Here is a 72,089-nt window from a genome sequence, read left to right as displayed (position 1 = left end):
TCAATATATGGCCTAAAACAATCTTCTAGGCAATGGTACCTTTGTTTTCATCAATAAATAATATCTTATGATTTTCTGATGATTAGTGAAGACCATTGTGTATTTGTCAAGAGGCACTGGACAATTCTTTGTAATTCTATCTCTATATGTTGACGACATCTTATTGGCTGGAAACGATATGGAATCTTTATTAACCATTAAGAAATGGTTAATATCTCATTTTGAGATGAAGGACATGGGAGAAACTGATTATATACTTGGTGTTAAGATACACTGAGACCAATCAAGGAAATTACTAGCTCTTTCACAAGAGTCTTACATTCTAAAATCCTTGAAAGGTTTAAAATGCTTGATTGTAATATCACACAAGTCACACTGGGTTGTCCCCGATGATATAAAGCCATTGAGTGCTTTGCCCTCGGAAACCAAAAAAAAGAGGGGGGCAAAACAGCAGAAAAGGCATCCATCTGTTGGAGAGCGTCGACCGAAGTCGAAAATGGTGAAGACGAGTACTAAGCATCGCCCTGAATCTTATGGAATTTATTCCTATTTTACTGCAGGTCAATGTTGGAGCTGAAAATGCTGCAGGTGCCTCTGAAAGTACTGCAGGTGCCTCTGAAGTACTGTAGGTGATAACGTGGTTTAGTTACTCTGAACTATTGTATTTGGAAATGTGATGTTTTACTCGTCATTACTTGGTACAACAATAGTCGACTATTGTATTTGGAAATGTGATGTTTTACTCAGAATTACTTGGTACAACAACAGTTAATGCGGATAAGGATTTATGTTTAATTTAACATAGACCCAAGAAGTATCTGAAACCTAAACACATTTCCTCTCCTATGGCAAAGAAATTAGGGATTTCTGATTTGCCCATCGAGATGAAAAACAAAATACTAAAGAAGATAATCAGTAATTTCGTAGGAGATTACTGTTCTCCTGAAGTGGCTCTTAGGGATTTGAACAAAATCTCCAAGGATCCAATCTTCCTACGGAGCGTGGATCTGATAATCGTGCCCACACTTTGATTCTTTGATATGGCATGGATGAAAATTTTTAAGGACAGATGTTTGGCAGCAGGTAATCCAACGACTTTATTTGAAAGAGGTCTTTCAATTATTTTCTATGACCGTAATATCGAGCCATGGCTATGATTAAGAAGTCAGCGGAAGCAGGATGCTCTATGGCAAAATAATGCCACAAAATGCTTGTCATCATCATGTCCAGATGCGAAGTGAGATTAACATCTGTGACAGATATTACCCGGGTGGAGGCAGGAGAAATGCTTCAAACATTTAGTTATATACGGATACTTCGAGGAACCCACCAATTTGTGCGATACTTGGACAATGCAGGTGGCAAGATTTAGTCGAATTATCAAGAGGTTCGCGAAGGAGTGGCCTAATTGATACTCTCATTGTTCTTCTGTATTGTTCTCTCTCTCAAAGATTTGATGTTCTCACAAGTTCACTCATGTAAAATCGATGTTGTTACTTTTGACTATTTATATTCTGCCAAAATAGAAGCAGGTATTTCTTGCAATTTACGACCATTATTGGCCCACAGAGCAGAGACTACCAATTTGGATCCTATGGAGATTATGGAAAAGCCAAAACACATTGCTATTCCAACAGCAACACATCCAGATATTCGAAAATGTAATAATAGAAAGCTTAAAACCACCACCAGATTTTCGAAAATGTAATTATGATGGTTCTTTCGTCAACAACAATACACCAGTCAAAACAGGGTAAGCCCAAGGAAACAGAGCATCAAGACCTATAGGAAGGGAAGGAAATAAAGTTGCGGATACACTAGCTAAACTACAGTTATAGCCAAATTCACCTTATGTGTATCATTATTTTATTCCTCATGTAATTTCTAATGCCTTACACTGTGACTATGTAAGTTCCTATTAATATAAGCTAAGAAGTTATATAAAAAAAAGTGAGTCAACAATTTAAATGTTTAGTTTTACTCAGAAAAACTTGGTATAACTACGCTCGAGTACAGACCTTTGTTATTCTGTCAAATACAAACAGTTGTGATGTGGGGAGGAGAAGCAAGAGCGAGAATGTTGTGTCAAAGAAAAGTGAAAGTCAACCAATCACACTTTAAGGTCAGAGAATATCGTTGAAAAGTTCCTCGGTACAGGAGAAAGTTGATCATGTGTGAGGTAAAATATTATTATATAGGAATAAGATTAAAAGAGGCCCGTTTCTATGTGAAGTCGTTTACAGAGAGTAGCATTTGTTCCTCTCTCTCATTCTTATTCCCATTATCCTACGGTCGCGTTTACTCGGCGAGACTACTCACTTCCTCCATTTTCTATTATTTAAGTTCTCAAATCAAATCCATACGGAAAGAACTTCCAAAATCCATCATTTTCTCCTTCTTCTTTACTTTCCCAAATCCATCACTTTTTCCTCCTTTCTCTTAGGGTTCAGATTTTCCTTTTATATTACAAAAATCCATCATTTTCTATTAGGGTTTCAGATATTTTCCTCAAAATCCCTTTCACAAAACTCAGCCTCAATCACTTTCATCTATAAATTCATGGCAGAGTACTCCTATCTACTAGCCCTACCAGACAAACTACTGGAAAAGGTTCTGGCATCGACGGTTAACACAGTTGGTGACCTAATACGATTTGCTCTATTTGTCATAGGTTCAATGCCTGCACCAGAGGGCCTGGCTTCTATGCTGAAGTTGATCCATTTAATATGGGTCATCTACTGGATAAAGATGTCCAGCTCATCATTGATGTCTTTAGAGAGTTTTATGATGCACAAAATCCAGGAATGCTTTTCATGCGAGGTATGCAACTCTATTTTCATCGACACAATTTTGGAGGGATGCGGCGGATAGAGGGTACACACGTGCAATATATGTCTACGGGATGTTCATGAAATTTGTTATGGAACATCCCGAGGGTGATGATTATCTCATTAAACTAAACCGCAAGCTCGTTGAAGAAGTATATCTTGGTTGGTCAATGGCGTTGCCGGAGATGTTCAATGAAAGCCAACGTTGCTTTTTACCGCGCATCAATACTCTTATCCACTGTCTGTGCGGTACAGTTAACCGATGGGAGCATTGGTAGAATGATGAGTATAAACCAGGGAACATCTGCTACTACTGCTTCTTAACTCGCGAATGCGAAAATTTCTTCCGATATGTGTACCGGTAGTTAGGGTTTTTCCTGAAATGGTGAACTGGTGAATGTGTCTGATGTTTTGTGTCTTATGTTTTGGGTTTTTTGTACTTCTTTGTGTTCTGGATTCCTTATTTTAACAATTCGTAATGTTTTGTACTTCCTGATGTTGTGTATAAACATTATTCTGATAATTTAAACTCAAACTGTTTAGGCCAAGTATTCCTCGTATATAAGTGGTTACACCAAATAATACTAAGATATACAATGGTTACACCAAACAATACGTAGTTATCCAAATAATACTAAGATATACAATGGTTACACCAAATAATACTAAGATATACAATGGTCAGCTCATGGGGTTCAAGGTCTAAGGACTCCAATTTCACAACAGCTTTGTGGATATAACATCTTGTTCCCAGCTTTATTGCATTATGATATTGATTGGGCTCGAAGAACATTCTCACGGGTGGAAATGGCTGGTTCTCCTCCTCCTCAACCTCAGTTTCCGTAGTTTCAGTAGTGTTCTGCCACAACACTATCTGATTATTACCCGTCTCTGAATCGGCAACTCCTTCTACCATTTTCTCTTGCGGCGAATCAGAATCTGAGTACAGTTCTTGTCTAGCATAACTAAACACTCTTTTGATACCATCCATGACTCCTATTTTGTAATTACCAACCGAATAGAAAACATATAAATCGATTTTTGATTCTACACATAATCGAGTTCAATTCTTCAAAGTTGAATTGACGAAGACGAACATGCTTTAGCGTTGATTCAAGAGAGGCAACAGCAAATCACTCATTGTTGTCCCAGAGAATACTACACGAAGACGACGACGACGAGAGGACGATTTCAAAATTCGAAATCTTTTTTTAAAAAAAAAAATTTGACAAGTACAATTGCTATTTAGGGTTTGACTTATCACAATTTTGATCGAGGATCCGATTTATTCGGATTCAACCCGATATGACAGACTGGGTGTGGATCTTGGTGGTTGGGTTCGTAAATATCAAACTTTACTAAGGACCTCCAAGTATTTGACCGCTTTTCTTTCTTTTTCTTCCTTTAAAATAAATCAAAAAAAAAATAAATATTATGATGAGGAGATATGAGAACTTTTTTTAATGCGGAAGAAGTACGCGAGATTATTTCTCTTGTCTTGGTCAAAATAGACTTTGATTTCTACAGACATCCAAATTCACACGGTAAGTACTTCCCAGTAATGTGCATGTTTTTTTAAAAAATTATTTCAAATTTATATATTTTCATATCTTCGTATAAATTAACATAATCATAATTTATTACTTATTAGTATATTATTATAAACATTTTTTAAAAATCAATTTAGAATACATATTAAATAGTATTAAGAAATCTAGAGTTATATAAAAATTAAATAAATATCTAACAATATTTTTAATTAGTTATAACATAAATTTTTAGTCAAGATTCAGTTAGTAAACAAAAATTTTATTTTTTTTGAATATTTTAAAACGTAATATTAAAATTTATTAAATAAAACTTAAGTGGATATGTGTCACTCTCTCTACTACTGGCGTGTGAGAGAGTTAACCTTCTTTTATATATAAGATTTTAGCTACTATAGTTTTTAGTCTAGAAAAATCAAATCCAACTGATCCAAATCGAATGAGTGGAACCTGACCGACTCAGATAGTAGGTATAGACATTCGGATACTCCGATTGGATTTGAATTAGCTATTTCAGATTTTGGGTATTTTAGATTTCAGGTATTTTATATTAAGGAGTTTGTGTACCGATTGGACATTACAAGAAAGAGGTTGATTTCCATTAACATTTCATGTTGAATATAATTCGACGCAACTTTACGTGATATTTATGTCAAATTTATGACAAATATTTATTTCATCGTAAGTTTGATGTAAATTTTATTCGTCGTAACTTTATGATGAAATTTCGACAAATTGACGAGGTAATATTAATTCGTCGTAATTTGACGTAAAATTTATATCGAATTTACGAGGAAAAGACTTTCGCTTTGATTCGATGTAAATTAGACGTAAAATTGTATTCAATGTAAAATCAATGTAAAATTTCATTGGAAAATTTTTGGTACCCAATCAAAATTTCTATAAATACTCCCCTCATTTCTAACAAAGTTCTACCCAAAAAAAAAAACAAAGACACAATTTTTATTGAGTCTTTGAGTTTTTGAGTATAATTTTTATAATGAGTTTTACTTTTTTAGTAAAAAAGAAAACAAAGTAAAAAAATAATAAATATTTTTTTAAAATGTCTACATATGATCTACGAAAGTGGATGTATATGCCTAAAGATTCAGAGGGGGCGTTGACCGAATCATTCAAGAATGGGTTTGAAATATCCATTTATCAGGTCACTCTTATGCAAACAACTATAGAAAGCGATAAGATGTATTGTCCTTGTCAGAAATGCAAGAATAAGAAACATATTCTTATTGACACAGTGTGGAAGCATTTATTTGATAGAGGGTTTATGCTACAATACTTTATTTGGTATAAACACAGAGAGGACTATGGTTAAAGTAATAGTGGTCGGAATGCTGGGGGGAGTGCTGATAGTAGTAGTAATAATCATCAAGAGCATGGAGATTTTGAAGCATCAAATGATTATCAGAGTATTGAGCATCAATTTGAGGGTCAAGATCATGATAGGATGCATGATATGGTTATTGATGCATTTCATAAAACACATGCTGATATTGTTGATGAATCCAATTTAGATGCAAAATGTTTTTATGATATGTTAAACGCTGCGAAACAGCCTCTTTACGATGGATGTAGAGAAAGGCAGTCTAAATTGTCATTACCAGGTAGGATGATGACAATTAAGACTGATCATAATCTATCTGAAATTTTCATGGATGATTGGGCTGATCTTATTAAAGAGTATTTGTAGGAGGATAATTTGGCCGCCGAAACATACTATGAAATACAGAAGTTGGTTTTTAGTCTTGGATTGCCTTCTAAGATTATTGATGTATGTGTTGATAATAGTATGCTTTTCTGGAGAGATGATAATAAGCTGCAAGAATGTCAATCTTGCAAAAAAACGAGATATAAGCCGCAAACTTCTGGGTGTAGGAAGATAGCATACCAACAAATGTGGTATTTTCTTATAACTGATAGGTTAAAAAGACTTTATCAATCTGAAAGGACAACTGAATCGATGAGGTGGCATGTAGAATATTCACAAACAATGGGAAAATGACTCACCCTTCCGATGGAAAATCGCAGAAATACTTTAACACGGTATACCAGACTTTATTAAATTTAAACGGAATATATATCTTGGTCTTTGCACTGACAGATTTAGTCATTTTGGTATGTCTGGTCGACAAAATTTGTTATGGCCAGATATGTGCATGCAAATTGAATTTTTGTTTCTAAGTATCTTAGTCCCTGGTCCAAATCACTTGATGTGTTTTTGCAGTCACTCATACATGAGTTGAACCAGTTGTAGCATAACGGACTTCGAACATATGACAGTTCAAAGGGCAAACACTTTACGATGCGAGCGGTGCTTATGTGGATAATAAGCGACTTCCCTGCAAATGGAATACTATCAGGTTGGACTACACATGGGAGGTAATCGTGTCTTTATTGTCTCGATAGGACCGATGTAAACATGGTCGGAAAACATGTTAGTTTGATTGTCACTACCGATTTCTACCAACTAACCATCAATATGGAAGAAACAAACAACTATTTAGGAAGAACAAAGCTCTTTATATCCCCCCCCACCAATGTATCTAACAGGGCAAGATTTTGAAGCACAATTTGATCATTAGAAGGGGGGGGAGACTTAAAACAGTCTTTCAAGGGGGAAACTGGTACACTCCGGCGAATATGACTGATGGATATGGAGTTCATCAAAATTGGCATAAGAAACCCATTTTTTGGGAACTTCCGTACTGGAAAGATCATCAGCTAAGACACAATCTTGATGTCATGCACATTGATAAAAAGTTTTTGATAACATCATGCATACAGTGTTGAACGTGCAGGGAAGAACCAAAGACAGCATGAAATCATAGATGGACTTGCTTGATATATGCAACAGAATAGAGTTTCATATTTGAGAAATGGGAAAGCACCAGTTCTTGTATTTCGGTTGGATGCAGAACAAAAATCTACTTTGTTCAATTGGGTTGCATTTGCCGTGAAGTTTCTTGATGGGTATGTATATAATCTTGCTAAATCTGTGGAGAAACGCCACAAAATTTCAGGGATGAATAGTCATGACTGCCATGTGTTTATGCAACGATTACTTCATTTCGCATTTGTTGAACTCCTACCAGGAGATGTTCATGAGGCTCTTGGAGGCATTGAAGCATTTTTTCGTGATCTTAGTACACGGACATTATCAGAAGATGTAGTTGCACAACTGGCTACCAATATTCCAATATTATGGTGCAATTTAGAGAAGATACTTCCACCGCTTTTTTGATGTTATAGATCATCTACCCATTCATCTTCCTCACGAAGCAAAATTAAGTGGACCAGTTCAGTTTAGGTAGATATATCCGTTTAAGCGCTTCATGAAGCATTTAAAGGGGAAGGCCAAAAACCTAGCTAAAGTTTAAGGCTCTATCGCTGCGGGAAGTTTGACAGAAGAAACTTTGCATTTCATGTCGTACTATTTTGCTCCAAAAGTCCGTACACGCAAAGGAGCTCCACGATGTTATGATGATGGGGGCATGGGACAAACATATGCACTAGAAGGTGTACTAGAAATTTTCTCACCGGTGGGACATCTTAGAAAGAAAGCTGAAGGAAACTTGTTGGTCCAATACTATCACAGCGCACATACATACATCCTCCTAAACTGTGACGAATTAACTCCTTACGAGAGGTACGTAGTTAGTAATTATTTAGTTAGTTAGTATGTTGTGCATGATCCCATTGGTAATTAACCATATGGTGTTTTTCAGCACTTTTGTTAGTCAGGTACGAGAATGCATTGAAAGCGTTTCAGAAGATGAAATCAACACTCGGAAAGACCAACTTTTTGCCCCGTGGTTAAAAGCTCAAGTAAGATAAACCTTCCCTTATATATACTAATTATTTAATTATGCATGCATATTAATTCACATATATATATATATATATATCAATTTGTTTAGGTGGATTATGATGACCCGACATATCTAATATGGTTTCATGAGTTACTCATGGGCCCAATATCAAAGATAACAACAGCAGCCATGTATTTCACTAGGGGTTATGTTTTTCATACCTACAATCATGGCTTCAAACGGGCAAATGCCAACTACGGAGTATGTGTACGAGGTGAAGTGAATTATTATGGGATCTTAAAAGATATCATTGAAGTGGAATACCTCAGTTTGGTAAGGTTGAAAATTTCTCTTCAAATGTGATTGGTTTGATCCAACAATCAGATGCGGAGTATGTATTAAAAAGTTTAGGGTGATAGACCTTAACGCCTCACGTCGGTACAATAAGTTTGAACCTTTTATCTTAGCATCACAAGCAGAAGAAATCACATTTGTTCTATATCTACAAGTTCAAAATATTGGGATCTCATAGTTAGCAGTTATTAAAGTGGCTTCAAGAGGGGTAATTGACGGTGTACATCTACCACCTATGCAACAAGATGATTCTGTTGACATCACTGAACCAGAAGTTGAAGAAACTGTTCATTTAATTGATCCACGGAATAGACAAGTTTAAGATCTACCTGATGATGACACCGAAGAAGATTCATATAAATTTGATGAGAGTGAGAGTGATGATGATCATGATGATGATTTAGAAAATGATGAACGCAACCAAAACATATCATCAAATGATTCTGATTGAAAAATTTATGTATGATTGCATTGTGGTTTCAATGAAACATGTTTTTGTTTAAGATGTGTTTACTAAAATTTATGGATTTTCTTTTATTAAGAAGGCTTTTATTTTATATGTGAAAGGATTGACTTTTACGACGATATAGGGAGAATCGTCGTAAAATTGTCGTAAATTTCAAACCCTTACATATTAATTTCAAAGTTTAGGGTATCATTTTAAAATTAATTAAACGATTTTTTCACTTTATAAAATAGTTTGGTCAAGAATGTAGCCTTTAACATTTTTATTTCAATTACAACATTCAAAATTCTACTTACAATTAAATTAATATGTATAAGTAATTTAAAAGTTTACGTCAAACTTGGGCAATTTAACCTAGATCATTGTAAATTCGATGTAAAATCTGAACCCTAACATAGGGTTTGATCTTTTTCACTTTTAATCTTTAGTTTCTTTGTTAACATTTTTTACATGGTTTTATCAAAACATAAAACATAAAACTTTAACTATAAAAACAAAATCTAATTTTTTTTCAACGATGAATTTATGACGATCATTTCAAATTCGTTGTAAAATTCCGTCAAATTTACAACAATCCTAACATGATTGTTGTCGTATATTTGACATAATCCTCAAACCCTGAATTTGGAAAACATGTTTTCAAGGCCTATAAGATAGATTTCAAACATGAAAATTGAATCAAATCACTTCTTATAAGTTACATATCAGTTTCAGAAGAAAAAAATTAATAAAAATATATAAAATATATCTTATGAAGTGTTCTTATATATGATAGAAGATGTTAACCTTTTGCTTAAATGGTATAAAAACTTTTTTCCTGGCTTATTTGCTTACAGTAACATGTATTCAACTCATAGATACTCTTTATTGATGCATAAGGACACTTTCTACAATATAAATAATTTGATTGTATGAATTTTCAAAAAATTTGTTCCAAATTCGTCATAATTATACGACAAATTTATGACGATCTTTTATATTTAATTCAAATATTTATTTTATTTTCTATTAGTCGCCGTTAAAACCAATTACTAACACATTTACAATGATTCATTGTAAATTCGGCGTAATTTACGACAGATTTACGATGAATCGTCGTAAATTCGACGCTACGCGGATATTGCCACATGTTTTGTTCTAATTTTTTTGAATATGCGGCCAAACTTAACGTCGACTTTACAACGAATATAAAATTACATAGGAACGGAATTAGATAAGATTCGACATACGGAAGTAATTATAATTTTAATTTCATTTTTTTACAGATGCCATGCTCCCATCACTATATTCATTGTATGAGTTATGGGACAACTGGCTCCGGGATGTCTGCTACACCTGCCACCGATAAACCATTGTCTTCAGGTGGCACACAGATTCCCGAGATGGGAGTGCATTTCGCCCCACCTCCACCGCTCCCACCACCCCCATATGCCGGCTATACGGTGGAAGATCTTCTCGTCCAACCGGGGCGGACATAGTTATGACGTTTGGCACGTTCTCGACCACCAAACACATATTGGTACATTTTTATTCGATTTTTTTTTCAAATATTAATTAATTGATATAATTCTATCTTTAATATTTAACAGATTTTATTTTTCTTAAAGGTTTGGCATCGATTCATGTGTTGGGCATAGTGTGGCTGACACCATCATTACAATTAGAGTAGGGTTTCAGAGGAGACATTCAACACTTGGTACAAGTGTTTTGCAGTGAATTTTTTTTTAACATTGTTTTTTGTAAAATCAAAACTAAATAGTTTTTATATATATATATATATATATATATATATTTGGTTTCTGATAAATGATTTTTTTTTTTTGCAGCAACGATGGAACTGAAACATCTCGATCAATGAGACGGTGAGGACGGAATTTAGGAATAAGGCGATAAAACGCCTCGTCAACACCGTTTCAGATTAAAAGCAGAAGTGGGAAGTCAACGGCGACGACGCAAAACCCAGTGGCATGTCGTTTGCCTGTTGAAACGGGTTGAAGGCTTATTGGCTCGATCCGCATGCACTCCTCCAGACTTAAACCTTTGTTTGTCCTCAAACAAAGCAAAAGTCTAAGCTGGTTAAGTGAAAACAAAAAATAGGAAATGCACAAATCTCAGAGACATGAACTCATAAATTAGGACCAAAGATCGTGCATCAATCCACAACTTAGTCTAGAAAATTCTCACCAATACACAAAAGATACTAGTCCACTTTTTCCGTCATGCAAAACTTAAACAATCTAAATCTTGATTCCAGTCAACTAGCTCTCTACATTCATTAAGTGCAATAGTGAATTCTCATTAAATACATCATCCAGGGTAGACGGCGTTTGGCATTAAAGGGCTGTTTAAGTGGTGGAGTTAAAGTGTTTCGGGTTACCTGATGAATCTGGAGGATGCAAGATAATATGCAAAACCGCAAGAGAGATAAGGACCTGTTGATGACCGCAATTTTCAGTCACTTCTTCTTGTCCAGTGTTGTTGCATAATCCTTCCTCCTTTGTTGTAAACAGCTATTCTCCCAGACTTAGATTCTTTCCGGGAATCAGAAAATGATTTCCAAAACTCCATATAATCGAACTTCAGTTGCCTTGGGACTTAAAATTCAACCTCTCTAGACTCTCTAAGGCTTTTATTTCGTTAACTTTCTTATTTTTGGTTTTTTTTTTTAATAAGGTAAATGCTTTTTAAAGAGAGAGAGACTAGAGGACGAGATTGTACCAAAATTTGAGATTTTTCTAAGGCAAACTGAGCTTCCTCTTGTGTTGAATCCTTCCGGGAAGTTTCTGGCAAATCACAGGTCTCTATCTTTGATGACTGAAAACTGCGTCGTTCCTCTTTCTCTCCAACTTTTTTACACATATCTGCATATAAGACAATAGAAAACAAGAGTGCATGTGGTTTGAAAGAGGATTGGTTAAGGTGGGGAACTAGCTAAAGATGAACTAGCCATTCATGATCAACAGAGAGTGGTAAAAAGGGTAAAGGAGTCCTGAATGTATGATTCGTTTCCCTGGTCTAATGCTTCAATGAGAAAATTAAGTTCAAATTAAGTCCAAGTAAAACAGAGCTAGTGTATTCCGTCATCTAAATCAAAATCATTCAAATTCCTCTGGGGTACTTCGTTTCAAATGTGCTTAGCTACCGCCTAGTCTAGTCCTAAATCATGAATGAGCATGTCACTAGGAACAGTCTAAGCACACAGTCTACTATCATTTATTCATGTTCACCATTCCCTTTACAACGTATTTTGTTTTGAAAACCGATTTTGAAAAACTTTTAAAAAAATGCAAAAGGTGTAGATAATGCAAAACTCATGAAAGAAAAGTGGTTAGAAAGGGATGAAATCCTCCCTCAGACTTAAATCACACTGTCCTCAGTGTGAAACAAGTCAAGATTGGATGAGAAAAATGCATAGATAATCGAATTGGTAAGGCCAAAAAGAACTTACCTGGATCTGGGATGCTGGTGGAGATGGATCGGATTCATTCGAAGAGGTTTGGGAAGGTGATAGGTGGTGATGAAGGTGGTGGGAAGTGATGAGAGGTGGAGTGGGGCTTGGTGAGGTGGAATGAGGTGTAGTGGGTTTTTGGGGTCGGGTATTATCTCAACGACCGCGGTTAAGTGGTGCTCGGCCGCGGTCAGAAAGACACGGTCACGGTCGAAGAGGCGTTTCCTGCCGTCAGAACACCTACAACCGCGGGGGCTTATATGCGGCCTGTTTCCTGCTTCTCCTTGGTTCCTGCTGGGCCGAGCAGTCAGGCTCCATCCTTCATTTTGGTTTTTTCGGTTTTTTTTATTTTTTTTTGGCTTTTTGTTTTTTTTAAGAAACACCTGAAACTAAGAAAAAGAGAAAGATCAATAGAAAAGAAAAGAAAAATCCTAAAGAAAACAATACCTAAATGGGTTGCCTCCCATTAAGCGCTTTTGTTTTAAGTCGTTTAGCTCGACTTTGTTGTAGGACGTGGCTTAGTCCTTAAAAGGCAATGTCTTGGGACAAGTCCTCTTTGATTCTCCTTGTCTTTCCTTTGTATATCCCTTTTAACGCCATTCCCAATTGGAAATTTCGTCATTAGGTTCGAGATGGTAGCCTCCTCCAGGATCAAAAATAAGTCTTGGAACTTCTTTGAGGTATGAGTCTTCAACACCAGTTGTGATAGGAGAATCTCTTGGAAGCTTGTATGATGAGGTGAATAATGTCCCTCTCACGTCATAGGATTGAACCATGTTGCAAGATACAAGGACAGATGATTCTTTATGATTTGAAGTGGTGGAGAAAGTTAGGCATCCAAGGTGAGGATAGTTTGCTTGGAGAAGTGTCGCCATGGCTTGAATAGTCGGAAGATTAGTCAGAAGAGCATTGGCCGCGGGTGGAAATGTCGCGACCGCGGGGAAAGGTGGTTTGGCCGCGGGTGCAAGTGTCGCGACCGCGGAGAAACATGGGTTGGCCGCTGGTAGCGCACACGCGACCGCGGTGCCGAATGTCCTAGGAGAGATGTCCAAACCCTCTTGCTTTTTGTCTCCAATTCTTTTTCCTTGTGGATAGTCTTCAGAAAAGAGTCTTGAGGGCCATTTATGATTCACTCTTGCTTCAATTAAGTCTCCATCACCTCTCATATGAGAATTGGTTAAAGGTGTACATAAGAAAATACATTTGTTCGTCAAACTTGTAAATCCGGCGTTTTCTTTGGGTGCTCTTCTTTCTAGAACGTATCCAACATCCTTTGTAGCTCCTCCAGGGTCAAATATTGGATCATCTACGCTTCCAATGATCATAAAATGAGAGTTCCTTGAAGGAATCGCCGGATGTGATGTTTTCTTGTTGATATTTGATAAGCACATCTTTTGATTCGGGTAGTTGATGAGTGATTCAACAGATGCTAGGAACGAAGTACCAAATATCAAGGGTTTCGTTTCATCCCTTCTCATCTCCATAACATGGAAATCAGTAGAAACAAGACAAAATATCCCTTGAATTCGGGTTTGAAATCAAGTGGGCCTGTACCAGAAAAATATCCATAGTGTATATAAATCTTAGAAAGATGAAAAATCGAAATACCTATATTCTCTGCAATGGTCTTTGGTATGAGATTCACATCAGGTCCAGTATCACAAAGAGAATCACGAAATTTCACTCCCTTGATTGAGAATGGGGCATCAAACTTCTCGGGATCCTTCGTCTTAGAAATCGTCTCCAATGGTGGTTTTGATGTCACCATTAGTGTCTCATCTTTCACGTGATCTGTCTCACAGTCAAGATGGTGAGGAGCTGAAGGAGAAAAAGGCTTTGGTTCATCAAGAGGAGGTGACTTATAATCTTGTTTATCATCTCCAAAACACTTGAATGAATCGGTAGAGGCGAGATCGTCACTAGGGATAGAAATACGTTCTCCTTTTTCTTGATGACTGGCTTCCATGACGTGATGATCCAAAGGAATTTCATTTGCTGGCCTCTTTCTAACAAACTTGATGGAGGATTCTCCATCTACTTCACAAGTTACCCAGTATCCGTCATCCACAGATTCATTGAGCTCTCGAAGCATATCATCCATCTCGGTTTGGGAGACAAATGGCATCTCTACATCAAAGAGGGGATCATGGATATCTCCATAGGCATTGTGAGTTGAATAAGGGTCGTGTTCCTTGTAGAATCCTTCTTCCTCTAAAACTTCGCGAATTTATTTGTTGTGGCTGCAAAGTCCTCTTGTGTGGTGGTTCGGAATTGAATTATGATCCATTGAGGAAAGATCACGAATGTATTGTGCTTCTCAGTGTTGAGTGGCTTGAGGAGTGTTGTAAAAACCTCCCTCATACTAGTAATTTCGTTTCATATGGTTCATTGCTTCATAACCTGAAACAAGAAGAACCAAAAACGAAAAAAAGTAGAAAAGGTGCTCTAGAGTCGATTTACCAACATTTCTTAGGGTTTTGCAGAAAAGAAGATGAGTGCCTTCCCCGGCAACGGCGCCAAAAAATTGATGTGGTCTGCGATGAGGGTGTCAAGTTTTACCCTAAATGAAATCAATAGCCGCAAGTGCACAGCTGATCGATTGTAGTACTTAGGGATCGAATCCACAGGGAAGGAGGGTCTTTCCCTGCAAAAGCCTTCGAAAGAAATATAAAGTAAGGAAGTCTAGAACCAGGCGAATTTTGTGAGGTTTTTCGGGGTGTGTTTAAAACATAAAAATGAATCTTAAAGAGAAAATACGGTAATTAAAACGACCTAATAACTAAACTTAACGAAAACGAGTAAAAATGAGAAAAACAGCTAAACCTAATTGCTTTAATAAAAATTGATTTGGAGAATGAAAATCTTGACTAAAACTTGAATGAAAATCGGTGTAAATCTATAGGAAAGAAGGCACTGGGGTTCAGGGAAGTTTTCTCAGGGGTATGAACGATTCAAAACATTGTTAGAGAGTAAATTTGATAAGATCTTTGCTTAAACTTCTTGAACTAGAGTAACGGACGTATGAATACGCCACTGTCGTGATCATAGGCAACTATCTCTCTCAACCCTGACCAGTAGGTTTTCACTCTGGCCCTGGAAAAGAAGAGATGCATTATGTTTAAGACTCATCAGCATTCACAAATCGCCCATAGGTAGGTTTTCACTCCTATATTTGTGTTGCTCTCCCAAACTAGATCTGACACCGGATGAACACTTTCGTGTCACCAAGCATCTGGATCAGATTGTAGTTCATGACGCTACTCTCATGCAGTAAAAATGAATTCAGAAGAAAAAGTTCTAAGATTCGGCTCAATAGCTCATGGAATCTTCATAGAACATAAGTATCCCCATCGAAAATCCCTGAGACCCAACAATAAAACTACTCAGACATGATGAACGAAATCAAAAACATAGTATTAAAAAGTAGTACAGAAACCGAAATTGAAAAAGAAAGAACAAGGGTTCAAGAGATAGATCTCTCTCTCCCTAAAACCTAAAAACAAAGCTTAAAGTAAAATTTCTGTAAAGTATTTCGTCTCTCTTCTTCTCTCTCTTAAAAACGACCTAAATGATATGTATTTATAGTCTCCAATGCTCTCTGGTCTTTAGGGTTCTGGAATTGAGGCTGGGAAAATGATAAGGGCTTCAGAAATGGACCTTCAAACTCGGAGTTAGCTGGCCGCGGTCGGGATGTGCGTGACCGCAGGGAATGGATGGTTGGCCGCGGTCGGGATGATCAGACGATGAGAAGGCCTTCAATCGGTGGTGAACTTCTGACGGTTTGACTCTGAGCTAAAAATCTGGTCTTCTATCCATTTTGTTAAGCTTTTTCCTAAGTTTTCTGAAAAGAGTCTTGAAACTACAAATACTAGAAAAACGTAATAAAAGTACTTAAAAGCAATAACAACATAGGAAAAGTATTTCAAAACGATTTATAAGAGTGGTCAAAATACGGTGTTATCAACAGGATACAGCGACGAAGTATTCGGCCGTTCAAAACCGGGTCAACGCAGATGATCAGAATTTAGTTACCCTGCACACTTCTGGCTAGACATCATTTGCAGGAAGACGTCTGATGATAGTATAGTTTTTAAATTTAGTGAATTAATACTTTTAATATTATTATTTAAATATTATTATTTAAATATTATTATTTAAATATTATTATTTATTTAATTGTATTTAACACTTTTGTTAGGCGGAAGCAATCGGAGGAGAACTTCTTCCTATGACAGCAGTTTTCGAAGCTACTCATTGGAAAAAAAGATGGATCATTTATAGATGCTTGTTTAGAGAAGGTCTACAATGATGTCATGGAGAAGATCAGCGAACGACAATCTCAGGTCATTTTTGACGGTACGATCCAAGTACCTTTGACCATCCAATCGCAAGATAAGATCTTCGAAGAGGTAATATTTATTTATTTATTTATTATATTTAAATAATATTTATTTTATGTGTTTTTTATTATACAAACTTTTAAAATTAATTATTTTTAGGTTGCTCCAAAGAAGAAAGGTTGTATCTTAGAGATGGGCTCCATTAGAGCTTGTCTAGTCGCCTCCACCACTGGAAGCCGGGCTTACGAGGATCTGGTTCTTTTGCGCCAGGAGTTAGAGGTCGCCCACACAGAGATCACCAGCTTGCTGACTGAGAAAGTCGCGCAAAAGGAGGAGATTCAGTCGCTCAATAGCCTTTTCGATATCATAGCGGCGAGCATCCCAGACTTGGCGACCACATTGAGAGAGAGAAACGGCAATCACGGGGCACTTCTTCTGGTCTGCGGACTGTTAATGACGGTAAGGCAATTTCCAGCGGTCAGGCAGGGAATGACAGTCAGACGGGTAATGTCTGTCAGACGGATACCGGCAGTGGGATGCAGACGGAGACGTCAATATTAGTTTTGACGATATCGATTATGATTTGAACCTGAATTAGATTTTGTAATTTTTTTTAAATGTTTTGAATTTATAATTAAATAAATTTATTAATTTTAAATTCAAATCATATTTTATTAATATAATATTTTATTCATTTTATTTAAATTAATAAAAAATAAATTTAAGAAAAGAAATATTTCGATGTAACTTCACCGTAAATTAACAACGATTTTACGTCAAAACTTTTGAGATGAATTTACATTAAAATTATTTACGACGATTTACCATCGAATATTTACGACGAATTTACATCAAAATAATATACATATATATATTCATTATTTTGATTTTATTTTTATCGGATAATTTTTGTTAAATCGATGTAAATTTACATCACCTTTACGTCAATTTAGTGTTGAAATTATTTTCTTCGTAAAGACAATGTAAATATTTACGTCGGTTTTACGATGATTCTATACCGTCAAATTTATGACAATTTTGAATTATCGCAACAGTTAGGTCGATTTTACAATGATTTGAGTTTTACAACGGTCGTTTTACAACGAATTGTAATTCGTCGCTAATTCGACGCAAAGCTCCTTTTACGTCGAATTTATATCGATTTCTGATGTAAAAAGGTGGGTTTCTTGTAGTGGGATAATTTTCAAATTCAGATCGGCTTTGTTTTTATATAACACGGATTTGACCATTTTTATGGATCACTTTAATATCATTTTCAGGTGTATTTACTCAATTTTCAAAGGTTTTCAAAAGATTTCTATGTTTTCGGATTTCAAAAGATTTTTCAGGTAATTTGGGAGAAAGATTTGTAAATTAGAACAAAAAGACTCTTTTGGATAAATTCAGACCGTCAGAACTCTTAAGGAGAGACAAAGACCTTCTCACCGTCTGATCGTCCCCAAAATTGGACATTTAATAGAAGACTCAACTAGCTTTCAAATGCACTTGGTTTTGGAACGCTGAGTCGAGAGACAGGGACAGCGATTCGAGCGTGTTGCCACCTTCTTACAGGAGCAGCACCACTTCGATGCAGATTCATCTGAGGAGGAGAACTGATAGGACCTGCATTGCACCATCCATACCATTCGACCATCATTCACGGTTCTATCATCATTTTCATTCTAGATCTGTATTTTCATTTTATGCTCTCTAGTTTATCATCTTTTCACCAACTTTTTCACACCGAGGACGGTGTGATTTAAGTCTGGGGGAGGATGTCTATCCGTACTGATCATTTTCCTGCTTTGTTTTTCATTTTCAAGTACTTTTTAAATCTTTTAATGTAACTTATTCGACTTTTAGTATTTTTCAGGAATGTTTGAAACAAAAATAGGATGATTTCGACCTATATGCTTCTACACTTTGCATGATAGCTCATTTGTGGTTAGTACTAGACTATGCGGTAGCTAGATACTTGCACTACGAACTCCCATCAGAGCACTTCTATTCATAGAGATTCTTTCTAACCTAAATATTGATATCTAATTTCTCATCATTGATTATAGGCAGGCATCAAGAAATACATCAAAAACATCTTTTACTCATTTCTACCACTTTTTCTTTTTCTAGATCGCCAGTTCATCATTAGCTGGTACCATACCCTTACCCAATCTTTTATTTTCAAATCTCATGCATCCTCTCTTTAGTTTATATCAGCAGATATGTGCAAAAACACCGGAGAGGGAGGAACGACACAGTTTTCAGTCACCCAAGGAGCCAACTGAAAGGGAATTGGAAAGGAGGAATACCGGTGATGTTAAGCTACTTTGAAAGGCTCGCTCTTAATGGTAATGTTTTGTGTCCTCTAAGACTCTCAGAGGACACAAATCATTTATTTTCCCAATCTTTTATGGTAATTTAAGACTCTCAGAGGACACGAATCTAAGACTATGGTAATTTACCCAATCTTTTGTTTTCAAATCTCATGCATCTTCTCTTTAGTTTATATCAGCATATGTGTGCAAAAACGCCGGAGAGTGAGGAACGACACAGTTTTCAGTCACCCAAGGAGCCAACTGAAAGGGAATTGGAAAGGAGGAATACCGGCGATGTTAAGCTACTTTGAAAGGCTCGCTCTTAATGGTAATTTTTCGTGTCCTCTAAGACTCTCTATATCTAAAGGCGTTTCCCTTTTATAAAAAAAAAAGAGAAGAGAAAAGAAAAATTGAAAAAAAAATGAAAGGGAAATAAACAAAACCCTAAAGATTCATAGATGGCCGCAATTATTTGAAACAAAAGGCGATTAGTATTCATCTATTAGAGTTACGGTTACAACCCGGACAAGAATCTAAGTCTGGGGGAACTAAAAGGAGAGCCGGGGATGATTAAAGATTTTATGGCAAGAAGAATGTGACTGGAAACTGTGGATATCAACAACTCTATCCTCTCTTGCTGTTTTGCATAATACATGCTTCTCCAGAAATCAAGATAACCCGAAACACTTTAAACATCACCATAAAAAGCCTTTTGATACCTAGCCCTGATCGCCCTGCTTATACTGCTTTTGATGAGAACCAATGAAGTTTTTAATGAATGTTAAGAGCTAGTTGACTGGAAGTTAGATCTAAGTGTATAGATTGTCGCATGACGGATCAATGGACTAGTTATGCTCGTATTTTGACGAGAATTTTCTAGCATATCCCCGATTGATGCATGATGATTGATTTTAGTCTAGAAGTATAGTCTCTGAGATTTTTTTAGTTCCTGCGTTTTCAAACCTCTCGCCGAGATTTGATTTTAGTTTTGTGTGAGGATAAACAAAAGTGTAAGTCTAGGGGAGTTGATAACACTGGATTTTGACCATTTTTATGGATCATTTTAATATGTGTTTTTACTCCATTTTCAAAGGTTTTCAAAGTATTTCTATGTTTTCAGATTTTAAAAGACTATTCAGGTAATTTGGGAGAAAGAGTTGCAAATTGGAACAAAAAGACTATTTTGGATAAATTTAGACTATCAGAATTCTCAAGGAGAGACGAAAACTTTCTCACCATCCGATCATCCCCAAAATTGGAGAATTAATAGAAGACTCAACCAGCTTTAAAATGCACATGGTTTGGAGACATTCCAACGGTTAGATCTCAAGATATTTCATTTGCCCCAGAGACATTTGAAGACGGCCAGAAAGTTATGGGACCATGGCTAACAAGCCATTTAGGTCAGGGTTGTGCGACCGCGACCAAGCACCCATTCACCATGGTCACGCTTCATGCGATTGCGGCCGGCTATCTTCAAGTTAAGAAGCCCATTTCTGAATCCCAAGTCATTTCCCAGCCTTAATTCTGAAATCCTAGACGCCCTGAAGTATTGAAAACTATAAATACTTGTCATTTAGGTCGTTTTTAGAAATCTCATTCATACTTTTTACAGAGACAACTTTCTTAGCCATTTTGGCGATTTGTAGAGAAGATTACTCAACCTTGAGTTCATCAATAGAGAAGTCTTCTTTCATCTCTTTTCTTTACTGTTTTTAATTGCTTTTATAAAAACCGATGATATGTCAACCTCAGCTATGTCTGAGTAGATCCCGAGTTGGGCATAGGGTTCCCGAAAGGAGCTCTCATAATCGTATAAGATATCTAGTTTTTTAGATCTGAGATTTTATTTTATATTTATTCGTTTATTCTTGTTCTTAATGCATGTATGTTTGATTGATCACGTCGTGTCTGATCTAGATAGTTATTGTTGCGATAGTTTTCATTAAGTATCTAACCTAGAATGAAACGCGTGATTCTGCCATAGGAGTGGAAACCTACCTATGGGTGAATCATGAGTATTAACGAGTCCTATACAAGTTTCTGCGTTTTCTTTCTTCTAGGGCCAGAGAGAAAACCTACTGGTCAAGGTTGCGAGAGACAGTTGGTTATGATCACAACAATAACGTAGTCATACCGCTGTACTCTAGCTCTAGAACCCTAGATATTTCGATATCCAATAATCCCAATATATTACCCTAGTTGTTAAACCCGATTATGATCCTTATAGAGTTCCTGAAAGCCCAGTGTTTTAAGTTATTGTTCACAACCCCATCGATTAATTACTTGTTTACTTTGATCTTTATTTTTGCTTGCTTTCATTCGATATTCTACTGGCTTTTTAGGATAGCTTTATTTGCTTTCTTTCATTTTAGTTTAAACCATGACACACACACATCTCTTAAGAACCGATTTAGTCTAGACATAAAATTAGAAACCGTAGAAAAGTACTCGGCACACAAATCCCTGTGGATTCGATCCCTAAGTACTACAATTAATTAGCTGTGCACTTGTGGCTTTTTTTGTTTCTTTTAGGGTAAAAATTGTTCCCTCACACTGCACACATCAAGTTTTTGGTGCCGTTGCCGAGGATTTGTTTTGCTGCCTTTTTATTTTTCTTGTTCTAATTTCTATTCTAGACATCTGACCTCTAATTTCTTTTTAAGTTTCTGAAATCTCTTTCTTCTCTTTTGTTTTTCTCTGTCTTTAGGGAAGTGCATGAATACCAGGCGCAAACTTAGCCCATTTCTTTTCTCATCATCAACTTTCACACAAGAAGTATAAAAATCAAGAAAATCAAGGGTTGTTCAAAAGCTAGTTCAAGAGTCATCTTTGAAGATTAATAAACAACTCTGCTTAAAGACAACTCTGCTGAGTTATGTTCACAACTCTGCTAAACGACACCACTCTGCTGAATACAAATCCGCAAAAAAATTGTTTACCACGCTGCCAACGAGCAGAAGTTCAAGGGTTATTCAACTTTGCCTTTATTCTGGTTAAGACTTTGTCTTTATTCGATATCTTAGAGGTTATCCATTGATTAACACATAGTGTGTCATTCCCTGTTCGGTTTTCAAATTTTTTGCTATCACACTTGTGTGGCCATTGTTGACGAAAATGACCAAAGTTATAGAAACATCATCCGTGAATTTTGGGCATAAGGTTTCATTTATCTTTAAATTTTGTGCCACGAGTTCTATTTAACGAGGTTTCTATCGCCTTGTTCTTTTGGAGCGTTTTAAGTAAGTATTGGACTTAGGATTTGATATCCCTTAGAATCTCTGCTTCACGAACCATATGAGTCGAGGATTATCCCCCTTTACTCCCTTTACTGCCCTTAGAGTGCCATATTTTGGGAACTCCACATTGTTAGATTTCTGTGTATCATTTGGTATCAATTTTCTTAATACTAGGGTTATTGAAATCATATCAGTTCGGTACTTTCAAATTTGATTTGGTTCCGAGTCGATTCTTCGTTTCAAGTATTTTGTCCAAACTTATCACATAGTCATAAATATACGAATGAGTTATATATATATATATATATATTGGATAGGCAAACTAGAACCAAACTGATAACCTTGAGTACTTAGTTGACTAAGGGTACACTTGAACGCACTCTTTTTTTTTTTGAAATTTTGTTTTATAAAGAAAATTGTTGAAGATTTGACAGAAATTCAGCCAAAAATCATATATGCACTCATCCGTTTTTAGTTTTCCATCCTTGTTTCATTTATTTGTGATATTTGACCTGAATGTTTTCATGTTTACTAAAATATGCACCCAATAATAATTTTTCTAAATTTATCCCTGCCAATACCCGAATTACTCTAATTGCAATTATATACCCTAAAATATTAGATATATTTGAAATTACCAAAATATCAAAATTATACTAACAAATAGAGCAATGATCTGCAGGTAACCTTTTTTGCTTTTCGTCCTTGATCTAGAAATTAAAAATTGGGAAAAAACATAAAAGTAAAACTTGTTATTTGTTAACGAGTAAAAAACCTTTTGTAGCTCAAAAAATGATGATACTTTCCAAATAACCATAAGACAAATCGTGATAGGATTGCATTTAAATTATTATTATTATTATTAGATTTTTCACCTATGCTACGCGTAGATATATTTTTAAATATGATTTTGAAAAAATATATACAATTAATTATATTTACTAATATATTACTTTATGTATATTATTAAATGTAATAATATGTATAAATAAAATTGCAGTTTTAATCTTAAAACTTATATCTAATTTCTGAAGTTTTATAATCTTATTTTGAATATATAATATATTATGTTTAAAAATTTATAATTTGGTATAATATTTATAAATAGTATACTAAAGCTAACTAAAAGTATAACAAAGTAATCAAATACTATTTAATAATCATAATATTGATACAAAGATTAAAATTATACATTAGTTCTCCAAATAAAAAAATTATTGTATTTTATAATTTTAGTTTCATCCTCGTATATAAAATGTTTTTCTAAAAATAACAAAATATAATAAATATAAAATTATTTTACTTTCTTTGCTAATTTAACCAATAAAAATTTCAAATTTAATATACTACATTGAAAAACAAACTAATAATTACAATTCTTGCATTTCAAATTCATGACAACTTTTGTCTTGTATCATATTATTTATGTTAACGTTTAAATGATTTTTAATGAGTATACCTTACTTTTATCAATCAAAGTGAATAAATTTGTTCATTAATTTAATTCAATTTTATCTTCATAATATATGTTTTCTATGGAATATAAAAAAAGCAAGATAGTTAAAATTTTATCTACTTAAATTAATACAAATGTTCATTTTAACTTACAAATGAAAAAGCAAACAAATAAGCACAAATCTTACTCTCATATCTTAGAAAACATTAGTTTTTGAAACCAAAAAAATAATAATTATAAAATGAACATTAAAACAAATTAATAACTAAAAAAACCGACAAAATAAATATGCTTTTTGTTTATCTGGAATATATAGAAACCATAATTTTTCCGGTGACATATATTAAATGCACTCACGATCTTATGTAACTTCAATTAAGTAATTTCAACTTTTATATAACTTTGAGGCCCGTATGTGGTAGAAATCAAAGCTGGAAGATCTTGCATGAGGTCCTTTGCAGCAAGTGGTTGCGGTCACTCCTCCTTGTGATGAGGCTTACAGATTGTAATCAGATGCTGCTTGATCAGCTAATTGTTATTATTGTGGTTCAGGTTAGATTTTTAAAACCCTGTCAGATTCTAGGTTATCCAAAGGATCTTCCTTGAATACCTCGGTCCCCTCCGCCTTAATGGTGGAACTTCTTTCTCTATTTTCAGCGCTTTATTTTTTAAAAGTGTCGATTATTAATCACTTGACATGTTTCTCAAACTGCTTGGAACTTATCCTTCTTCTCAAATACGGTGGCCAAGCTTTGGAGAATTACAGTTTTTTTTTTTACATTAAAGCGGCTTGTAATGGCTTTGTTTATATCTCCTTTCAACATAATCTTTTCTTTAGCTAATAGTTTAAAATATAGTTTAGCCAAGTTGACTCTTTTACATTGTAATAACTCATTCTTTAGTGAAAGCTAATTCTAGTATTTTTTTTTTAATTGAAATGATTGCACACACACACACACACACAAATTTAACTTAAACTTTTTATAGTTATGCGACAAAAACTTAGATGTTAATGTAGGAGTCTCTATATATGTGTGTATATGTAAAGAAATTTTACTATTTTATTTGTTCTTAATTATTTATATAATTTTCCTAATTTAATATTATTTAGCTTTTATTATTAATATAATTTTTATACATAATTTACTTATCATTAATAATTTTTAAAAACAATAGTAGAATTTGGAAACTTTCTTAATTTTCAACATGATGATGTACCAATGATAATTTGATACATAATTTTTTATTCTTTTATATTTGTTTTATTAGCAATAATATTAGAATATGTAATTTTTCTTAGTTTTTAATATTGATTTGGACCAATAACGTTTTTTAAAATCCTATGTGGACACTCTAAAAATCATTTAGCTTCAACTTTTATTAGTAATAGACTATTTTTTTCCATCCACGCTACAAGTGGATGTTTTGTTGATAAAAATTATATGCAATTAATTATATTTATTAAGATATAATTTTTCTATGTTAGTGTTTTAATAATATATTATGGTGTTAATTTATTAATTTTTATATAAATTTTTAGGTTTAATGGTTTTTTTTTAATCTATATATGTCATGTTTCAAAAACGTATTATTTGGTCAAACACTTATAAGTTAATACATCAAAACCAACTAAAAATATTACAAATTAATCAAATGCTATTTTTAACCATAGTACTGACATGATGATAAAATATATACATCAGTTTTTAAAATCAAGAAGATGATTTTTTTCGTCATTTTCACTTTCATTGCAATTATATGTGTGTTTTGTAAAGATAATAAAAATAATTAAATATAAAAGTAATATTTTTCTTCTCTTGTTTAACCAATACAAATTTTTATTTTTTTCTACTAATTTGGAAAAAACAACTCTTGTTTTGAGATTATTAATAAATATTAAATTACAAACCAAAACAATAGTTGAATATAAAATGAATAAAATCACAGAACAAAAATATGAATTAAATATGGTTTTTTCAATTGGTTGTGTTAACTTTTAAATAATTTCTCAATGATTATATCATATTTATTTTTAATGTTTGTTTTATGATTATAATCAGTTTCATCATACTTCATTCTCACTTCTTCTAAGTATAGCTAAGTAGGCAAAACCAGTATAATTTAATTACATAAAAATGAATAACAAATTGAACAACTTAAACCTAAGAACTTTTACATTATTCTATTTGTAATTCCAAGTCGAATATACAATATGTAATTTTTAGATCATTTTCACATAATATATTACATGAGATTATGTGAAAATATGTTTTGCACATGTGAGAAAAAATTTAGATGTATGTAAATCATAATTATTAGTTATTTAAAATTCTACATGAAAAGTCTTAAAATCAAGTAACTTCAAGTAGTATAAGTAATATATATTTTTTTATAGATGATAAATTAAATTTGTAACTAAAAGGGTGATAATGGATATTTTAATATCATGTTTGTTTTTTTGTTAATGGAGAATTTTTTAATTTTTAATTTATTTTCTTAACTATAATATTAGAATTTGGATTTTTTTTTAATTTTCAATTTTGATATATATTAATAAAATTGAATGTTTAAATGTCGATGTCGACGTCTTGAAAAAAATATAGCTTCAATTGTTATTAATAATATAATATTTTAAATTAACAATTTTTCCTATATTTTTTGTATTATTAGTGCAATTTTATAATTTGGAAAAAAATTTTAATTTTAATTATTGATGTGCACTAATAAAATTGACATTTTAAATCTTATGTGGATGTCCTTAGAGACATATACCTTCAACTTTTATTTTTCTATAATTTTTTTTTGTTAATAATACAATTTTTAAATTTGAAAAGTTTTTTAATTTTAAATATTGATGTAGACCAATAGAAATATTGAATAGCCGAGATTGGTTCGGGAGGTGGTGTCCAACCAGGCTCGGAAGACAATTTCCCGCGGTCAGGTGGCTCACGACCGCGGTGAATCATGTCTTGGCCGCGGTCAGGTGGCTCACGACCGCGGTGAATCATGTCTTGGCCGCGGTCAGCACCATCACGACCGCGGTGAAAGCTTGGTTTGCCGTGGTCCGGAAGAATGGATCCGCGGTGATCAGAAACGAATGGATAATCTTGAATTTGATAGACTTCTGCTGTGTTAACCATCCCTTGACCATAAGAATCCATTGGGTTGTCCCAACCGTCAAAGTTACACGTATTGTGTACCCTATTTGGTTGTTGCAATCCAAGATGACTCATTATGTGACGGAGACACTTTATATCTATCGAAATTTCTTCTTTCTTCTCAGGAAGTGCAGAATTACCAAAGGTTACTTGATTTCGGATGCTGTTTCCTAAATTTTTAATGAAAACGTGAGCATCTTCTACAGATCTAGTTGTGAAATCTCCATTACTTGCTATATCAAAAGAGTGTCGCAACTCTGAGTTATACCGCGATAGAAGATACCTAGCAGGTATTCCTCGGCATATCCATGGTGTGGACAATCTCTTTGGTATTCCCTAAATCTTTCCCAAGTATCTAAAAGATCTTCATCTTCTTTTTGTTTAAAAGTTCTTATCTTCTTTCTTAAGAGATTTGAACGATTTCTAGTGTAAAAACGATTTAGGAAAGCAGTTCTACACGCTGCCCACGTTTTTAGTGAAACAGGTGGCAAAGATTTTAGCCATTTGCTGGCCTTATCTCTAAGAGAGAATGGGAAAAGACTACACTTGTGGTAATCCCCATTTGCTGTAATGGTTGCACATAATTCTTCGAACGTCTCGATATGGTCTATCGGGTTTTCGAATGAATAACCATGGAATTGATTTTGTTGAACTAAATGGATATGGGGTACCTTAATTTCGGTTTTGCCATCCTCAGGTAAGGCTGGTTGAATAGCTCTTCGATCTCCCATGAACTTCTCGAGTGAATCGAAACTTCCAATCAGTTCATCATCATCTTTGTGTTTGACCGATCCGATTAGCTCATTGTCATCATAAATCGGGTCTTCAAACTCATCATCAGACAGGTCATCATCGCTTGGATCACCATCCATACGATTTGGTGGATCACCAAGAGTTCCGGGAACATGTTCCCGGTCTCTCATCGCAGAGAAACCTGAAAAATTCAAAAGAAAAAGTAAAAGTAAACAAGTGTTCTAATGGATTTAAGCTGGGATTTGCAACGAAACAAATTTAAGTCCCCGGCAACGGCGCCAAAAACTTGATGCGAGCAATACGGGATTTGTTTGTTTTCGTTTTACTAAGCTTCAGGTTTTAAATTTATAACCCCTAAATGTCTGCAAGTGCACAGATGTGCGCTGTAGTACTTAGGGTATCGATCCACAGAGACTTAGTTGTTTCAGTACGAATTCACTGCAACGCTTAAATCAGATTAGAACTAAAAGGTTTTGGTTTTGGTTTTGGGTTTTTGTTGTCACTAAATCTAAATTAGAAAGCTAAACAAGTAAAAAAAATTGAAAGTGAAAGCGAATAAAAGCAAGTAATAAGCGATTAAACAAGAGGCGATTTGAAGCAAAGAACAAGCGAATGAAAAGCAAATAGAATTGAAGGTAAACATCGATTGAAACTAGAAGGTTGTAAACAATTAAAAACAAACGTTGGGGCTCAAGGGTAATTCGCAGGGGTTCATGGGGTAAGCTATGTCGATTTTAAACAAGTGATAAAGGTAATCATCTACGTATGTTCTAGAACTCAAGGCACAGAAGTATGAATAGCATACTTTCGCAGCACTAAACAACTATCTCTCGCAACCCTAATCAGTAGGTTTCCACTCTGATATTGGAAGGGAGAAGATGCAATAGCAGAATAAGACTCATCAACATTCACAACTCAACTACAGATAGGTTTCCACTCCTATAGAAGAATTGTTCGTTTCACCCTAGTTCAGACAATCAATGAAAGCTTTCGCAACATATCATATCAGATCGGCTTCTAAGTGGCCAGCAAAGAATCACGCAGTAAGATTAAAGGCAAACGAAGAACATCTAGATGATTATAAATCATAAATCTATCGATTCACAAAGACACATGAAATTCCCTTTGAACAATCCCTTTAAACCCAACTGGGTAACTACTCAAACATATTGTAACAAAGCATCATAAACAAAATTGAAAGTGCAGGAAACTAAAGAAAAGAAGGAAGAAGAACGAAGAACGGAATCGCAGATGGAGGCGCGATGATGCTCTTCTCGGCGACTCCTCCTTCAAGCGGCGGCTTCTCTAGGGTTTGTGAAGCACCCACACGAATTCTCTCTCTATTTTTATCTTATGTCTTCTCCACACCTTTAGGAATGACCTAAAGGGGGTATTTATAGCTTCTGGGGGGGTTCTGGACACTTAGGGCTTCAAAAATAACGAATGGAATTGATCTGGGCTTTAATTAAGTCGTCGGGAAAGTGAACGACCAAAGTCCGCGGTCGTGGTGGCTCTACCCGCGGGAGAATGGGTGTTGGCCGCGGTCCCGGCACTTGCTCTCTTCCGGAACTGCATTTTCTGTCATTCTTGCATCGGAAGTATCTGAAGATCTAACCGTTGGATTGTCTCCAAACCAATTGCATTAGAAAGCTGGTTGGATCCTCTATGTTGTCTCAAATTTTGGGGGTGATCAGACGGTGAGAAGGTCTTCATCGCTTGTCATACTTCTGACGGTCTGCATTTATCCAAAATTGTTCATTTGTTCCAAATTGCATATCTTTTGCCCAAGTTTCCTGTAAAGTCTTTTGAAACTCTAAAACATTTAAAAAACTTTAAAAACCATTGAAAACAGAGTTAAAACATCTGCATAAGACATTGTTATGATCCATAAAAGTGGTCAAAATATGGTGTTATCAGGGCTTACGGCAGGGCTGCTCTATTTCCCATACCTATTTGTGATTTGCATGAATGTCTTGTCTCAAATGCTGGATAATGCGGCAACCCAAAGCAAGTTTGGCTATCATCCTAAATGTTCAAATCTAAAGTTGACTCACTTTTGTTTCGCTGACGATTTAATGCTATTTACGGATGGGAAATTGAGATCGATTGAGGGCATTCTTGGTGTCTTTGATGACTTTTCTGCATTATCAGGACTACAGATCAGTATAGAGAAATCTACTATTTATTTATCTGGTGTAACAGACTCGGTTAGAGACTCTATTTCACAAAGATTTGCTTTTGAGTTAGACTCTCTGCCGGTCCGATACTTAGGCCTGCCGTTGCTTACCAAAAAGATGGAAGTCTTGATTACGCTCCTCTTATTGATCGAATCGGCAGCAGCATAAGCTCTTGGACCGCCAAAAGTTTATCCTTTGCAAGAAGGCTACAGCTGATCTCCTCAGTCATAGCTAGCATTACAAACTTCTGGATGTCACCTTTTAAGCTTCTGAATGCATGTTTGGAGAAGATTGAGAGCTTATGCTCAGCATTTCTTTGGTCTGGTCCGGAACTAAACCCAAGAAAGGCGAAACTAGCTTGGACAGAGGTAACTAAGCCGAAGGACGAAGGAGGCTTAGGCTTAAAAGATCTCAAAATTGCCAATGACGTTTGTGTTCTAAAGCTTCTGTGGAGATTGAAGACATCAACAAGCTCTTTATGGGTTCGGTGGTGCCATTCAACCCTCATTCGAGGGCCATCTCTCTGGATGACTCCAGCCCCTACTAGTCAATCTACAGGGTCTTGGATGTGGAAGCAGATTCTCAAAGTTAGGCAGCAAGCTTCCTCTTTTCTTAATGTTTAAGTGGGTAATGGGAGGCGGTCGCTTTTTTGGTATGATAATTGGAGTTCTTTGGGAAACTTGCTAAACTTACTTGGTGTCAGAGGAATCATTGATCTTGGAATAAGTCACCACTCAACATTGGAGGAAGCTATTGCCTCTCACAGGAGAAGACGACATCAAGTTCCCCTCTTGAACAAAGTGGAGGATGAGATTAATGAAGTAAGGCGTAGAAGCAGAGTAATTTGGAGGATTCTTTCTTGTGGTGTTATAAAAAGGACTATTTCAAGAATTTTTTTCATACAAAGGCCACTCGGGAACTGATAAGAGGCTTCCAACCGAAAGTTCCTTGGTCAAATGCAGTATGGTTCATATATCACACGCCGAAGTAAAGCTTCATCACATGGCTAGCAGTGCATAACCGGCTTTCAACTGGAGACAGGATGCAATCCTGGAACACAAGCGTTTCATCGAACTGTGTTCTTTGTCAAGGCTGTCTGGAAACTAGAGATCATCTGTTTTTCTCTTGCAGTTTCTCTCAGCAGATATGGTCGTATCTAGCGAAGGGGTTGTTGCTTCAGAGTTACTCTTCTGGGTGGACTTCTCTCATCGCGGTTTTGGCTCAACCTGGTTCAAATAGGATGCATCGTTTCATTGTTAGATACCTCTTCCAAAACAGAATTTATGTAATTTGGAGGGAGAGAAATGCCCGGAAACATGGTGATCCGCCGACTTCGTATGAAATACTGATCAAGCAAATAGACAAGGGCATCAGAAGTAGACTCAGCTCCATTCGACTAACTGGAGATGTGAGATATGAGAATGGCATGCATATGTGGTTTGCCTCTAGGCCACCATCTTCTTAGATTGAACATGTATTCTATTCTTGGCTAAATAGCTCACATCATTGATGTAGAAAAGATTTTTTTTTTTGTTTGAATAAAATTTAACATTCATTCAAAACAAAAAAAAAGAACCTGTCGAGAATGTCAAAGACTAATTTCTCAGCAAAACACAAATAAACTAATCTTGACATTTCCAACAACAGCCATAGAGATGCATTCTCAAATCTTACATTGACTCATCATCAGGATGTGCAATGACGAACAGCACATTTTTCTTGTGAGGGGTTATACCTGAAGTCCAAGAGACAAAGAGATATCAAGTTCTGCATAAAAGTAAGCGTTAAAAGAAAGAAGTAATTGACCGGTGATAAACATCTTCCGGTTACTTGCCATCATCAAGAATTGCAGCTTTGAAACTAAACGTTGCTCCAAAGAAATTTTTGCAAAGAGAAGTGACCCATATAACAATTAGCGAAAGAGCAACCACAAACCATGCCATCTGACAACATGAATGATACATAATCAGTAGAAAAAAAATCAGTATATCCGGCAGAAAGAGAGATCTCAGGTGAAAACCACAAAAGAACCAATGAAACAAAAACTGATCAAGTCCAACAGATATAGTCAAGTATTTCAGGATGAATTCAATTCATCCAAATTAAGAAAAGGTAAAAATCAATGTGGGTTTCTAAAGCACATAACTTTTGTATAAGATGACTTAACTCATTTCAGATGAGCACATCAGAGACTTGTTCAACATTATGAAATAGAATGACCATCCATGAAAAAACCAAAAATTGTAAACTTCACTCCTAAAAAAGGAATAAGGACTTTTCAATCCAGTAAAATTGGCGACAAAGAATGAGCAGATCGAGCTGAGAATTTCGGAGAGTAGAAACCAATCGTTTCCTCAGGAAATCAATTTCGAGAAGATCGAGACAAAGTACAAACAATCCCGAATAGATCAATCCGAAATTAAAATCAAGGGTTTAGGGTTTTTTCATAACAAAGTACCTAGGAGGAAGAGAAATCTCTTGTTGGAACAGAGAGATCAAAGAAAATATTTAAAAAAAAATAATAGCAAATAAATTCATTAAAAAAAAGCATATCTGAAAAAAGAGAATTTCTGAAAAGTTTTCTTGCGAACAAAATTCTCATGTAGTTATAAAAATTAATTTGTGATTGATTTATTTTCAAGAAAATTGGATTCTATGACCATCAAACATTTAATAGTTAACAAAATAATTATATCTAAATCATGATTATTATATGCTTTGTATAATATTTAATATGGACCAAAATGACATATATTACAAATTCTTTGAATCCTCTTCGTTAGACACCGTCTTTCGCACTCATACTTTCCCCTTCGATTCCTCTAATACCAAGGCTTGTTTGTGATAACAGATGAGCAAAAGGGAATATACGATGAGATCACTGGGGCAGTGTTAAATGGTACAGGAGGTGTTTTTTTATGGTTTTGGAGGAACTGGAAAAAAATTTAATGTGGAAACGCTTTCTGCTGCCATTAGATGTAGAAAAGAAATTGTACTTAACGTTGCGTCTAGCGGGATTGGTTCTTTGTTAATAGAAGGTGGTAAGATGGCTCATTCTATATTTAGGATTCCTACAAATCCTGATTCATCTACATTCTGTTCAATGACACATGGCTATGATCTTGCTAATTTAGTTAAACAAAGCATCATTAATAATATGGGATGAAGCGCGTATGATGAGCAAGCACTGCTTTGAGTCTTTGGTTAGAAGTTTAAATGATATTCTTGGAAAAGTAGAGAACAAGCCTTTTCCTGGAAAAGTTGTGGTATTTGGTTGTGATTTTAGTAAGCACTCCATGTAATCAAGGGTGCTGGTAGGGAAGAAATTGTTTTTGCGGCATTAAATTCATCTTACCGATGGGATTACTGCAAAGTGTTTAAGTTAACGAAGAATATGCGTTTTTTGTTTAATAATTTGAATGTTGATGAGGCAAAAGAAATCAAGGAGTTCTCTGAGTGGATATTAGATGTTGGTGACGGAAAGATTGCAGAGCCTAATGACTGTGAAGCTTTAATCGATATTCCGAAAGAATTTCTAATCACAGAGTCCGATGATCCTATTGAAGTTATAAGCAGGGAAGTTTATGGAGATCCTAAGAATTGGTTGCAAGAGAAGAATGATCCTAAATTCTTTCAAGATAGTAATTTTATGTCCAAAAATATGATGACGTCGACTTGATAAATGACTGTATGCTTCAAAAACTACCTGGTAAGTAAACATTTATAAACTTCAACTTACTTTCGTTTGGTATTAACCTGTAGTTTATGTGACTGACTTTTTTTTTTCTTCACGGGTGAGAAAATGGTCTACCTAAGTAACATTTCAAAACATTAACTTAGTATTATATAGTAGTATTAACCTTTAGTGTATGGGGCTGACTTAGACTTTACAGGTGAAGAAATGGTCTATCTAAGTACCAATAGTATAGACCCAATAGATATAGCATCAAAGAAGAATCTTGTCTTCACTCCCGATTTCTTGAATAGTATTAGTGTTTCTGGATTACCAAAACATAGTCTACGTATCAAGATCGGTATTCCTGTTATGTTGCTTAGAAACTTAAATCCTAAAGGATCTATACTATCTAAGTGCCGATAGTATAGATCCAACAGATATAGCATCAACGAAAAATCTTATCTTCACTCCTGATTTTTTTAACCATATTAGGGTTTCTGGATTACCAAAGCATAGTTATGTCTCAAGATTGTTAGTCCTGTTATGTTGCTCAGAAACTTTGATCCTAATCCTAAAGGACGGTTATGCAACAGCACAAGACTAGAGATTACACAGATGGCAAATCATGTTTTACTAGCACTGTTATCACATGAGATAGTTGGTGATATAGTCTTGATTCCGAAGGTTGTTATTACGCCATCAGACAACAAATTTCCTTTCAAAATGAAGCGTAGACAATTCCCACTATATCACTATAAGAAATATGCTTATTGATAGCACATTTTAATAGCGTAATATTTGTAACTGCTATTAAATGTCATTTTCGGAATTGGGTACTCTAATATAGCACTTAAAAAATGCTAAAGAGTAAATAATGTGAGCGGGAACAAAAAAAAGGTTTTGGCTCGCATAAAACACTTATGCCCGTCAACACTTAGTAAAAATTTCATGTTATAGACAAAACATAACAACATTCTGTCGACTAAAAAAAAAACCATTTTCTCGGGTGAGCAAAAAATAGAAAGTTCTAGGGTTTACGAGAGAAGAGAGTGATCTCAAATTCATCAAGCCGATTAACAATCTGACGTCTCTGAAACCCTCATCGTCGGAAATCTCTTTCACCAGTGTCGATTTCGGGTTTAGATCAGGTCATCTTGATTCCTGTTGGAGTTAAGCTCTCGATTTTGGAGATTTCTGGGTTTAGCAGGAAATTTTCGGCGATTGAGGCAGAGTTGTTTGTCAAGTTCAGGGGAAACTAGACGACGCACATGCAAAGGTAACTCCAATTTCACTCTTCATAAACCCTAAATGTAATTCCATCATTCGATTCATTTAATTCTTATACTTGTTTTACTTACTACACTTTCATTCTCATTTCTTCCCTCTTGAGGTTTCGAAGCTGAAGAGAAACTAAAAGACAGCGAGAAGACATCAAATACATAGGCGAACAAAGCTCAATCGTGTCTGATTTCATCGATAATCAAGGTAAATGTAACTCGTTAATCGGTTTAGGGTTTACACAGAATTGCTACGAAACTCGTTTATATTGAACTCTACTTTGTCTTCCGGAGTACTTTTAGGGTGTTTGTTTAGGGTTGAGTCGTTTAGCTAACAATTGTTATTAAGGTTGGAGTATACAATGGTGGACAAGGCATGGGTTCACCTATGCAGGTATCACTTAATAAACATGTGTTCAGGGTAGATGTGCTTCTATATAGTTTACCTGTATAGTTTTGACTTTTTTTATTCATCGACATGCATATGTTGAAGAGCGGATCCTGCATATGAGATTGGTGCTAGGAATTTTGTGAACTCAGTTGCCTCTGCCTTAGGAGATTGTGATTTGGTTATATGCCCGTGCATTGATTGTCGAAACGTAGACCATCATTCTAAAAATGATGTAGTGGATCACTTGGTCACAAGAGGAATGGATGAGACGTACAAGCTAAGGACTGATTGGTATCATCATGGGGAAGTAAACTGTGGGTCTGACGAAGCAAGGAAAGTGATAAGAGAGTGGAACGAGGAGATTGTAGGGTTGTATCAAGCTGCCGAATACTTGGATGAAGAGTTAGCTAACAAGACGGACTTATGCGATGTTGCTGAAGGTTTAGACAAGAGAGAAGACGAGTTTCTAGCTAAACTTGCTGATGCCGAAACGCCATTGTATCCAAGTTGTGCCAGCCATAGCAAGCTATCAGCAATTGTATCGTTGTTTAGGCTGAAGACTCAGAATGGGTGGTCGGACAAGAGCTTCAACGAGCTGTTAGAGACACTGCCGAGTATGTTGCCGGAGGATAATGTGCTTCACACCTCGTTGTATGACGTGAAGAAGTTCCTCAAGTCTTTCCATATGGGGTACGAGAAGATCCATGCCTGTGTTAATGATTGTTGTCTTTTCAGAAAGGGGTTGAAGAAGTTAGACAACTGTCCCAAGTGCAAGACATCAAGATGGAAGACTAACTTCCAAACCGGTGAACTTAAAAAAGGTGTCCCTCAGAAAGTTTTGAGGTACTTTCCCATCATTCCGAGGCTGAAGAGGATGTTTAGGTCAGAGCAAACTGCTAAGGAGCTACGGTGGCATTTACTAACAAAAGTAATGATGGAAAGCTGCGTCATCCCGTAGACTCCGTAACATGGGACCAGATGAATTCCAAGTACCCGTTGTTTGCCGCAGAATCAAGGAACATTCGGCTAGGTCTATCTACCGACGGTTTCAATCCATTCAGCATGAAAAATACAAGGTATTCTTGTTGGCCTGTATTGTTGGTGAATTATAATATGGCTCCAGACTTGTGTATGAAGAAGGAGAATATCGTGCTTTCCTTGTTGATTCCTGGACCGTATCAACCTGGCAACAGTATAGATGTGTACTTGGAGCCACTAATCGATGACTTCCAACGATTGTGGGACATTGGAGAGCAAACGTATGATGCATTCAGTAAAACCACATTCACAATGAAGGCAATGCTATTGTGGACTATTAGTGACCTACCTGCATATGGAAATCTGGCTGGCTGCAGAGTAAAAGGTAAGATGGGATGTCCATTATGTGGAAAGCATACTGATAGTTTATGGTTACCTAATAGCAGGAAGCATGTTTACATGTGTCATAGAAAGGGATTATCACCCATGCATAGTTACCGTGGGAAGAAGGCATGGTTCGATGGAAAAGTTGAATGGAAGGAAGGGTAGGATTCTAACGGGTCATAACATATCTGTGTTGCTGAAGAATTACAAAAACGAGTTTTGAAATGTTATACAAGCTGGAAGGAAAAGAAAAAGGGTTATTCCTGCGGAGTCATTAGCTGATAGTGAAGACGAAGAATCCGAATCAGAGGAGGAAGAGGAAGTAGATGAAGAAGAATTATCTAGATGGAAGAAACGATCTATCTTTTTCAATCTTCCTTACTGGGAGGTATGTTATCATTTTACAACTTCATTTATATTTGTTAAATACACTATACATAATTTAAAGACTTTCAGTTAACATGTCTAAATGCAATCCATAGGAACTCCCTGTCAGACATAACTTAGACGTTATGCACGTAGAAAGAAATGTTGCAGCGAGCATCATTTCCACCTTGCTGCATTGTGGAAATTCAAAAGACGGTCTTAATGCTCATAAAGATCTACAAGTCCTTGGTATTAGGAAAGAGTTACATCCTAAAGCCAGAGGCAAACGAACTTACTTACCTGCAGCACCGTGGACTTTGTCAAAGGAAGAGAAGAGACTATTCTGCAAGCGTCTACATGAGTTCAAAGGACCGGATGGTTATTGCTCCAATATATCCAGGTGCGTATCATTAGAAGAGTCTAAGACAATGGGATTGAAGTCACACGATTACCATGTGCTCATGCAATAACTTTTACCAGTTGCACTTAGAGGTCTTTTACCGAAAGGGCCTAGAATAGCCATTACACGATTATGTGCATTCTTCAACAATCTATGTCAACGTGTTGTTGATAGGGAGAAAATATCAGGAATGGAAAACGAAATCGTTGAGACTATTTGTATGTTTGAGAGATTTTTCCCACCTAGTTTCTTTGATATAATGATTCACTTGTGTATACATCTTGGGAGGGAAGCTAGATTAGGTGGACCTGTGCACTTGCGATGGATGTATCCTTTCGAGAGATAAGTTGTCTATACAAGGGTTTTGATAAGTTTGCTTGCCGCATATTTCATCTTCCATTATCGTTATTCTTGTCTTCTTAATTCCTACCAGACACATGAAACTGTTGAAAGACTACGTCAAGAATCCTGCAAGACCGGAAGGATGTATTGCTGAATCATATCTAGCAGAGGAATGTATGCAGTTCTGCAGAGATTTCTTGAGGAAGACCACAAGTGTCGAAGGTAGACAAGAACGAAATACTGAATACGAAAGCACTTCTATACTCGAAGGCCAAGAGTAAACTCTTGTTTTGTCTTATTTAGCATTTAAAATATATGTCATATGTTTACATCTGTTTTTACAATTCACCATTAACGTTTGCAGAGTGTCAACATGAAATTACAAATGAAGTGTCTGTTATTCGACTGGGCTGGAACGGATGAAAAAGTTGGTGAAGGACGTATTTTGTCTGAAGAGCCTGGGGAATTTGTCAACAGTATACCCTTAGGCCCAAACTCGTACAAAGTTTTGGTGGAAACAGCGATTAAGCCAGAAGCTTATCTTTGGAGACCTGCTCGCAACGTCTTTAATATGGAGCAAGCAGTTGGAGAGATGATTGCATGGCCTCAAAATTTTGTGGTTCCCTTTAGCAGCGGATGTGAACCAGAAGACATTACGCCTCTGGTAAATATTCTTTCAGTACGGAATATTATAGTAGAGTTTATAGTAAAAGTAAAACTGTGCAATGCTTGACAATGGTTTCATTTGTTTACTGCTTCACAGAGTCCTAATACTAGCTCTCGGAACTTCTGCAAGCTGCTTGACTGGGCTAGAACTAACGAGGAAGTTGTTGCAGAGGGTCGTTGGCATTCTCGAGAGCCAAAAGCATTAGTCAACGGACTACCTCTCGGACCTAATGCAGTGAAGGTATTCGTCGATGTGGTTTTATGCCCAAATACCTTCCTCTGGAGGCCAACGACTGAGTTCTTAGATTTGGAGGATTCAGTCAACACCTTTGTCGCCTGGCCTGCTAATAGAGTAATCTTTGAGGCAAGTCCTGAAACGAGTTCTCCTATTGCTAACTCTGAATCAACTCCACCAGCTCCAATAAAAAAACCAATGAAAGCAATGTTAGAAAGTTCTACTCCTATAACTCAGGTAGGTTTTCTTACTAAACTTTCATTTGTTTGGTTTGTTTGGATTTGTTGATTTCGTGTATAGCTATATATTCAAAATGTCTTCGCTACAGGAATCCAACCAAATGGAAACGGGGAATGAAAATAAGAAGTGCTTGGTGATGGCTATTACTAGAAAGAAGCGAGTGATTGCTGAAGGACGTTGGTCCACAAACGATCCACCTCAAACAGTACATTTTGTTCCCTTGGGTCCAAATGCAGTTAAGGTGTGGATTGATGTTGTCAAAGTTAAAGATGCTTGCGTATGGAGGCCTTCGTCTGAGATCGAGTGCATGGAAGATGCAATAGGAACAGCTATTGCTTAGCCAGAGGATAAAGTGGTACTCGTCTAAATGCAGTAGTCATCTGATACTTTAGTTTTTATCTTCTCTGAACTTAAGGATGGTTTCGTTGAAGACATAACCTGATATGTGTTTATGGTTTTCTTTGTTGGAAATGCTTGTATGTTGCTGAAACATTAACCAGTACTCAGTTCTTCTATATGGAAAAGCAGATGCATTTCAATTTTTGTTTACCAGGTTTTGATATTTAGTAAGTGCATTTCTTGAGGTTTTGGATATATCGTATTTGGTTAAAAAAAACCTACATCGCCAAATTCAATAGCACGTAAGAACAGCTCCAACACTAAACAATACAGCGTGAAAAAATAGCTACAGTATATGATGTTGGAGCTAAAATATAATGCTACGACTCAACTAACAACAGCAATGAATTTCTCTTATAGTAAATTAGAATGTAGCTATAAAACCACGCTACTATAAAAGTGTCAATAACACAAAAATAAAGCTACAACATTTAATAATACAGCGTCTAATTTGTGCTACCGTATCATTTATAATAACATCATAACAATGCTATTATATATATGAATATAATAACACTTTCCATAAACGCTATATTAAGGGGTGTACTCTATTATAGCTCCGGCAGATACAGCGTTTATGAAAATGCTATGAAAGTACTTTCATAGCGTTATTCGTATGCTATGAATGTACATATTTCTTGTAGTGTATGTTGCTTTTGCTATGACTATTAACAAGAGTCAGGGACAATCACTTAAAGAAGTGGGGCTCTTTTTGCCTAGACCAGTTTTTTCTCATAGACAGCTATATGTGGCGTTATCTAGGGTCACATCAAAAAAGGGATTGAAAGTGCTTATTGTAGACAAAGAAGGAAAGTCTCAGAGAAAAACGATGAATGTAGTGTTCAAAGAAGTGTTTCAGAACTTGGACAAGAAGTTTGTAGAAGAAATCTGATGTCAAGAAGGTAATTTTCAATCTCTATAATACATTTTTTTAATATACTCATGACCAGATGGTCGCTAATACTATGTATTCTGGTATGAGATTGGTGGTTGCAGGTAACGAAGTGCTAATTTGTTACAAGATAATGAAACTCACGTTTTTGTTTGAAGAGATAAGCGAAGACCCTTAACCAGGACTTCAATGTTTTACAGGATTTCTGCCGCTAAGAATTAACTGGGCAATATATTTGTAGAATGTTTTGTTGCGTGAAGTATGCAACCTTTGATATTTTAATTTGGATTTTATTCAAACTTTCATATATGACAAGCAATTAGAGTGTTTAAATTTCAAGCTTTGATCTTATCTGCCATTGAATTTGTCATATAACAGATATGATAAACATTAATATATAACAGAAATGACAAACATTTACAGCAAGTGTCACTACGCCATTGCAAAACAGAAATGACTAGCATTTTGCCAACTCATTTTTTTAATAAAAGAGTTTGGAATCAGTACCTTCTCTTTCACAGCTTGCTCCCTGTCTGAGATTTGCTATTGTTTCTGTTACAAGCTGGTTACTGCATCAGTTACCTTTCAACGACGTTGTGTTAACAGAGCAAAACTGAGATTTTGAAATTTGCGATTTTGATGGACCAAGCTATGTACTTTCTGATACTTACTGTATGATGTTGTACAATTTCAGGTTGCAAAAGAAGCTTCTGATATGGTTCTTGCAGATGATAACTTCAGTACTATCGTCTCAGCTCAACAAGTGGTTGTCTCCATTCAAACTGAGAGGTGACTATAAGTATAATCAGTAGAAAGACAAGCAGGATCGGCTTCGACATTGCTATTTTTCCAGTTGTTTAAAACACCTGTTCCCAAAAACATCACGGAAAATTAGCCCAATACATAATCCTATACACAAGAGACCCAGAATCAAAATTGCCAAAACAAATTGTAAAAGAAAGCAATAAATTCAATTTGAATTCTCCTTTTACCTAAATCTAGTAGAGACAAACATATAGCATAATAAGACCTACCCAGAAAGGGCAAATGAGAGACAGTGATACAAAAGCATGTAAAAAAAAGGAGAACTTCCATTTTTAATTTGTAACTGTTTCCTTTATAGTCACATTAGCGATGACACAATGGGGAGATATTAAGATAACTACGAACTTACAGATCGAATTTAGTAAGAGGAATAACCAAACTTCATAATCGACCTCTCTAGGGTTTATTGGAACAGATTCATTTGTCAAAGAAAAAGGAATACTAAGTAAAAAGGAAAATCAAAGAAGAAGAAAAGAAGAAAAGGAGAAAAGCAAACAAAAAGGAAATCATCAAGAAAGAGCAAATGGAGAAAGGAAATTAGGTAAAAAGGAAATCATGAAGAACTAGTCATTTACTATTCTTGTTTAGAATTACAACTTTAGAATTAAGGTTTAATGTATTCTATATCAGAAACACAATATCTATCAAAGAGAGAAAGAAAAAAAAAATTAATAAAGAGAGAAGTTTTAAGAAAAATCTCAATATTCCAACATAGTATCAGAGCCAAGGTCCTGAGTGTTCTATTTTAGAGAAATCGTTTCGTGCAAACTTTGTGCTCGAAACCAATTCCGCTGCAGAAACGTTCGTGTAAAGATCGGGTTCGTGAAGAAAGAAAAAAAAAAGAAGGAATCGTGTTCGTGCAAAATCCGGGTTCGTGAAAGAAAAGATTCAAGAGTATACTGATAAAATCCAGGAGATTGTGAACCAGCTGAGCTTACTAGTAGAACAAAAGACAAATCACCAAGTCATCAGGAAGATACTAAATTCAATGCCAAAGAGTTATGCCGGATTAGCAGCATTAATGCAAGAAATTATTTATAAGAAATTTTGTGTTGTGGATGACTTTATTCATTTTCTGTCATGTTTGGGCTGTTATACGTAGTTTTCATTTTGTGAGAAATAACATTTAGAAGACGTTGAAAAAAAAATTAATTGAATTTTTTGCTTACCTCAGGAATTTTTTAATAATATTAAGTGACTTGGGAATATAGTTAGTGAGATTAGTTTATACTATATGAACCAAAATTTATTTGTATATATAACATTGAAATATTGTACTAAATATTAGTTATATTCATTTTGTGAGAATTAGGATTCATAAGATATTGATGAGCAAATTAAATTGTATATTCTGTTTATGTGAGGTTTTTTTTTAAATGTTTTGTGTCTTGAGAATATAGTTATCGAGATTAGTTTATATTATATCAAGTGAAATTATTTTCTATATATAATATTAAAATATAGTAATAAATATTAGTTATGTTTTCAATAAATGAACATTTGATATTTTTTTAAGGAAAAGAGTGCTGATGTGGACACCTTAGGAAGAGAAAAAACTCTCCTATTATATAATAGATTATGTTCTTTACAGAAAATTATAATTTACTTTAAATATATTTTCAGCTGTTATTATTTTTTTCTGTCAAATTGTTATCTTTGGCTTATCATTTATGTCCGCTTGATCATACATGAAATCGTAAGACAGCAGATCCATTATCATAAATATTTGATTTGATTATGAATTTATGATTCAGTATAATTGGATTTGGTTTTGTTTCTCATCATGTTAAGAAAAGTAAAGGAGAAAAAAAGAATACCTTTACTTTAGATCGGGGAACGTTATTTGAGAACCACAAAAAATAGCGTTACGAACGTTAAGACCAAAACAGCTGGAAGTTATGAAGACGGGCATGTGGTTGGTTATCTTATTTGGTAATAGAATGGGGGCTTCAATAATTACATCTATACCTATACCTAGAGTTATATATCGCCATGTATTCACATTTGTATCTATGTTGAGAAAAATGATGTCGTTCTGAAAAATGCTAATACTGTATATGTATTTGATATTTGCCTTTTTTTTTGTCCAAGATATTTGCCTTATTATAGGTCTGAATGGTAACAGTGTATTTGATTGTGTGGAAAAAGCGATTTTAGAGTGCGGAACAGTTTAATTGCAGTAAGTACGGAAGAATTCAACTGCAGTATTTACAGAAGAAATTCAATTGTGGTATGTGAAGAGTAATTCAACTGCGATACTTACAAAAAAACTATTTGTACGTTAAATACAAAATAAATAGTGTAAAATACTATTTAATTAGCGAAAAACAATATATATGCAATCTGATAGATATTTCAGAAACAAATATATTAAAAATATTAGTAAAATTATAAATTAGAAATGGTCAAAACATAATTTTTTTTTAAAGAAAAAAACTGTATTGATCCATTTAATTAATTTCATAATTTTTCTATAATTTTCAAATTTTTGTTATTCTTAAAATTTTAACATAATTTTTATAAATACAGTTAGTATATTAATATTTATAAAAAATTTAATTGTAATATAGAAAACTGCACATAAAAATAGAACCGCATCAAAAACTTAGCATAATTATTATTCTATATAAATTTTATTTTTTCTTCGTAAAACTAAAACCACATTTTACTATTCATATATTTATTAAAAATAGAAAAACGCACTACAGTTACAATAACTTTTGAGGATTGGTAACATAAAAGAAGATTTGTGAAATCCATCCTGCACCGCCGTTACCATTCATATATATATATAATAGGATTACATGTGCTCTTTCTTTAATGCGTTCTAACGCTTTCCGATGCATTAACTGCCAACTCAATACACATGAGATACCCAATGTACATCTATCTCTTTCTTAATATTTTACCGTTTTCGCAAAAATTAAAAATTAATTCTATAATAAAGTTAGAATTCATAAAATAATAATATAATATTTTTTGGGAACCTCTTATTAACTGATACAGACGTTCGTAGTCTAACAATTGAAAAGTTCTCTATAAAACCCGTTTCACCCTCATTCACACAATTGCAAAAAAAGAAATCATTAACATGTCTTCTGCACATCACTTTTATTATTTTTAATTTTATATGGACAAACCTTAGCATTATCCAGTGACGAGGCGACCTACAGTCGAATTTGCATAAAATGTTAGCTTATAGTTAATAGAATTTGCGTCAAACCAATCAACAACATTGGAATCCGGTAAAATGTATTGTCCATATCCTATAAATATTGGAATAATAGATTTGTTTTTATATCTACATTATGAATCACTTGTTTAGTAGAGAGTTTATGCGAAGTTATAAAATTTGGTATTCGTATAGAGAAAATGATTCAACGTTAGATTATGGTAGTCAAATAGCAAACTACTATATATTCCGACATTTATTATTGTAGTAATTGATTTCCTTACAATTATGGCTTTTCGTTACTTTAGTTTTGATGATGTAACGATTTTGAGAGGTTGTTATGATTATGATGGCTTTCAAAGTACTATCAAAATTTCTTATACGATGTTCTAGTACTATCAATGATTAATATAATTGATTTGTTTGGTTTAACACCTTAACAACTAACCATTCCCATTTAGTCATTCTATATGGTATCAGACTTTATTAAATATATTAAAAATCTGGTGAATAGACTAGTCGACAGTTAACTCACACTAAAAAATGAATCGGAAGGTAAAAGCTTGGATCATATTGGTTATTAAAAAATAAAATACCACAACAAGTTTTCTACATACTTTTGGTTAAGATTAATAGAAAAGTTCTGACCCCGAACCCCATACATCTCTCCATCAGAAAACTTCCAGCGCATAAATCGAACTAAGAAATTCAAAGACGCACAACATTTAAAGAGTCCGAGAATTCGGCAAATATTAATAAGCATTTGACGCAATTTAAAGAAATTATAGAATATAGAAAAATTTATAAAGAGAGTAGGTGGTAGTTATAAACACGCATTAATGGCATCTAACTAAAAACCTATAATAAAGATTGTTTCGCTTACAAGATCTTATACACAAATCCTCTCTCAGAAGTCAGACCAACGCATAAACAATGTCCAACGTCACAGTAATCGCCGCTATTATGATTGCAGCGTCGCTAACAGGACACGTGTCATCACAAATGGGTCCATCTCCTTCGTCAGGACCATCGGCTGCACCAGACTGCATGACGAATCTTTTGAACATGACGGACTGTCTCTCGTACGTTCAGGTTGGAGACGGCGGTGGTGCGGCCAAGCCGGACAAAGCGTGTTGCCCGGAGCTGGCGGGACTTGTGGAAACCTCGCCGCAATGCCTCTGTTACCTACTCGCCGGTGATATGGCGGCTCAGTATGGAATCAAGATTGATAAGGCGAAGGCTCTTAAACTTCCCGGAGTTTGCGGCGTCGTTACTCCGCCTCCTTCGCTCTGCTCTCGTAAGTCTTAAATTTCAACCTTGTCTCTGATCATTATTATTTATTTATTTATAATTTATGGAAGTTGTTTCATCAATAATATTCTTGCATGCAAATATAGTTATAGAACTACCAATGAACTTATTCACTGTATATAGAAAGAAAAGTTATAAAATCAGAAGTTAGGATCAGTCTACAAATGAGATGAAAATTTATTGAAACTTTTTTGGGAGATATTTAAAACATTTTTACTTGAATTCCAAAGATGTATTATGTTAGTTGATAGATGGTTTTGTTATTGAAGAAAAGATGTATTATGTTATTGAAGTCACACCATTAATTTTTTTTCCTAGCTATTTATATAAATTTACATATTATACCAACAGAACGATCTATCGAATGTTAGAATATGAATTATGAATAGCTTTCTTCTTGCCTTACTAATGTTAGAATATGAACAGCTTTCTTCTTGCCTTACTAATGTTAGAATTTAATTAAAACTAAGCTTTCAAAAAAATAATTTAAATGGAAATGTGATATGTATTGGCCGCACTATCTACCTAACTAGTTTACTACTCAGCTACTCTCACATTTAATAGGTTCCCCGAAAGTGTCACATGTTTTCAATCTTTTTGTCTTGATTTTTTTTGTACATATGGACGCGCGTTAATATGAGTTCAGATTCACATAATGTAAGGAAACGGATTTTGCTTATAATCTGTAATTAAGTAGCAGTTCAAAGAGCAAGTTCATACTGATGGATGACCTAAGAAATATATAATAAGAGAATTCGTATTTGGTTATTATTTTGTTTTTCTTTTAACAGTGTTTGGAGTTCCAGTTGGAGCACCTGAACCTATGGGCAACGAGGAAGCCTCCCCAGCCTTCGCTCCAACTTCAGGTAAACGATTTAATTTTATGAGTGTATATTTTGCTCATAAAGTTAACTGGATTATATAATGTGCATCTACACGGAAATTATTTTTAATTTATCAAATTTTGTAATATAATTTATGTTTTTATTTTTGTTTAGATATAATTTTCTATTAAGTGATAAATATTTATTTCTGTTTATATATAATTTGTTTCTATTAATTTATTATATTTAATATATATAGAACCATAATTAGAAAAACATTATTCTAACCCATTTGTTCATGTTAATTCAAAAAGTACAACAATTATAAAATTGTCATTAGAACATGTCTATTTATATTAATCTTAATTATAACCCGTCCTTTCATATTATTTATATATTTTATATACATTTTAAATTTAAATATTTAAAATTTTAGACTTATTTAATAAAATATACAATAATATATTATTTTTTTTTTCATTGAAAATATCATTGAAATTTGAATATTTAAATTAAATCTAAAATATAAGAATAATTTATTTTTGATTTTTTAAAATAATATAACCTATATTTAAGGAAATCTATAACAAATTTAAATTTTCTAAATTGTTTAAAAATTAAAATAAAAATATATTATTTTATTAATATTACATTAAATTAATTCATTTAGTAACATAAATAAAAGTTATCTAAAAACATAATAGTAGAAAACTAAGTAAAACCTGTTTGAAGACAAAACATGTTTCTATTTTAATAGTATAGATTAAAAAAAAAATTTGCTTGTGGACTAATGTGAATTGGTTCGATTTGTTTTTATTTAGTCCGATTAGGAAAAAAACACACGAAATTATAACCAACTTGACTATTTTCTTTTCCTTTTGATGAATTAAGTTAAAACTTTGTAGGTATTTGGTCTGTTTTTTTCCAGAGAATATGCATAACGGCAGAAGATAGTCATATTTTGCTCCGTGTTTTTTTAAATAATATGATTTCTTGTAAATTTAAACTATTAGTATACTATTTTCCTCGTAACACACTTTACATAATATTCTCTTTGTTTCACAAAAACCACAAAAGGGTCATTTTAACATATCTATACTATTAAAAGTGATACACATTTGGACTCTGTAGATAACATTTCACTACATCCAAACACTCTTTATTTTATTGAAAATACATTTTATTTTATATTTATGTTTAATTCCGAAAATATAGATATTAATTTACAATATTTTAGGTTAATTTTAATTTCTTAATATATATGTTAACTTCATGAAATATCAATAAAAAATTATTTTATTTTACATTAATAATACTTTCTCCGTTTCATAATGTAAGTTGTTTTGGCTAAAAACACAACTATTAAAATATTTACTTTTCTTTAAAAAAATATTATTTAATATATAGAAATTACAAATATTTTAACTAATCATTAAAAATACTAGATAATATAATTGGTCACACAATATACAACAAAAGTAAAAGTTGTTACCATATATTGTGAAAAAACCTCCAAACAACTTATAAAATAAAACTGAGAGAGTTATTCAAAATCTTTAAAATTTTATATTAATAAAAGATTATATTTTTTTTTTAAAATAGTTTTGAAAATTTAAAAAATTTTAGATTAGTTTGAATTTCCTAAAATAGATTAGATTAATTGTTATAGTCAGTTGTTATTTACAAGAATTATAAATCAGATATTAATTTAGATATAATATCAATATTCAAATTTAAATAATACTACATAGATGATAAACAATATGTTATTGTCTATTTCTATCATGATCAATCAGTCTAAAATTTTAAATGCGGTAATATAAGTGGACGGATTAGATTTATATGAACGGGTGGGTTTATAGCTATGTTTTTATAATTACATTTATATTTAATATTAGAAAAATTAATGTACAAAACAGATTATATCTAAATATAAAAAGAAAAATTTGTCACTTATTAACAAAATTATTTCTATAAAAATTATTTCTATACATAAAATAAAAACACATAAATTATATTAAATTTTTGATAAACAAACAAAAAATATTTCTGTGCGGATGCATAGATTAGAATCTAGTTTCACACTTAAAACAATCAGCAACTTTAGGAATTTTGTTTTGTCTTTTTGTAAGTACCTCTTTTTGTTTATGTGAATTTTACTATTATTTCGATTTATTTATATTTCTTGAGATTGACTTTTCCGAATCTTGTTTATTTTGGTTTGGTTTTGTACTTTTGTCCAATGTCCACCACTAATCGAAATGAAGACAGTAATAATCAGAACAGGAATGTTTGGTTTAATATTCATGTAGAGATTTTTTTTTGGTGGTAAACATAAAAAAAAAAAAGAAGAAGAAATGTTTGTCATATTTGATCCAGTATAGTTCATCCACAATTCTATCTTTTTTTTATTTATTTTATTTTTACTTTATTTCATCCTTCCCTCTTTAAAAGGGATAGCGTTTTCTACAGTTCTATCTTGATATATAAATTCAGGGGAAAAAAAAGCAATCCATTTTGAATACTAATAAGATAACTGAATTTGGAGAGGTACAGAATCACCAGGAGGATTTGCGTCGGGTCCTTCGGTTGGCAAAACGAGCGCAGCACCAAGCACTTCACCATATAATTTTCTCAATCTTATGATTTTTCCCGTATCTTTTGCACTTTATATCTATTGATTTATTTTTTCTCTTAATAGCACCATCATTATTCGTATTGTATTTTCTTAAAAGAGTATTGTTTCTATTGTAGGTTTTTTTTCCTGAATTTATTACTTTGTGTATCCATGGATTATTTTCGTTCATGTTATTGAATAAAGTTTATTGTCTTACAATAAAATTAATTAAAGGTTGACATAAAAAAATTGAGAAAAAAAAACTTTCTGCAATTTAGGCACCGGTATGTTTAAAACGTTCTGGTAAATACCAAAAGTATATCTGAAACAATTTTAGAAAAATATTTTATTATGAAATGTTATTATAGATGAACGGCTCTATAGAGTGGAGTAATTTTAAAAAAAATATATTATTTTGATATTTTTAAAAAATTTATAATATTATTAACTAATTATTATAAATAGGATTGTCAAACCAGACTAATCTATTTGTGTTATAAATAGACTAAAATATAAACTTAAACTTAATCTATTTTAACTTCTGTTTTAATATATATTTCAATACAATAATACAACTTATAATAAAAAAATTTGCAAGATTTTGAATAGATTTTTTTATTGATAAAATTATTTATATATAAAAATAAAAATAAAAAATAAAAAATAATATTTAATTTTTCAAAATAAAAAACTTTTATAATTTTTTTAGTAGTTTTGAAAGACAATTGTATCAGTTCTTATTTTAATTGTTCTTTGTTACTTGTAATAATATTTAATGTAATAAATTATAAATAAAATTTCTTTTTTTAAAAAAAATGAATCCTTAAATAATAGAATATAAATTCATAGCTGAAACAAAGAAAAAAAATATTTACAAACTAATCTATAATGAATTAAAATATTACAAAATAGAACATGTGAAACCACATCGTAAATCCTTAAATCCACACTTGAGAATTTAGAGTAACTTGTAAATAAATGAAATATGGGCAAGAACCTTTGTAAAGTACACCAATGTAAATAAAACAAAATTCGACGAAATGGATTTGTATTAATCGAAATATAAAATTATAAGGAGTTTAGAGAGAGCTCGCAGAGCATACAAAGTCTGGAATGAATAAAAGAGTGAATACAGAATCATGTTAAAAGGAAAGATAATCTATTTCCGGACCAAAATTATCATATCTGTCTAAATCCCTCTCAAATTTTGACCTTGTTTTAATCCGCATAAAAGCAAAGTTACAAATTTATATCACTTCGAAAAACAATTTTAACACCTATATATATCTCTACAAAATTGGTGGTTTCACTGATCTTGGAATTGATATTGCTAACTTTTTTATCAGTTTTTTTCTGATACGGTCTATGTTTCTGGGTGAATTTTGGCATTGATGGATTTTGCGAACAAAGAGTACGACGTAGCTTCCGATGTGCTTCTGCCGTTTGAGTCAATCGAGAAGACAGATTTTCTGTACAATCCCACGCTACAAACAGAATCAGTTCACTTCTTTGAGCGTAAGGAGGTAAATTTCGGAAGTGAAAATGACGCAGTATCAATTCTTGATGAGGAGATTGAAGAAGGGATAAATAGTTTCATGGGGAATATTGTTTCCCATAGAGAGAATCGCGGAAATGGAGAATCTGGATCGAATCGCCACATAATTGGTCGATTAGGGAAATGATGACGAGTCTTTGATACTGTAGCTCCTTGGGAATCGTTCTGTTGGAAACTTGGTTTAGGGCTCGGATTGAAGAAGAAGAATTAATATGTACGTCTCTATTTGAATATATTTAAAATTAATATGGATGTCTCTACTTTATTTGTTTTTATTAACTTATAAACTGTTAATTTTCTAAAATACTATAAAATATGTTTTAGATACAAACAATACCATATTTTCTTATACTAAAAAGCTTGAAGCTAAATGCTTCTCAGTATGTCTAGATAAGATTTAAAAGAGCAATTTTATTGGTCCACATCAATATTCAAAATTAAAAAAATTTACAAATTCTAATATTAATACTGAATAAACAAATTCTGTGTCTTTTTTTATTGGTTCACTTCAACATTGCAAATTAAAAAGGTTTTAAATTCTATTATTATTTTTAAAAATTATTAAAGATATAGAAATTATATATAAAATTTAGAGATAACTACCACCACATATACTTTTTATCTTTTTTATGACCACCAAAGACACTTCAGTATTTTGGTGGACTTATCTCATTTTGGTACACCCTTTTTCCCAATTATATCTTCCATCTACACTTACCCATTATTCACTACCATCTCGTTTTTTACCATTACTCTCATCGTCAATATTATTTTCACCATGCCCTATATCTTCTTCTCCGATCATCATTCTTCCCTCTCCGGTGTCTTCTTGTCCTGTGTCTCTGGTGAAAATAATTCTATCGCAAATTTCTAAAGATATTGCTCGTTTCCAGTTTTTCACCTCATCCACGAATTCTTTCTATTCTTCTTCAGAAATTTTCCATATCTCCATCTCAGATTCCGAGAATACAGTCACACGTTTTGCTACACGAATCTCACTGATATTTCGATATCATCCAAATTTCACGCATGAACAGTTCAGCGTTCGCGTTTTTAGGCACACGAAATGGCATCACTTTATCGAAAAACTCAGAAATATTTCCCCCTTCCAATTATCAATCGATTTGGTCTGAAATTCATGTCTGTGAATTTTCGAATGCTCAAACCAAACCCAGAATTGGTTACGCTTTCAATTTTTGATTACTAATCCATTTAATTAAACATGTTCCCTCACTGAAATAGATAGTCTTTAACTTAGATACACCAAAATTTAGCCACCTTACAATTATCAATCGATTTTGGTCTACAAATTCATGTCTATGAAATCTAGATTGCTCAAACTAAACCCAGAATTGGTTACAAATTCAATTTGTAGATTATGAATCAATTTAATTACACATGTTTCCTCACTGAAAAAGTTTATGGATATATATGTGTATCCATATATCATTACATAAATGGATAACTATCTGTCACTACATATTTAACCATATGTCATTTCTGAAATGGATATCTTAAAATGTATCCATATACACATATACTTATGGATTCTTTCGTTCTTTTCCCCAGCCGAGTCTTACAATTTTTCTTAACCATGTGTCATTATACGAATAGATATTTTTGTCCTTACGATATAATTAATATCCATATAAACATTCACTTTTGGATTTCAAGATCACCTCCCCTTTTTCAATGGTTTCGATGGTCTTTTTTCCCCAAAACGATTCTTAAAATCTAACCCTAAATCATTTAACTCCTCAATCTCACATATCACTTTCTCTTTCAATTTCTTTACACTCACAATGGAAAACTCATCATCATCTGCAAACTCATTCAACTCGAACTACAACCACCAAGAAGCTCCTCTTTGCCACTGCAGAAAACCGACGAAAATGACCCAGTCGTGGACCGATGAGAATCCTGGAAGAATGTTTTTCAGATGTGATACTCATGGGTTCTCAATGTGGGCGGACAAAGAGAAACCTTATGGTTGGCAGAAGGTTCGATTAATTGAGGCTAGAGAGCAGATTCGTCGTCAAAAAGACGAAATCAGAGAGCTTGAAGCCACTCTTCGAGAAACTCAGCAAGGGATCGATTCGAGAATTTCAGCAAATGTTACTGCAGAAATGTCTGCCGAGGAGAAGAAAAAGCGTGAATTTGAAGCAATGGCATCAAAAGAAAGGGAGAAATTGTTGCGCCAATTTGTGGTTGTCTCATGGGGAGGATTCATTGTAATTGCAGCAATGATACTTACAATGGTGAAGAAGTAGCTTTTGTGTCAGATGTTCTTAGTTTGCTTCTATAATTATATATTTTTTTTCCAGATGTTCTTAGTTTGCTTTGATGTCAACTGTTGTCTGGGATGTTCTTAGTATAATTTTGTTGTCGTTCATGTTTATCTCTTTTGTTGTTTTTCATATGAATGAAACTTGATGATATTTCTATTATATGAATGAAACTTGATATATTTCTACATTAGTCAACAAATGAATTTGACTGCTATAGTCCCATATTTATATATATATATATCCTTGTAATTTCCTAGTAACCATTAGTCATAAAATTAATGGACACACTTATGGACTTGTTATGTTTGAAACTTAATACAAATACAACGCTCCTGTATCCTTCGACAATTGTCCATGTGTCCTTATCCAAATGGATATTCATGGATGTGTTACTCCTCTTACTCATAACAGTTTGATATCTTATAGCCGTTCTATATTCCATAACCAGTCATCCATATGTTCGTAATTCATTTCTCAAACATTATGACTGATGGATGTACAATATGTTTAACTCAGCACGCCTCTGCAAAATTTAAATGTTAGTACGAAATATCTAATCTGCACAACAATCCATAACATTACATACGCATGGATATATATAATGCCTCACTATAAAACTTTTTTCATTTATTACCGTTTTTTCCTTTTTACTGCCTTTGTAATTTTTCCGTTGTTCTGGATAACTTCCGTTCTTACGCCTCCGTCATTCCCAGAACACCGCCATCTTTGACTCCGCCCACCGGACCGCCATCTTTATCTCCTCCTCGCTAGGTACACACTTTACTCTATTTATCTCTTCCTACGGCACTGTTTTTTTTCCCGAGGCGTGAAACTTACTATTCTACTCGCCATCCATGAACCCTAGTTCTTGATAGTAATTGATTTTGTGGATTTCCTTAAGTAATAAATTTTTCTTCTTTAATTCTTCTATAATTAAAAATTAACAACTTAATCAAAGTACTTTTGACTTCTGTTTTTCATATTTCTCGAGTTGTTTCGATCCGATGTACTTGAAGATTTTTTGTAATTTTTCTACCTTTTTTTATTTAGTTATCGCAATGGAGCCGGATTTAGGACTACCCACCCGTCTGTTTGCCACTGACCGGAACCCGATAAACCACATCAATGTTTACTCTAGACCGGACTTGCTTACTCATCTTCATCACACGCTAAAGGGAACTCCTGCGTTTGAATTCATTAGAGCCTCTTGTTTTGGCCCTTTATTCGACCTTCCGGCGCATAGGTGTCCTATTTCTTGCAAACTCATCCACACACTTCTAACCCGTCAACTCGTTACTAAAAAAAAGTACGAATTATGGATAGTTTTCGGTGGTCAACCATTTCATTTCGGATTCAAAGAATTCGGCACAGTCACGGGTTTGCCTTGTGGTGAGTACCCGCCAAAACTACGACCCTGATTACCAACCCCCTACCCCCAAAAATCCAGGTGATTACTGGAGGGATCTAATTGGTGATGATCCCAAAACTACGTTGGCTGACATCGCCGAACTGCTCTGTAAAAAGCCAGATATGCCTACGTGATACGATCATGGACCCAGAGGATGACCCAAACAATGGAATCGAGGTTCCGGAAGCACATTTGGCCGTACCGGATGGACCTATGACGCGATCCAGAGCTAAGAAGCTGGCAGGAACGGTCCAGGCTGTACTTAATGGGATCAAGATTGGACCAGGCGACCCAGCATCACCCAAGATCGTGACCGTGCTCATGAACGCCGGCTGTAACTAATCTGGTCCGGGTGATGGCTTAATACTCTTTTTCCTTACACCCGGGTTTGTCCCAATGGGTTTACCGGGTGGGGTTTTAACGAGGTTAAGTCCATTGCCCATCTCTCGACCTAGGTTGGTTTGCGGTCTGGTTCATGGGTCGGAATAGCAAGAGTCATTTTCGGCTTGGCAACTCAAGAGTCAGTCAAAGGCCAGCCGAAGAGTCAGTCTTTAGTTCATTTATTTCGGTCAAGACTTTATTAATTTTTCTGTCATTTCCAAGTTTGTCTCTTGAGCTACTTCGCCTCCTATATAAAGGCTTGTACCCCTTCTCATTTTGATTCATTCACTTATCAAATAAAATCTGAGTTTTCTCCTTTGTTCTTTTAGAACTTTTTCGATTCCTTAGGTGGTTAGCCTCTTGAATCTTTTCGGTTTATCAAGTTCAATCCATAGAACTTGACGCAGCCTTCACCCAGTTGTCTCGTTGGGACGTTCAAGTAGTTAAAGGGGCTTAGGGATTTTCGGGAACCTAGTTCTCACGCCTTAACATCCTTTTTCCGCGGATCCAATCAGCCAGCTTAGTCACCCCCTTGTTTCAAGCCTTTCACCGCGAGTTTGGGCCTAAGGATCTTCGGGTTCCAACCCACCCCTTAGCATCTTCTCCGTGAATCCGTTTGGAGTCAAGGATCTATCCATCCGATACCGACCAAGTGTGTGCCGTTCTTTGGGAATTCGTATCAAGTGGTATCAGAGCCACGCACTTGAAGAAAGCGGTATTATCTATCTTTTTGTCTTTTCAAATTCCGTCTTATCCTTTCTTTCTTTTGTAATTCCAGATCTATTTAAAAAAAAAAAAAAAAGAAGAACCAAAGTTAAAAAAAAAAAAAAGAGGGATCTGTGGAAATCAAAAATCTTTTCTCTCTATCTTCTCTTTTTTCTTCATAATCGCTTGATATTCTGAATTGGTTTAGAGTTCTACATCAAGTTTTGATTTAGTTCTCTTAGAACCGAGGAGATTATCTTGAGTGTTTGTGAGATCATTAAGAGGGTTGAGTGAAACACCGAGTGAAACACTTAGTGAGAATTTTTACTAACTTGTTTGTTTGTTTTGCGAGGTACTATATGTCTTCTAGCGAAGATCCATCCTCTATTCGGTCAAAGGAAGTAAGAAAAGTCACTATGAACCATAGGCTGGACCAGATTACTCAGCTGCTGGATCACATGAACCAGCGTATGGAACGATTGGAAGTGGATCAGCCTAGACGGAACAGAGGAGCTGATCGCAGTGACCAGGAGGACCCAACCCGGAGGGAGAGAAATCATAACCGAAATGAGTATGTCAGAGACAACCCATTCTACGCTGACGGTCATACCTCGGGTGGTAGTCGGGTACGACCCAGACGCGGCCGAGAAGATAGACGTGGTCAAAACCCTGTACCGAACCACGGTCGTGAGAGATACAACCCAGATCCAAACCGCGGCCATAACCGGGAGGAGGTTCGACAAGACCGTAACAATCAAGGGCGGGAACAATACGAACCTGAACCAGTCCAAGCCCGAAACGACAATGACCTTGGAGGCATGAAGCTGAGGGTTCCATCTTTTTATGGTACAACCGATCCAGATGCGTTCCTTGAGTGGGAAAAGAAGATCGACATTTTGTTTGGTTGTCAGAACTTCTCAGAAAGAAAGAAGATCAACCTGGCTGCCACCGAGTTCCATGGGTACGCGGTAGACTGGTGGGACCAAGTTGTTACCAACCGGAGAAGGAACGGCGACTGACCGATCGAAACTTGGGACGAGATGGCACGGATGATGAGACGAAGATTCGTACCGAGCCACTACCATCAAGAGTTGCACACTCGACTCAGACGTTTGACCCAGGGATCCAAGAATGTTGAGGAATATTACCAAGAGATGGATCGGCTAATGCTGAAAGCTGATACGGTAGAACCGGAGGATGCGACCATGGCCCGGTTCTTGAGTGGCCTCAACCGTGATATACAAGACCGTATGGAGCTGCAGGACTATCGGGACATTGGAGAGATGTACCACAAGGCGGTCCTAGTGGAACAACAGCTGAAACGCAAAGGCACCAACCGACCCGCCTATGGTTCCAGTTCGCGACCTACAGATAAGCCGAGCTACCCATCTCGATCCGACGCTAAGCCCAGGACGGATTCCAAACCCAGCTCTTCTGCACCCGACTTCAAAGGAAAAGCCGAGGCTACACCGGCTAGACACCGCGACATTGAATGTTTTAAGTGTCGAGGTAAAGGTCATTATGCTAATAAATGTCCGAACCAACGAACCATGTTGCTTCTTGACTCAGGTGAAATCGTGTCCGACGGAGAGGATACTGGACCGATTTATGACGATGAGGAAGATGAGGAACGAGCAGCAGAAGGTGAATTGCTCGTTGCCCGGAGAGTCCTACTAGCTCAGGAACCCGTAAAAGAAGCAGATCAGCGAGAGAACCTATTTCATACCCGGTGCTTGGTAAAGGGTAAGGTCTGCAGCCTGATCATCGATGGAGGCAGCTGTACGAACGTGGCAAGCACTACAATGGTGGAGAAACTTGGCCTGGAGACGCACAAGCACCCGCAGCCTTATAGTCTCAGGTGGCTAAACAACCAAAGGCAGCTAAAGGTCACCAAGCAGGTCTCGGTTCCATTATCTATCGGACGGTACGAGGATGAGATCATGTGTGATATGTTGCCGATGGAAGCCGGTCATATCCTTTTGGGCCGACCTTGGCAGTATGATCGCAAGGCCATTCACGATGGCTTCTCCAACAAGCATATGTTCGAGCACCAAGGCCGCAAGATCACCCTAGCGCCTTTGTCTCCGCAAGAAGTCTATCTAGACCAGATCAAACTCGAGCAAAGTCACAAAGGAAAAAGCATTGTGAGTGACCCTCTAAACACTTCCACTAAATCTGAGAGTCTGAGAAAAACCCCAGAAACGGCCTTAGAGAGTTTACCCGTGAGGAAAGAAACTCTTTTTGTGAGGCCAAGTGAACTTAAGCACGCCGTGCTTACGAGACAACCCTTTGTCTTGTTAATGTTTAGAAATGCTTTGGCTAGCCTTACTGACCGTGAGCCGGATCTTCCGAGCAGCGTTTTGCCTCTTTTGCAGGAATACAAGGACGTCTTTCCAGAAGAAAGCCCAAGTAGATTACCTCCCATCCGCGGGATAGAACATCAGATCGATTTTGTTCCTGGTGCGTCCTTACCAAACCGACCCGCATATCGAACCAACCCTGTTGAAACAATGGAACTACAGCGGCAGGTCGGAGAGCTGATGGAGAAAGGACATATACGAGAGAGTATGAGTCCTTGCGCGTTCCCGGTCTTACTTGTGCCAAAGAGGGACGGCACTTGGCGTATGTGCGTTGACTGTCGTGCAATCAACAATATTACGGTAAAATACAGACACCCCATTCCTCGTTTGGATGATATGCTTGATGAACTTCACGGATCTTGTCTTTTTTCTAAGATAGATTTGAAAAGTGGCTATCACCAAATACGGATGAAAGAGGGGGACGAATGGAAAACAGCCTTTAAGACTAAGCATGGGCTGTATGAATGGTTGGTAATGCCGTTTGGCTTAACCAACGCCCCTAGCACTTTCATGAGACTTATGAACCATGTCTTGTGGTCGTTCATAGGTGTTTTTGTCGTTGTGTACTTTGATGACATCTTAGTCTACAACAAGAATTTGGTCGAGCACTTAGAGCATTTGCGGTTAGTCTTAGAAGTGCTTAGGAAGGAACAATTATTTGGGAACTTGAAAAAGTGTACTTTTTGCGCGGATAGTGTTGTGTTCCTAGGCTTTGTTGTAGGTGCCAATGGGATCCAGGTCGACGAAGAGAAGATCAAAGCGATCAAAGACTGGCCCAGTCCCAAGACGGTTGGAGAGGTCCGAAGCTTTCACGGCCTGGCCGGTTTCTACCGACGGTTTGTAAAAGACTTCAGTACCATAGCAGCGCCTCTCACCGAAGTAATCAAAAAGGAAGTTGGCTTTAAATGGGGCACGGCACAAGAAGAGGCGTTCCAACTCCTTAAAAACAGGCTAACTCATGCACCTCTCCTTTCTTTGCCTGATTTTATGAAAACCTTTGAAATTGAGTGCGATGCCTCCGGTGTAGGTATTGGTGCGGTCCTAATGCAGGAGAAACGACCTATTGCCTGCTTCAGTGAGAAACTTGGTGGCGCGACCTTGAACTATCCCACCTACGACAAGGAGCTTTATGCCTTGGTCCGTGCGCTCCAAACCTGGCAACATTACCTCTGGCCAAAGGAGTTTGTGATTCATACGGATCATCAATCTCTTAAACACCTCAAGGGCCAGCAGAAATTGAATAAGCGGCATGCCAGATGGGTGGAGTTTATTGAAAGGTTTCCGTACGTGATCCAGTACAAACAGGGAAAGGAAAACGTTGTGGCCGACGCCTTGTCCCGAAGATACACCCTGATCTCGACCTTAGACGCCAAGGTCCTCGGTTTTGAAATGATCAAAGAAGCCTACACCTCCGATCCAGATTTCCAGGAAGTTTATCAATCCTGTTCTAAATTTGCCACTGGAAAATATTTTCGGAGTGATGACTTCTTGTTTTATGAAAACCGCCTTTGTATACCTAATGTTTCCCTTCGTGATCTGCTTGTTAGGGAAGCTCATGGCGGCGGTTTGATGGGACACTTTGGAGTGACCAAGACTCTTCGTGTGGTCCAGGATCATTTCTTCTGGCCGCACATGAAAAGAGATGTGGAAAGAATTTGCGGCCGATGCATCACCTGTAAGTATGCTAAATCCAAAAGCCAGTCCCCAGGTATGTACACTCCGTTACCCATTCCTAGCTCTCCTTGGACGGACATTTCTATGGATTTCGTGTTAGGATTGCCAAGAACTAGGACGGGTCGTGATTCTGTCTTTGTTGTGGTCGATAGGTTCTCAAAAATGGCTCACTTTATATCTTGTCATAAGACTGATGATGCGTCTAATGTGGCTGATTTGTTCTTTAGAGAAGTGGTTAGGTTGCACGGAATGCCTAGGACTATAGTTTCTGACCGCGATGTTAAATTCCTTAGTTATTTTTGGAAAACGCTTTGGTCAAAACTAGGTACTAAGTTATGCTTTTCCACCACTTGCCACCCACAGACCGACGGTCAAACCGAGGTCGTTAATAGAACCTTGTCCGCACTGCTTCGTTCTGTTATTAAAAAGAACCTTAGGACGTGGGAAGATTGTCTACCACATGTAGAGTTTGCTTATAACCATGCAGTTCATTCTACTACATTGTTTTCCCCGTTTCAAATGGTTTATGGTTTTAATCCACTTACTCCTCTTGATCTTACGCCTTTACCTTTGTCTGAGCGTGTAAGTATGGATGGGAAGAAAAAGGCCGAGCTTGTCAAGCAGATTCATGAGAAGGCCAAGCAGAACATTGAAAGGAAGACCGAGCTTTACAAGAAGCACGCTAACAAGGGCCGGCGCCAAAAAGTGTTTGAACCAGGCGATTTAGTATGGGTCTATTTGAGGAAGGACAGGTTTCCGAAGGAAAGAAAGTCCAAGTTATTGCCTCGTGTGGATGGTCCCTTTACGGTCCTTGAACGGATCAATGACAACGCCTACAAGCTTGATTTACAAGGTAAGTACTTAGTCAGTACCAGCTTCAACATTTCTGACCTCATTCCCTTTGTCGCAGATGGACCAGACTTGAGGACAAGTCCTTTTCAAGAGGGGGAGGATGATACGATCATAGACCCAGAGGATGACCCAAACAATGGAATCGAGGTTCCGGAAGCACATTTGGCCGTACCGGATGGACCTATGACGCGATCCAGAGCTAAGAAGCTGGCAGGAACGGTCCAGGCTGTACTTAATGGGATCAAGATTGGACCAGGCGACCCAGCATCACCCAAGATCGTGACCGTGCTCATGAACGCCGGCTGTAACTAATCTGGTCCGGGTGATAGCTTAATACTCTTTTTCCTTACACCCGGGTTTGTCCCAATGGGTTTACCGGGTGGGGTTTTAACGAGGTTAAGTCCATTGCCCATCTCTCGACCTAGGTTGGTTTGCGGTCTGGTTCATGGGTCGGAATAGCAAGAGTCATTTTCGGCTTGGCAAATCAAGAGTCAGTCAAAGGCCAGCCGAAGAGTCAGTCTTTAGTTCATTTATTTCGGTCAAGACTTTATTAATTTTTCTGTCATTTCCAAGTTTGTCTCTTGAGCTACTTCGCCTCCTATATAAAGGCTTGTACCCCTTCTCATTTTGCTTCATTCACTTATCAAATAAAATCTGAGTTTTCTCCTTTGTTCTTTTAGAACTTTTTCGATTCCTTAGGTGGTTAGCCTCTTGAATCTTTTCGGTTTATCAAGTTCAATCCATAGAACTTGACGCAGCCTTCACCCAGTTGTCTCGTTGGGACGTTCAAGTAGTTAAAGGGGCTTAGGGATTTTGGGGAACCTAGTTCTCACGCCTTAACATCCTTTTTCCGCGGATCCAATCAGCCAGCTTAGTCACCCCCTTGTTTCAAGCCTTTCACCGCGAGTTTGGGCCTAAGGATCTTCGGGTTCCAACCCACCCCTTAGCATCTTCTCCGTGAATCCGTTTGGAGTCAAGGATCTATCCATCCGATACCGACCAAGTGTGTGCCGTTCTTTGGGAATTCGTATCACTACGGGTACGAAAATTCGTCTCGCTTTGCTTATTATTGTCGACGGTGTGCTCATCGCTAACTCCCAAGTTCACAAACCGTCTTGAAACTACGTCCGGATGCTGGAAGATTTAGATGTTTTTTTAAGATTCCCGTGGGGTCGTGAATCTTTTTACCGGACCATCTGCTGTATGCGTCCTGCCAAGAAGGGTTCCACCATAAATGAGGATTCAGTTGAACTATTCCGTCAACAAATGCGCCAAGCTACTTTTAGGCTGCAAGGTTTCCCATTAGCACTGAAACTTGTTGCCTTCCGTGCATGTCCTTTACTACCATCTAAGTTACCAAAGGACTCTGACCATCCAACATTGCTGGAATGGACTACTGTAACATTCTCAAAAGGGAATGCTCTGTCTCATTTAGACGTTATAGAAATAGAATTCTCAGACGCGGTCAGTTCTCTCTTACTCTCCTTTTAATACCAATTATAAGACGTTGTCATGTAATTATTATTTCTTCAAACAGCTCGTTGTCCACCCGCTTATACCGATAGATCAGCCTGATACCGAGGGTTGGGGAGATTGGGATGATGTAGTTAGTGACAAAAAAGTCGACCACCTTGATCTTCTTGTCAATTAGGGTCATGCTTTCCAAAAGTCGAATTGGCATGGTGGAGATTCAGCAGAACAATTGACAACACATAACCCAACCGTGCCAAAAAGGGAACACCAGAAACACATCCTCAATAGGAGAACAAAGACGTCGTCTCCCCCATGCCCATATTCACTTCGCCCAAGGCAAGTCACACCAAAAAAAAAGTCCACTCGTAAACAGAAGCAAATCCATGACTATCTCAGCCTCTGCCGCGTGACTTGCATTCCCAGGTCAACATACTTGCCAAGCAGGTTGAGACACTGACGGCCCGTGTCCAGAAACTAGAAGGCAAAAACACGTTTCGCAACCACTCAGGCCTCAATCATTTTTCAAGGATGGGACTATGTTCGTCAAAGCTCAGAAGGAAAAGGGCGCGCCAGCAATCTAAGGGGTGTGAAACGTCTAAAAGTCAAAAAGATGTGCTAGCCAACAATTCACAAGCTGAGCCGTTTGATCCGACTGAGCGTACTTTAAACCAGGTCTAAAAAGTTTAAATCTTATATCTAATCTAGATATTTTGGGATCACAAATGTCCTCCTAAAATACTGGCATGTCCAAATGGATATCTATTTTTGGTCTCATTTCAAATTTGTCATATCCATTTTCATCGTCGATAGCTATATCCATTTTGCCTTGAAAAACTCTTGCTATCGCCAAATTGCTCTTTCTTTTACCAAACATATAACATGATTATACAGGAGTCCGCTGCATTCAAACCGGGCCTTAACCTTGTTGACCAGTACCGTTCAGTGTCGCACTAAGACGTTCAAACTTATCCATACCATACAGAACGGGATAATCTAATGGATGTTGATGAGATCGATCCACAGGTATCTTTCTTACAAACAAATCAAAGCGTAAAAGAAGTCTGCAGACGTCATTCACTCTTCCAATTTAATGCTATTCGCAGACCGTTTTCTTTGTATCAGAACATGGCCTTATCACATCAGAAAATCCTAACACGACCTCTAATGTAATGTCTTACGCCTTTACCAAAAATATTGAAAACGATACGCTCTTATACTAGTTTGATATTAACTTTTACATTCCGTTTTTAAACTTCTAGGTACAAACACCCTTCCTCGGAAACATGGTCCAGGTACAATCTACTTTAATCAGCGACTTGTGGGACGCTGGTGGCCTTATATATAACAGCATCATCAGCAACTCCAGCGTACTAGTTGGGTCCCGCTGTCTATTATATTTCCTTCTCACTTACTCTCACTTAACGAAAATTACGCTTCCCCATTACATATATTTCAGGAGCATGTTGAATTCGATCCAACACAAACCAATCATCAAAACCTCAACGCTGGTACAGACACAGCTACACCAACAATCCATTCCATCGTCCATGATGATTATTATTCAGCTGATCGCTATCTCGTTAACATGCCCAACTCCTCTGCAAACTCTGGAGGTCCGATTTCTCCTTCCAACAATGAAGACATTTTAATGTCTACTCTTGATGAGAAATTAGTTTTCTCAATCCCAAACAACGATGCTCTACATCCACTGCACCCTACCATATTTCCAGCTCACGAGGTTCTCTTTAGACCTTTTTCAAAATTTTACCTTATTCAGACATTTCAGTTGAATACTACTATTAATTATGTCCGTCATAGAACTGTCCATTTATACAGGCAAGCGGAATAAAAACACTCAAAACTGCGGCAGGCAAAGCGAGTACAACAACTCAATCTTCACCACCTGATGACCAAGACATTCAGGATCTTAGTGATTCTTCTGAGTGCTCTGAAAGGAAACCACAAAGCCTTTCATCACCTGAGAAAGAACTAACCTTATTATTCCTTAACAAACCCACAAATACAATCAAACCGCTTTTCCAAAAGTGGATCAAAAGGAATACAAGTTCTTTCACAAAACCTTGCTCGCTAATCGACAACGGTAAGCTTCTCTAAACTAACATCGTCTGATTTCACATCACCGAAACTAATAATATGATATGTCTCCTATACTACAGGTCACACTATCAGGGCCCCCTCTTCTTTTGAGAAAACGAATTCCTCGTAAAACTAGCAACCCCGAAACAATGGGTTAACTCAATTGTATGGACTGTGTATCATCCACTTTTTCATTGGTTAACTCGTTCGGCAGACTTTAGTTACCAGGTTATTTACTTTTTTATATCCACTTTTGTAGCATATGGACGTACTTATGAGGTTCCTTGGAAGTCGTCACGAAACTATCCTCACAACCAATCGAGCCTGTTTTGCGACCCCTTAGCTCATTAGCCATCTACAAGGCAAATACCAAGCTTTCAAAGCTTCTAAAGACAAATCCAAGCACCGTTGGGACGAACCGTTTTCAAAATACATCCACCTTAATGGAAAAAGGTTGTTCGACGATGTCGACACCATATATGCCCCGATGAATTGGAACGACGCTCACTGGATTGGCTTGGTTATTAATCTACCAGGTTGGTCTGTTGAGATTCTAGACTCATTTCCTACATTAAATGACCAACCCAATGTCACTCAGTTCATGGAACCAGTGTCTACCCTCCTACCATATATCCTAAACAAACAATGTCCGAATGATGTTACAAAGGAGCACGGCTGCCGGGCGTTCCGTTTTAAACGTGTAGACGGTCTTTATCAAAACAAACAAGGTGGTGACTGCGGTCCGGTCTCAATCAAGTTTTTGGAGCTGCACGCTAACAGAGAATTGGTAGAGGGGCTCAATACTTTCAAAAACAAGGATATCGATGCATTTCGAAAGTCTTTGTACGTGAATAAGTGCCTATCCCCATCAGGTTCCCCTTAAATTTATTCCGTCCGCAAACTCTAGCAGTCTAATGGTGCATGGTCTGTTGTTTTATTATAACTTAATTCCCTTTTTGACAAACATACAATCATGTTAGATATGTTAACCACCTAATTATGCTATTTTGTTTTGTAAGAATAACTTATGTGGAAACAGTTATCCAAATAGATTATTGATAACGGTTAAGTTGTGTTTTACTATGATTTCATTGCGTATTATAATTTAATGCCCTTATTTGTCAAAATATAAGAACATGTTTCTCTTAATTAAGTTGATAATCAACTACATATGCACTAATAGTATGCTTTTTTATTTTCTTACATAGATAGCCTAACAAACTATCCAATTAGGGAATGAACCCTACTTAAGTTGAAAACATTTACCTTTTTAGAGGTACTACTCTTACAAACATTTGCACCAAAACTTAGCAGTCTTACCAATACAAAAGTTGTAAATCATAAAGCAAATCCAAATGTAGATAAAGAATCAGAAACAAGGTCCCCTCACTGCCTACCCAGTGTAGATGAAGAATTTCGGTGACAAGAAACAAGAGTTGCAAAAATATGGTCCCTTCAATTTTTCATATGAATAAAAAAATTGTATTAACAATATAAATAACCAAAATAATGTTTGTATTAAAATGGATGCCTTCACCATCACATGGGTATTGACAATAAGATAATACCAATTATCCTATAATGTGGGTGAATAACAAACAAATAAATGGTAGGAATAGTATAGAACGTAGTTATAACCCCAAAACATAATTAAAGTACTTCATACATAAATTAGAAACCAAATAATCTTAAGTCTTCCAAACATCTAAATCAAAACTTAGTACTCTTGACAATATGAATGTTGTACATCCAAAAGTCTCACATGGAAAAAAGGTAAATCATAAAGCAAATCCAAACCTAGTCCTAAAATCAGAAACAAGGTCCCCTAACAGCCAACCTAATGTAGATGAAGAATTTCGGTGCCAAGAAACAAGAGTTGCACAACTAGGGTCCAGACTTACCAATATAAAGCAAGTATTAAGACCGAAATAATGGTTGTACTAAAATGGTTGACTTCACCATCACATAGTCAACGTATGTGCATGAGTATTCATAATAGGTTAATACCAATAATCCTATAAGGTGGGTGAATACCAATTAAATAAATGGCAGGAATAGTATGGAATGTTGTTATAATCCCAAATCAAAATTAAAGTATATAATACATAAATTACAAATCAAATTAAAAGTAGTCTTTCAAACATAAAAAACATAACTTAGTAGTTTAACAATATTAAGGTAGTACATCCAAAGGTATTCCTCCCATAAAAAAAAGGTCCGCTAACAGCCCAACCAATGTAGACAAAATGTTTTTGCTGCTGTTGTGCCCAAAAACAAGAGTTGCACATTTTAGGTCCTTCCATTTCTTCTGGGTGCCAATCTATTTTACCGTTGCACACGCCGCATTTGCAACTCCATAGGGTGACATACTCTTTGTTTGTCTCACACATACACGTGTACATTTCTTCTGGTTGCTTTCTTGGATACGACCGTTCCCCCTTATAGATAACCTTCCCAATGATCTTCCTAATTTCGCGTTTAGACAGTTGGCTAAGATATTGGTCACCAATTGGATCTTGACGTACACACTTCATGAACATGCCATAAGTGTAAACAGCAAATTTGTATCCTTTATCTGCAGCTTCTTTGATAAGTTCAATACCTTCATTGTTATGATGAGTGAAATAGTCATGCATCCCCTTGATGAACAAAGTTCCTGGATTTCGGACCGCATACATTCTGTCGAAGAGATTAAAGTACTCCATCATCCCTTCAAAAGGAAATTCTAGGTTGATTGGGTCAATGGATTCAAGGAATGTAATGTCTCTAGTGCCCTTTGTGAAACGCTTACAGACAACTGGGAGCCTGCCAATGTCTTCAACGGTGTTGCAACTAAACCCCATGACCTTCTCCAGTAATTCGTCTGGTAGATCCAGTAAAGTGGTGTGGTAAGCATTACATTGGGATTCCTGAATCCGCCTCCTCTGTTGTCCGATACTCATTAATCTCCTGAATCAGAACATATAATGCAACTACTTCAAAATATAGTGTTTTCAAACAGAGACTCTTGTATAAAAAATACTTAACAAACTACAACCGTTGGAACAAAAGAAGACAAAACATTAGGCTAACATGATGTGAAGTTACAAAAGAACATACCTTTGCGGTTTCAGCGCCTAGGATTATGCTTAGTTTTCAACGTCTCTACAACTTTCAGAGGGATTCTGTTAGTTTACACCGTATATATACTTCTGAACCGTTGTGACTGCGTAGAGAAGTTTATGGATTCATGAACATTCTCGAGACATCCACTCTCTGTAATAGTTTTGGACAAGAGGAAAACGAAGAGGCATGTTACAGTTATCATACAGATCCATAAACGATTACCCATTAGATTGGGCCTTAGTGAGGTCGGATATTTGAAATCTTATCCAAAAACTATTTACCATATAGGTCATGTACTTTTGAACTTTACTTTTGGCCTTATTTAATTATTTTAACCAATAAACAATAGAACATTCCAAACATAAATACTTATACAATCCTTAATAAACCGGTTGCATCATTTCCTATCAATAATGGATCCGATATCTATACAAAGGTTATAAGAATATGAGAAATTACAAAAAGGAAAACGATAATCAGTTCCTTTTCCCAAACTTATCATTAAACGATAAGGTATTTAGGTTCGTCTAAAGATGTTGGTCATTGTGGAATTTATTTGATCAAATAAATAATTATAGCATCCAGAATGAATTTCTATTTTGGTTAAGTCCAAACTAGTTTTATACAACTTTAACAATATGAAATTAATTAAACAGTGTATACATAAAATAATTTCACCGTTTGGTGACACATGCGTTCTGCACATTTTATTTTAATATATAACATTACATATCGAATCCATTGGACGCAGAGTTGAAAATAAATCCAAAACTATTTGTCTATATGGATCCTATTTCAATCCTAAGTACATTCACTCTGCTCGGACAATTGTATACCCATTTTCAAAATTACAAATGGTTTCATGTATCTGCTTAAATAATTGATTATACACTCAGATCCATAAATATACGTCTATAGGGATACTCATGGACATACCTCAGATCCATAAATCTAAGTTTTTATGGATCCATCTATATACATCACAGAACTATGTGTAGATAATTTGTAGATAAGCGACTACAAAACTTGTTCTCAGTTGGATTTATCCTAAAACTATATGTGTATATGGATCCTACAAAAAATCCTCTCATTTGGATGTATCCTATAACTATATGTGTATATGGATCCTATTTCAATCCTAAGACAATTGTATACTCATTTTCAATATGACACATGGTTCAAAGTATCTAACCACTCCATTTAAATAATGGTTGATACATTCATATCCATAAATATATGTCTATATGGCTAGTGTTGGAAATAACTCAGATCCATAAATATATGTCTATATGGATCCATAAAAATATGTCAGTTCTAGGGTGCGATTAACATTTTAACAAGAAATGCAGGCGACTATCTTTCATACTAATTCAGCCTTAACGATTTGTTTTAAACGAGTAATTTAGTAGAATCTATATAGGACAGAGTGTTCAGATTCATAATTTGCCTATACGCCAATGTAAATGTGTATTCATAAGACCAAACCATGTTTGGTAGATAATCGACTAAAACACTAGTTCTCATTTGGATTTATCCTACAACTAAAGAAGAACATCCAATAGGGGTATAAATATATGCTGCAATTTATAAGCCATAAAACCTTAACTGATTGTTTAAAACAGTTTAAACAGAGTACTCGCATTACAGTAACAAAATGTAGTCCTCCAAATTAACCACTTTGAAACGGGAAATAAAATAGTAGGAAAGAAAGATAACATTGAGAGAAAATGTGTTATCACTAGCCGTACAGTGAAATTACAAAGCTGGGCACCTGCAGCACCGCAGATGGGTAAAGCACGTCACAGCTGTATGTCCTTCATCCCGGCACCTCGAACAGATAGATGGCGGTCCACCTAGTGAAACGGATAAAAACCTTCCGGGATATGACCTTGACTATTACCCTATGTCCTCTGATGAAACGAGTATAGATAAATTATTACTACCAAGATTTGCGAATATACGAAATGTTATTCAAGATTTAAGGAACTGAATAGCTTACAATTACACGGGCGAGGTAACAGCATCTTGGACGGCCAACAATCAGACGATTTCTCGGAGGCATCAACTTCGAGGCATTTACCTCCATTGGAAAATTGTTGTGTGTGATGTAAGGTAATGCACTGACAGTTTCATAGTAGGTTTGGAGCCATTGACCAGTGGAGTAGATATTCCCACCATTAGTAGCGGTGATATTCTCAAATGTTTAGCAGCAGAAAGACAATGCTCACATGGGATCAAATTTTTCTGGAGGCTCATACAAGAGCAAGTTTTTAATTCCAAGTTAACTACAAACCGTTGACCATCCGGGGATAATACTTCACAGCAGTTATTGGTAGCGATACAAACAGCCAATCTATCTATGGACTCTGCTTTTTTGGATATCAGTTCTTCTATATAAGGACTTACCTCCCCTTGATGCTCCATTGCTTTGCCGTAACGCATCGAAAACGTAGTACTCACATGCCAGTGATAAAAATTCAGCAAATTCATGATAGTGTCTTGCTTTAATATGGGTCGCAAATCATATACCTCAGAAGAATGAATGTCGAAGTGATCACCCTTTGAGTAAGCCATACTCCATCGTTGAAACCCAAGAGCCTTGAGGAATTCTGCAAAATGAGAATTCTTGCTTCTGATTGCCTTGAAACAACGTCGGAACTCGGGGATAGTATATGCTTTTGATGCCTGTTGTACAAGTCCCAGTAGGCCTGGAATGCTGTAGCTTTGGCGTATGTTTATCCCTAGTTCACGAAGACATACCCCTTTCTCTGCTTGAGGATACAGCGTATCTAGGGACCGGTAGATAAGTTGAGACATTGAAGACACAATCGCCAGGTCGGTGGTGTCTGGGTAAATCGTCCACAAATTGAAGTTGAACCATTGCCAAGTTTGAGAAGTTTCCCTTTCAACAATCGCAATAGCGAGTGGGAATTGTTGATTGTTGGAATCATTCGTCGAGGCCATGAAGAGGAAGCTTTTGTTACGTCCTTTGAGATAATTTCCGCCAAGGACAATGACTGGTTTAACTTTTAAAAAAGCACGCCCTAGGTAAACCGATTCGGTATCGAGTATAGCAACGGTGTCGGGGTTAGATTCTTTGAATAGGTATAGAAATTTGGGGATTTCGGAGTAAGATTTATCATAACGACAAGCCATTGTGTTTCAGGGATTTTCTGTTCTAAGGATTTCGGAGTAGGTTTTTTCAGTAACTGGACGGGTATTTGTATTCAATATTTGGAAAAAGGATGTATCCAAGTAAAGACGTTCACAATTTACTCACTTTTAAAGTCGTACGATTAATGTATACTAACCTGTAAAATTCTAACAATACACATCCTAACTAGGTTCCACATATAATTGCTTAATAGCTTACTCCTTCTTTTATCGTAATATTGTTGTTTGATTGTTCCATACATTACTCATTACCTCTTTGTTTATCTCTTCTTTATGTCACAACTCCAACTCTATAATGTCAAACTCTTCTTATCACCAAGCCCAATTAAAATTTAGTCTCCCAAATAAGTTTATGGTGGTAATTTAGTCTCCCAAAACTAACTATGTGGACAAACCTCATTGGACCACCTTTAATAAAACGGATTATTCCTTTGGAACTGCCAACCGGAAAAGTCATGATTACACGTAACTACTCGGTGAATAGTCGTATTGAGCCGTCACCTATTAAACACACTATAAATAAAAGTCTTGTCTATCCATATTAATGCACACTAAGAAAACAAATAATTAAATATATTTTATTTCCAGCAATGGCTTCTTTCACTGATCTCCCCAAGGATTTAATTACTGAAATCGTCGTCAAGGTTGCGAATACTTCTTTCGCCGACCTCGTCAGGGTCAAGGCTGTCTCAAGGTCATGCAACGAGATCACTCAAACCGATGGTTTTCTTAAAAAGGTAAATCTTCTATTAATGCATTATCCGTGGGAACATAGAGACGTTGTTTCAGATTTCCAAAACCGATGTCTCGACCACGGAAACCCAAGTGCCTTGTTCCTATTAGGTGCATCAGAATTCTTCAAGTTTGGCAAAACTGGAGAGGGTTACGCAATTATTTTAAAAGCAGCAAAGGCGGGTTCATCCATGGTGCAATATTGCTCAACCATGCTTGACCTTCTGGCCATTGCCAACATAAATAAAAACAATCATATCTTCGATGAGTTGTCCCTTCCACTTGATGTTGCAATTAAGCATCAGAAGGATATCAAAATGTGGTGGCCAAAACATTGGTGTTACCCTGCCCCCCAAGAGTTTCTCAACAGACAAGAAACATTATTCTCACTCGACTTTGAAGACACATGTTCATGTCTTTACAAAGAAAGCTATTGGTGTAGCGGTCTGCGTTCGGCGTCTTCTCCGCCTTGCAAAACGTGTGCCTGGATCTACGAACTCTGAAAGTTCTGCAACACAATGCCCAAGTTCATTTATTACTGGCATTACTAAAGATTGCCTTACTCGATTAGTTACTTATGCCAAACCTGTTTGGATATCTTTTTATTTTCTCACGAAATTGCAGAAAAATGTTTCACTTTAATTTTGGTTTATAATATTATTAAGACAACTGTTTGTTTGTTTTCGTCATCACTACATTCCATTCTTTATTTACTAACCATTTAGACACATTCGGCCACATTACTACTAAATCGTATTATCACATTACTACAAATAAAAAACGGTATCCAACGATGTTCTCTAACATTTATTGATGAAATTATGACCGACAGCCCGATTTAAAAAATACATTTTATTCCATATTTAAAAGCATAGACGTAATGGTTATACTAACTACTCATCATTTCCCTTTCGTTAAACATTGTATAGTGCTTCTGATTAAACACTCGCTTACGTTCATATTGTCGAGTTTGGTAGTACATTCACACTCCCTTACGTTCTTAAATTTGAATCCCAGATAAAATTATTAACCATCTAATCAACGATGAGACACTACTTTATCATACATATCCATAAATATTCTACATATAAGACATAGTATGTATATTGTCAAATCTACAATTTTTTAGAAATTCACTTTAGAAAACAAATTCACGACACTCAGATAACAAAATTCACTTTAGAAAACGAAAGTTGTTAACCTAAGGGCCAAAAGAATATGTCCACATGACCACATGGTCAGAAAAACATGACCACAATACTGGACTATAACAACGATTTTAAAAAAAAATTATACAAATTCGATAAAATAAACATCCAATGGTACAACATCATTACTATGTCAGTTTATTGTTTAATGTGCAACAAACCACAAAACAGGGG

The 72,089-nt window shown here is 35.7% G+C and overlaps 2 protein-coding genes, 1 long non-coding RNA gene and 1 other non-coding gene across 5 annotated transcripts; 3 read left to right on the top strand and 1 right to left on the bottom strand.

Annotated features, from left to right (window-relative positions):
- The first annotated feature begins 27,281 nt into the window (after positions 1-27,281).
- LOC112084929 lies at positions 27,282-27,389 on the top strand. The gene has a single exon (XR_002898583.1). It is a non-coding gene; the product is annotated as a small nucleolar RNA R71 (small nucleolar RNA).
- A 13,242-nt stretch (positions 27,390-40,631) lies between these two features.
- LOC112084628 lies at positions 40,632-41,903 on the bottom strand. The gene is made up of 3 exons (XR_002898297.1): positions 41,329-41,903; positions 40,826-41,020; positions 40,632-40,736 (listed from the first exon to the last, which is right to left on the bottom strand). It is a non-coding gene; the product is annotated as an uncharacterized LOC112084628 (long non-coding RNA).
- Positions 41,904-45,041: 3,138 nt separating this feature from the next.
- LOC18013645 (non-specific lipid transfer protein GPI-anchored 2) lies at positions 45,042-49,119 on the top strand. 2 transcript variants are annotated; one of them, XM_006419086.2, is made up of 3 exons: positions 45,042-45,448; positions 46,254-46,328; positions 48,843-49,119. In XM_006419086.2, exons 1-3 carry the CDS (start codon positions 45,085-45,087, stop codon positions 48,965-48,967), a joined length of 564 nt encoding a protein of 187 aa, XP_006419149.1. In that variant the 5' UTR covers positions 45,042-45,084; the 3' UTR covers positions 48,968-49,119. The 2 variants fall into 2 exon arrangements, with proteins under 2 accessions (XP_006419149.1, XP_024009563.1); XM_024153795.1 differs by having other exon boundaries at positions 48,835-48,976.
- A 3,141-nt stretch (positions 49,120-52,260) lies between these two features.
- On the top strand, positions 52,261-52,728 carry LOC112084550. The gene has a single exon (XM_024153700.1). The coding sequence runs from the start codon at positions 52,261-52,263 to the stop codon at positions 52,726-52,728; it is 468 nt and encodes a 155-aa protein (XP_024009468.1).
- The last annotated feature ends 19,361 nt before the right edge of the window (positions 52,729-72,089 follow it).

The sequence above is a fragment of the Eutrema salsugineum genome, unplaced genomic scaffold, assembly GCF_000478725.1.
Source record: "Eutrema salsugineum unplaced genomic scaffold, Eutsalg1_0 scaffold_4, whole genome shotgun sequence".
In the NCBI taxonomy this organism is placed as follows: domain Eukaryota; kingdom Viridiplantae; phylum Streptophyta; class Magnoliopsida; order Brassicales; family Brassicaceae; genus Eutrema; species Eutrema salsugineum.
Note: the sequence above shows the minus strand (reverse complement) of the source record. Positions and strands in the feature narration are given on the sequence as shown.

What these genes read in the sequence shown, in the direction of transcription:
- LOC112084550 (XM_024153700.1), top strand. Translation starts at nt 52,261, where the DNA reads ATGGAAAACTCATCATCATCTGCAAACTCATTCAACTCGAACTACAAC.
- LOC18013645 (XM_006419086.2), top strand. Translation starts at nt 45,085, where the DNA reads ATGTCCAACGTCACAGTAATCGCCGCTATTATGATTGCAGCGTCGCTA. An exon ending in GCCTCCTTCGCTCTGCTCTC is followed by an intron (nt 45,449 to 46,253) that starts GTAAGTCTTAAA and finishes TTCTTTTAACAG; the next exon opens with TGTTTGGAGTTCCAGTTGGA. An exon ending in AGCCTTCGCTCCAACTTCAG is followed by an intron (nt 46,329 to 48,842) that starts GTAAACGATTTA and finishes GGAGAGGTACAG; the next exon opens with AATCACCAGGAGGATTTGCG.